The sequence below is a fragment of the Gouania willdenowi genome, chromosome 4 (assembly GCF_900634775.1).
Source record: "Gouania willdenowi chromosome 4, fGouWil2.1, whole genome shotgun sequence".
Taxonomy (NCBI): domain Eukaryota; kingdom Metazoa; phylum Chordata; class Actinopteri; order Blenniiformes; family Gobiesocidae; genus Gouania; species Gouania willdenowi.
In genome coordinates this window covers 1,300,062-1,372,150 of record NC_041047.1, presented here as the reverse complement: position 1 = coordinate 1,372,150, position 72,089 = coordinate 1,300,062, and the positions used below count along the sequence as shown (strand labels likewise).

General features: G+C 42.0%; 2 protein-coding genes across 2 annotated transcripts; both read right to left on the bottom strand.

Moving 5' to 3' along the window:
• Positions 1-4,971: 4,971 nt before the first annotated feature.
• On the bottom strand, positions 4,972-6,642 carry LOC114462267 (cell wall protein IFF6-like). The gene is made up of 5 exons (XM_028444972.1): positions 6,484-6,642; positions 6,274-6,375; positions 6,020-6,187; positions 5,822-5,938; positions 4,972-5,513 (listed from the first exon to the last, which is right to left on the bottom strand). The coding sequence occupies exons 1-5, from the start codon at positions 6,533-6,535 to the stop codon at positions 4,987-4,989; spliced, it is 966 nt and encodes a 321-aa protein (XP_028300773.1). The 5' UTR covers positions 6,536-6,642; the 3' UTR covers positions 4,972-4,986.
• A 31,967-nt stretch (positions 6,643-38,609) lies between these two features.
• LOC114462348 (urokinase plasminogen activator surface receptor-like) lies at positions 38,610-48,522 on the bottom strand. The gene is made up of 12 exons (XM_028445115.1): positions 48,380-48,522; positions 45,898-45,996; positions 45,639-45,809; positions 45,213-45,326; positions 44,299-44,469; positions 44,118-44,216; positions 43,861-44,028; positions 41,422-43,647; positions 40,930-41,031; positions 40,670-40,831; positions 39,856-39,981; positions 38,610-38,802 (listed from the first exon to the last, which is right to left on the bottom strand). Exons 1-8 carry the CDS (start codon positions 48,429-48,431, stop codon positions 43,526-43,528), a joined length of 996 nt encoding a protein of 331 aa, XP_028300916.1. The 5' UTR covers positions 48,432-48,522; the 3' UTR covers positions 38,610-38,802; positions 39,856-39,981; positions 40,670-40,831; positions 40,930-41,031; positions 41,422-43,525.
• Between the last annotated feature and the right edge of the window lie 23,567 nt (positions 48,523-72,089).

Genomic DNA, 72,089 nt, shown 5'->3' with positions numbered 1-72,089 from the left:
ATCCAATAAACTAATAAAACATGCCCCTTCACTTTGAAAACAATAATAAACAAAACTTTATTGTTATTGTTATTATTATTATTAGCAAAAATTCATTTTCCTGTCGTACGCATGCGCATATATGCTCATAATTGATCTCAGTACAAGGTAAACTATAATCTCTAATCATAAAACTCGTTGATTAAAGGCACTTTTTTTTCTCTCCTGCATAATATTTGAGGGAGATTTTTGGTCATGTTATTGATGTAATGTGTTGATTATTTTATCTTATTGATTTTAAGTTGTTGATTGTTTTAATAATAATAAATAATAATACATTTTATTCGTAATGCACTTTACATTTGATGCCAAACCTCAAAGTGCTACAGGATAAAAACAATACAACAACATATATTAAGAGACAGGACTAAAAGAGGCATATACTGTTAAAATATGTTTCTTTAAAAAGGTGATATTTATTTGTGTCTATGTGGGTGTAGAATGAGGAGATCTGTGATTTGAGAATGTGATTAATTGTGGAAAACAGTTTTTTGGAATTGCCTGAGCTGTTGTTTGAGTGTTCAGTAGAGTTCTGACCTGGCCCTGGAGAGTGCTTGTGTATGAAATGCGCTATACAAATAAATTTGCCTTGATCACAAAAGGCAAGGCAAGGCAAATTTATTTATATAGCGCATTTCATACTCAAGGCAACTCAATGTGCTTTACATGATAAAACATTCAATTGTTTAAAATCAATAAGAACATTTAAAATCATCAGTAAAATCATCAGTAAAATCATCATTACATCAACAACATGACAAAAAGTCTCTCTCTCAATCATATGCAGTAGAGAAAAAAAGTTCCTTTAACTTTGATTTAAAAATGTTCACATTGGATGCTGACTTCAGCTCCGCTGGCAGTTTGTTCCACTTCTTTGCAGCATAACAACTAAAAGCAGCATCACCATGTTTACTGTGAACTCTGGGCTCCACTATCTGATCTGTGTCCATAGATCTGAGAGACCTGCTGGGTTCATATCTGACTAACATGTCACTGATGTATTCTGGACCAAACCCATTCACAGATTTATACACCAGCAGCAGAACTTTAAAGTCTATTCTGAGGCTGACTGGGAGCCAGTGTAAAGACTTTAAAACTGGAGTAATGTGCTCTGACCTCTTTGTTCTGGTTAAGACCCGAGCTGCAGCGTTCTGAACCAGCTGTAGCTGTATGATGCTCTTTTGGGGGATTCCTGTAAGAAGACCATTACAATAGTCCAGTCTGCTGGAGATAAAAGCATGGACCAGTTTCTCCTGGTCTTTCTGAGCCATTAAACCTTTCACTCTGGAGATGTTCTTTAGGTGGTAGAAGATGTTTTTGTGATAGATTTGATCTGACTGCTGAATGTAACATCTGAGTCAATCAGAACACCAAGGTTTTTGACTTGGTCTTTAGTTTTTAAAGATCGAGACTCAAGATAATTGCTGACAGCAGTCCTCTTTTCCTTGTTACCAAAAACAATCACCTCCGTCTTGTCATGGTTTAGTTGAAGGAAGTTTTCACTCATCCAGCAGTTTACTTTTTCTAAACAGTCACACAACACCTCAATGGGACCATGGTCATCTGGGTTCAGTGATAGATATAGTTGTGTGTCATCTGCATAGCTCTGATAATCAACCTTACAGTTCTGTAAAATTTGTCCTAAAGGAAGCATGTAAAGGCTAAACAGAAGAGGTCCAAGAACAGATCCCTGAGGAACCCCACAGGACATTGGTAATCTGTCAGATTCAAAGTTTCCAATGCTTACAAAATAGCTTCGCTCCTCCAAGTATGACTTAAACCATTGCATTACTTTTCCATTTAGTCCAACCCATGTTTGCAATCTGTGCAACAAAATTGTATGATCTACAGTGTCAAATGCAGCACTTAGATCCAACAGAATGAGAACAGATACTTTTCCTGAATCAGTGTTCAACCTTATGTCATTGATCACTTTGATCAGATCAGTTTCTGTGCTGTGATGAGAACCAAAACCTGACTGAAATTTATCAAATATTTTGTTGAATGTTAAGAATTGACTCAGTTGGTTGAAGACCACCTTCTCAATGATCTTGGCCATGAATGGAAGGTTGCTGATTGGTCTATAGTTAGCCAGTATAGAGGCATCCAGTGTTCTCTTTTTTAACAGCGGTTTCACAGCAGCTACTTTCAGGGATTTTGGTACGGTGCCTGATTGGAATGAGCAGTTAATTATCTGACACAAATCAGTGACAATTGACTTTACAACAGTTTTAAAGAAGTTTGAGGGTATTGTGTCAAGGCAACACGTTGATGGATTCAGCTGCTGAACAGTCTCCTCTATTGTTTTTGGGTTCACTGTAATAAACTCTAACATTGTAGTTGACTCATCCCTCAGTGGTTGAAGCTGTTCAAGCTTTTTGTGATTTTGCTGGTTTGTTCTGATGTTTGACCTTATTGATTGTATTTTTTCATTGAAATATACAGCAAATTCATTGCATTTTCCAGCTGACAGTAATTCGGGGGCTATCTGATCTGGGGGGGTTGTGAGCTTTTCAATTACAGAAAACAACGTGCGAGAGTTGTTGACATTTTTGGCAATAATTTCAGAAAAGTATTGCTGCCTTGCTTTGAACAAGCCATCATTGAATTTTCGCAGACTTATTTTGTACAGTTCTAGATGTATTTGGAGTTTTGTTGATCTCCATTTACGCTCAGCTCTTCTACAGTAAGATTTCAAATTCTGCATTATCTCAGTCCTCCTCCAAGGTGTTTTCTGTGTTTGGTTTTCTCTTAGTTTTGATTGGAGCCACCACATCTATGACATCACAGACTTTTCTATTATACTCATCCAGAAGATCATCAACTGTCTCAGCACTCAATGTTGGTGTCATTGCTATGGCTTCCATAAACTGTGCACTTGTGTTGTCATTTATGTACCTTTTCTTTAAACACACATAACTAGGGGGAACAGATGTTACAGTCTCTAGGTCAAAAAAGACACAGAAATGATCAGATAGAGCTAAGTCTCTTACATCAACAGCAGAGATATCAACACCTTTAGAGATAACCAGATCCAAAGTGTGACCTTGAGTGTGTGTCGGACCAGTCACATGTTGTGTAAGACAAAAAGTATCCATTAAAACATACAGTTCTTTGGCAGTATTGTCCATGTTATTGTCTACATGAATATTTAAGTCACCTGTTATTATTAAAAAGTTGGATTCAGTGCATACAACTGACAGCAGTTCAGCGAACTCATCCATGAATTCTCCAGAATATTTTGGGGGTCTATAAACGACTAAAAACAGAACTCTTGAATCACCCTTCAGTAAGAATGACATATATTCAAAGTCTGCTCCTCCACTGGCAGCTCTTTCCTTGTTTTGCAGACGCATTACATCCGTGCACTTTGTCAATTTTGAGAAGCCCCTGACTGCAGGTACTTGGAAGTTTCAGGGGTGGCCAAACTTGGTCCTGGAGGGTCGGGGGTCCAACAGGTTTTCAAAGTGTCCCTGCTCCAACACAGCTGGGAGACTCGTTAGCAAAGCTGCTTCAGGATATCAGAAGTGTTGGATCAGGGACACTTTGACATCCTGGTGGACTGTGTTTGGACACCCCTGGTATAGACATAGGAACTACAGATACATGAGGCACGGCCACATCCCCTCCCATTTGCACCAACACAACCCATCTGCCTCATAAAAATCTGAAATAAAACTATTTTTTTCTGAATAATTAATATTGAATAATAAATGCATTTGATATCATTTGTCTTGTTTTTAATAAATGAAGCAGGTGATTAATTATAGATGTAGTTAGTGTAGTGGTCATGTTCTAAAAATCTCATGTTCATCTATTCTAGTTCTCTTATAAGTGATGCTGATATAAAATACATCTAATGAATTATGAAAATGTTTTTTCTTTGCAATATATTAATAAAGAACTGTATTACTGTTCTAAAATATGTGATTGAAAATTGTTCATTATTTTCTATGAGAATTGAAAATTAGTCCAATTTTGAAAGAAAAGGTTTGTAACCACTGTCGTCATTGATAAGTGTAGATTCTGCTATTTTTGAAAAGTATGTGTTGTAAAGACTAATGTTGGAGATGTATGCGCTCATCTTGAAATAAGTCTACATTATGAAGCAACCCTTACCTGCACTGAATTGAATTATTTTAGAACAATACACTGAAATACAAGGCTTTACAGAACAGCATGCTTTTGTAGACTCAACATGTAAGGTTAGAACATGATTTTTATAATAATATGTTTTGATCTAAAGTGGGCCGGTCTGAGCTATGAAGCTCCAGGGCTGAAAATAAGTCCCACTCTAGCCCTGCTGCTGAACAAAAGATCATCACAGGTGTTTGAAAAAACATTTACAAAGTGTGACTGAATATTGGACTGATGGAAGCTGGAGAAGAAAAAGTCGATTTAACCATTTAGTTTTTTCTCACCACAACAGTAAAAAAAAAAAGCATAGAAAACAATAAAACAGAAGCTTCTTGTTTGCTCTAAAGTTCTTTTTAAGCTTTGTGTGGGTCAAAGAATCATAAACATGTGATATGTTAAACACAACCTCAATCAACTCACATAAACTAGAATAAATGTACAGTCGAGTTTAAAGTTGATACATTTCACTGAGTTCCTCAAAGTTCTGGGAGGAGCAACTATAACTGTAAAGTACAATAAATAAATAATAATAATATATGTTAATAATTGTGAAATAATAGGCTCACAGTTCAGTTAAACAGTGAATAAATCCCACAATGCTTTGCTACATTGGTAATTAGACACAGTTTGTAACAGTGTCTTCATGAGTTGGTAGAGCTGAGATTCTGTATTGTCCTTTTCATTGACCATGGGATTAAACCAGTACTTAACCTCCAACATGTCAACCATTTATGATTGTTGACAACTAGCTTTTACAAGGTTTACAAATAAATAATATTTTATAATGTACAAAAGGCAGAAAGTAGTGTTTTAACAAAGAATCACAGTAAAGAGTCCAAACAGTAGATTGATCATCCCCAGTCTGATAAAACCTGCATCAATGGATTGTGATGACGACCCACTGGATACAGTCGTTGTTGCACCAGAACCTGAACCGGAACCAGATCCACCAGAAGCTGTGGTTGATGCACCGGAACCTCCAGAACCTGAACCAGAACCTCCAGAACCTGAACCAGAACCACCAGAAGCTGTGGTTGATGCACCGGAACTTCCAGAACCTGAACCAGAACCTCCAGAACCTGAACCAGAACCACCTGAGGTTCCAGAAGCTGTAGTCTTAGAAGTGGACCCACTTGATGCCTGACTTATTGTGTTTGAGCTGGCAGTGGTCACAGGAGGTGTGTTGAGATTAAGGCAAAGATTGCCACTGCAGGAACTGATGGAACTGAAGTTACCAACATTAAGCAGCTGAGAGAACCTCTGCAGACTTGAATTGGTTTCCACCAAATTTGTAGATACACATCCACCAACAGTAGGAGTTCTGCCACCGTTGACTCCTGTGGAGAAACGTCAGCTTTAATTCTCACTTCATTCACAGCAATAATTGTAAAGTCCTGTCAGAGACTTTAACTAGACAAAGATCTAACACTCAACACTTGATAAAAACTAAAGTGCTCAACAAGATAACAGTCCAACCTTTACTACAACACTTTTACAGATTTAACATTTCTGCAATTATTTATCAAAGTTGATCAGTATTTTATAAAAGTTTGCCTTCGTATCTTCATAATCAACATTTAGGAAAAGGAAATAATATTTTTGTTCTAATGTAATGCATTAATAATCAAATTCATTAAAGTCTTACCATTTGCCCGAAAGCATCTGTCTTCAGATCCTTCACATTGAAGTTCTACGTCACATACGGAGGGGTTTGCACAGAAATGACAGGAAAGACCACTTTTAGTCTCATTACGAGAAGGCGCTGTAATGAAAAAAGGTAAATATGATACATTTACAGGATGATGGAGGACAAACATGAAGAGATTCTCTGGTCCTTTCGTACCAGGTAAAGTCCTTGTGTTGCAGTTGTCTGTGTTGCAGCACTCAGCTAATGTGACAGTATTGGAGAGACCTGAGTTGGACTGAAATGTTCTGTTTCCTGTGGATGGACACAGAGAGGAAGGTGCGCAGGCCTTGAGGAATTCATTTCTTGTATTGCCGACTGTTCTGGCTGCAGAACAAAATAAAAGAGTGTTATTGAAGAACAATGAGACGTTAAAGTGGACAAAGGAATGTTAAAGAGGTGAAAAACTCTACCTTTAGTGGTGGCGCTAACACACATGGTTTCTGATGAACATGTGACTGTTGTCATATTCATACACTGTCTGTCTGAGCAGCTTTGACACTGAAGAGCTCCAACTGTGGCAAAGACACAACAATTATACATCAATTATTCAAAGTGCACAACTAAAAAAAATAGATAAGAATAGGTTTTATAGTGAGTGAAATGAAAGCAGGTGAGATTACCTGAGCTGCTAATTGTCCATAGAAGAGTCAGGGAAATGATGAGCTTCATCATGATGAGCAGGTGAGTGTCCTGGAGTTCTGATGAGCCTGAGGTTCACCTCATCTACTTATACACCAACCCCTGAATCATTGGACCACATTCACATTTTTAGGTGATTAATTCACCAACTGTCATCTAACATTTACATCACAGCCTGTCAGACACTCCCATCCTCTCTGCGTCCACATGCCTCACCACACCTTCAGGGGAGTGGTGGCCTAGTGGTTAAGGACGCTGGGCTTGTAATCGGAGGGTTGCCGGTTCAAGCCTCACCGGGGCCGTCACTGTGGGATGTTGAGCAAGTCCCTAAACCCCGAACTGCTCCCCAGGCGCCGCAAAATGGCTGCCGACTGGGTTAAGTGCAGAAGACAAATTCCAATAATGTACTAACATTACATGGCCAATTAAAGGCGAAAGCCCCGATTTAATCTTTAGTCTCGTCACCTGACGACAATGGATACTTGAGTGTTGTTCATTGAGTCCCTTTCTGGTAGCAGTGTTGACATAAACGTAATTTAAATGACGTACGTTGTGTTTTTCAGAGTTTCTGCATGTCTTAGTTTCATAACGTTCTACTTTTAAAAGATGTTGGAGACTTAATTTAATTTGGGACGAGATATTCCGAATTAAATTATTTGGAATTAAAGTGTTCTGTTTTGTGTGTACATGGAAATAGTAATTACAAATATAGGTTTACATAGAAAACCGGTTTATTCGGCTATATTCAATTCCACTTTAGGTCTGGAGGGAGAACGTGACGTATCACATCTCTCAGGATAAAACACACAACAAACCTCTTATTGTTGGCTACAACATAGAAGACCACACGAGTACTGTTTTCACTTTTATTATGATTGTAGTTTCAAATACAGCATTTTACAGTTATTTTACGGTTTCACTTTCATCCGCGGAGCAGAAGGAGGAGATAGAAGACGTACTTTGATCCATCAAAGCCAGCAGTTAATACAACAGCTGTTCTCTATCGTCTTGAGACTATCTCTCCAGCCAGATACATATTTCATATGTATGGGGAATGACCCCCCTGCTCGTCAGGGTACATGGATAATTCTTTAAGACACTCCGGCTTGCCCGGCCACGCCCCACAGGTTACCTATAAAACACCTGTGCAGGCGTGGATTCAGTGATTGTTTGATCTCCACTCAGTCAGGGTGCAGTGTGTCAATCCGTTGTAGAAACTTCTGTGTGTAGGTTACAGCATATATCCGCTTACCTGTTGTGGTTTGGGCGTCTGTCTGCGGGAAGCCTCCCTGGATTGCTGTTTCCTTATCCATTAGTGGTGTTTATTTTCACAAAAAAAAAAAAAAAAAAACCTTTGATTTCTGTGGCTGTGATCCCCGATACCGGCGCATTGCTGTGGTGCAGCTGACGCGCTTGGTGGGGCCCCGTGTTTAGCGCAGACTGTCGAGTTGGCTAACAGTGGGTCGAAGCTCCAGCCTGGTTAAATCGGCATCTCCCAAGGTTCTTACCGGCGTATTGCTGTGGTGCAGTTGACGCACCCGGTTGAACTGCCGCTGAGCTCCGCTGCTCCGGCCGTATCGGCGCTGCCGGCGACTCTGAAGCGTATTGCTGCAGTGCAGCTGACGCGCTCAGAAGTCGATTGCAAACCATTCTCCTCTCTCTCACAATCCAAATCCCAATCGCTCTGTGTTTGGGCAACGTGCTGCTACTAGCATAAGCTAACCTGGTCCACTGCCGTTTGTAAACAAGGAAGTGTGTCGCTGCGTGTCAGGCTTGGGCCCCACCCCCTGAAAGAAAGCAGCACTGTAATGGCGGCTATGGCCGGCCACCAGGGACATCTTTGTGTGGGTTGTGGCATTTCTATGCCTTTGGAGGATGGCCATGATATGTGTGTGTTGTGTTTAGGTCACCAACATGCAATATTATCAAAGGAGAGTCCACAGTCCTGTATGGACTGCTTTATCATGCCTGCACGCACAAGAGAGGCTCGTTGTCGGTTTTTTGCACTGAAACGGGCAGGCTCCCCTCTTCATGCAGCTTCCAGTGGGAAAATTAGAAGGAGGGCGGAGCCTGTGCAAGGTAGGGAGGAGTGTTCAGAGTCATGGCAGGCTATCCTTCCTTCCCCTGTTATCGAGCCTCTGTCAGTCCATCCTCAGACCAGCCCGCTCTCTCCCCCGACTCCGGAGTTGGTGGAGGAGGAGGAAGAAGGGGAGGACGTGGATGTGGAGACTGTCTTCTCTTCTGAGGAATGTGACCCTGTTGATGGGCAGGACATGGCAGGCACCACCTCTAAAGGCGGGGGAGACCCTCCTAGGGAAAAAGGCCATAAGGGAGGTGAGGCACGAGGACCACCAGGCTGGGTTCTTCTCCCACTACTTCCTGGTCCCAAAGCGGGATGGGGGCCTTCGCCCTGTTCTGGACCTCAGAGGGCTCAACAAATATCTCCGTCCCCTGAGGTGCAGGATGCTGACAATTCCCAGGGTCAGGCAAGCCATCTCTACGGGAGATTGGTTTGCGACTATCGACCTCAAGGATGCTTACTTCCAGATACCAATCTGGCAGGGCCACTGGCGGTTCCTGCGGTTCGGCTTCGAGAGCAGGATATTCGAATTTCAGGTGCTGCCTTTTGGTATATCCCTGGCTCCCCGTACATTTACCCGGTGTATGGATGCAGTCCTTGCACCCATGAGACACCAAGGGCTCAGGATCCTGAACTATCTGGACGACTGGCTGATATGCGCGAGCTCAGAGGTACAATTCTGCCATCATGTGGCTCTCCTCTTGGAGCACATTCACAAGCTGGGCCTGCAGCTGAACGGCAAAAAGAGCAGGCTTCGACCTTCACAGGTGACAGTATTTCTGGGCATGGTCCTGGATTCCAGGAGGGGGACCATTGTGCTGAGTCCAGAAAGGCGGCAGACCTTCATGGCTTGCCTAAGCCACTTCCGGCTACACTCTCTAGTCAATTGGGGTCTTTGCCTTCGCCTCATGGGTCTGATGGCTGCCATGGTGCAAGTAGTCCCTCTCGCTCTCCTGCATATGCGGCCTGTTCAACGGTGCCTGTCGACAACAGGCCTTTGTCCACAGACGTACCACCGGACCCCAGTGATGGTCTCTCAGGGACTCCACAAGGCCCTTCGCTGGTGGAGGGACTCGGCCAACATAGCAAGGGGGAGCACTCAGGGAGCTGTGATCTATCGCCAGCTCGTATTCACCGACGCGTCCCTAGTAGGCTGGGGCGCTGTCCACGAAGGCTGTGGGATCAAAGGGCGCTGGACTGGCCGCTGGGTAACCCAACACATAAATGTGCTGGAAATGAGGGCTGTCCTCCTCGCACTTCGGCAGTTCCTGCCAAGGTTGAGAGGCTACCACGTCATCGTCAGGACAGACAGCACTGTGACCGCAGCATACATCAACAGGCAGGGGGGCCTAGGTTCCCCTGCCCTTTGCAAACTGGCAACCCAACTGTGGCGGTGGGCTCACCCCCTCTTTTGCTCACTCAGGGCTGTACATGTAACAGGTCTGTTAAACACAGCGGCGGACATCATGTCGAGAGGGGGTCCCCATCCGGGGGAGTGGCGACTTCATCCTCAGGTAGTCAAGGAGATTTGGCGTCGCTTTGGCAGGGCAGTGGTCGACCTGTTTGCTTCGAGGGAGTCGACACATTGCCGACTCTTCTTCTCTCTCAGGAACGACGATCCACCTCTGGGATGGGATGCTCTGGCACACCAGTGGCCCAAGGATCTGCTCTATGCCTTCCCCCCCTTTGGTCTTCTCCCACCCCTTCTCCAAAGGATCCAGGTGGAGGGGGTAAAGTTGCTTCTAGTGGCCCCCCTTTGTCCCCACATGCCATGGTTCTCAGTGATTCCACCTCTTTTGGATGGAACACCATGGGAGCTCCCGCTTCGGAGGGACTTGCTGTCTCAGGCCAGCGGGACCCTGGTCCACCCCTTCCCTGCGGGACTCAGGTTGGTGGTCTGGCCCTTGAGAGGGACAGGCTCCTTGCCTTAGGCTTATCTGAGCCAGTAGTCCGGACAATGCAGGAAGCACGGGCACCATCCACCAGGGCTGCTTATTCGTACCGATGGGAGGCTTTCACTGCTTGGTGCGGAGCACACAAGGTGGACCCCTACCTAGCAACAGCCAAGGAAATCTTGCCATTTTTGCAGTCCCGGCTTGAGGAAGGAAGGTCTCCCGGTACCTTGCGAGGTATGGTGGCAGCAATCAAGGCCGTTCGCATCGGGGAGTGCATACTCACCGAGGACAGTTGCTCATTGATTTCGCGTTTCCTCAGAGGTGCCCAGAGACTTACAGCCCAGAGAAAAAGGCCCTTGGTTCCTCCATGGGACTTAAGTATGGTGCTTAATGCACTTCAGCATCCCCCCTTTGAACCTCTTGGGGTGGCAGGGTTGAAGTGGCTTTCCCTCAAGATGGCATTTTTGTTGGCGATAACATCCGCTAAGAGAGTAAGTGAGCTCCACGCACTGTCAGTTCACAGCGACTGTTGCAGGTTCTTGCCGGGGGGGGTCGGGTGTAATTCTCCGTCCCAACCCAGCTTTTCTGCCTAAGGTTTTATCCGAGTTCCACCTGTCCCAGTCAATTGAGCTGCGCTCTCTTACCGCCTCTGAGGGAGGCCAGGAGGACCTGCGCCTGGCAATGCTATGCCCGGTTAGGGTTTTGGCGGAGTACGTCCAGCAAACACGGCCCTATAGGAAGACAGATCAACTTTTTGTCTCCTTTGACAAGAGCAAAATGGGCATGCCCCTGTCAAAATCTAGGCTATCCCACTGGGGTGTGGAACGATTCAGCAGGCGTATGTACGCTCGGGGGTGCCTGTCCCGTCCGGGGTTCGGGCACACTCGACTCGTGGCATGGCTACCTCCTGGGCCTTATGGCGAGGGGCCTCCCTGGCTGCCATTTGTACAGCTGCCACATGGTCTTCTGAATCCACCTTTGCTAAATTCTACCGCCTAAATGTAGCCGCCAGTCCCTCCTTTGCGGAGCAGGTGCTGGGTGTCGCTCGTCGGTAGATGACTGGACAAGGAGCAGGCCTCTGCCTATGTGGGAGGTCTCCTTTGTGACCAACTTGTCGACCTAAGTCTCCCTGACGGTGTTAGCCTCGCGTCTTGCGGAGCTTAATCGGAGCCCCTTGGGTCTTTCTGGCGTCTTGCGGACCGACCTAAGCAGTTCCGCTGCCTTTCAGGCTTGGCCCTTGCGTCTTGCAGGGCCTCACCTGATTGACATGTATATTTGTAAATAGTTCGTCTATCGTATTGGTGTATTGACTTATGGGCTGCACCGTCTCCTCACGGGGTGTCTTAAAGAGTGTTGGGGAGAAATTATTAGCTTAATAATATAAATACTTATATTATTTTAATCCTTAAGCCTTGGGTGTAACTTTTCATTGTGTGATTTCTCATGTCTTCAACTTTAACTTGTCTTCACTCCAGGTCAGAACGCCTTGTTCCCAAACAACCACAAGGCTACACACACTCACATAGTCACATTCACTCCCCATACACATTCATTCACACACACGAACACATAAAGCGCACACGCCTCCGTTTCCATGACAATCAGATAACGGGGAACAAAACTGTTTTGACTCAAAGGAGTAAACTGTCTCTCTTTCCATCCACTGCCCTCCTTCCTCCCCCTGTCTCTATCCCTATCTCTCGGGGGGGGGGGAGGAGGGAGGGGGGGGACTAAGGGGAGATATACGTGGCTTTAATATTGTGTCTCGCACTCTGTTTTTGGATCGCCTGGCCAGGTGGTCACCATTTTTGTTTCCACTTTGTATTCTTTTATTTAGTTTAGAATAAAATCATTTTTTATTAATTCACCAACTCTTCAGTCTGGTCGTCATCACTTGCCAACGCAGAGGGTGTCATAACAGTCAAAACGAGGTAACCTTCCTTTTTTCCACCGTAACAATTGGCGTCAACGAAGCAGGATCCCTGCCCGGCCGTGTGTGCGGTGACGGACGCGTCAATAATCCTAAGGCAGTATTTAATGTGCAGGATACCTCCGTGGAGGCTCGCATCGGACCGTCGCACGGTTGGCACGGGACAAAAACGGACCACGGTGGACCTCAAACAATTCGGCTAAAAAAGAAAAGAAACAAAGGTGAGAAGCTGGTTTTTTTTTATTTACAAAGCCTTCATGCTTCTTTTTGTTTCTGTTTCATTTTGACACATCTGCTGTGGTGCGTGATAAGGTGGCTCCGGTCCAGTTAAAGTTGAATAATGTTAGGGGTGCCCGAGTCCTGACAGTCTGCGTTGGTGTTGTTTATAATTCTCCTGCTAATTCGGAGGGTTTTTTTTTTTTTTTTTTTTAAATCTCCGGAGTAACGAGTGGTCGAGTTTAAAATTCTCCCTATATTTTTCATAAAGTCAGAAGTTGGAAGGTTCCCCTGGAAATTCTCCCTACTTTATATTTTCATAAAGTCACAGGTGGAGAGGTTTTCCGGCTGAATTTGCAGCTGTTGAGAGTTATTGAGTTTGTTGTTAGACACGGCCGTGCAAATTCTGCTTGATCAGCAGATAGTAGCAGACTGTCGGTATTTCAATGGGCAATAATCTAAGTGTGAACCCCGCTAAGCCGGAGGTGGACTGGAGCGCACCCCTGGTAGACCAGATGAAGAAAAAGTATGGTGAAGGTTGTTGTGACAAGATACAGGTTTGGGTGGAATGCTTTGGTTTTCCATGCCGAGGCAGCTTGAGCGAACGCCAGCTCACACAGCTGAAAGACATAAAACATAAACAGCAACTTTTAAGCAAAACAAAGGTTAAAAGCAATTACGTGAAAGAAATGATGGCACATGAACGCTGTTTACACATTTGGCAGAAAGAAAGTGCACACAGGGCAGCAAGGGATAAAAAAGAAGCTGTTATAATGTCAAAACAGGTGAAAATTAACACTGACACATTTACACACACGAGCAAGAATCCCTTTCTAACTGCTCAAATCACACACACTCAAACCACACCCCCTGCTTCATTGTATCCGGACGTCACGGCTCCACCCTCCACCACGTCATCGCCTGCCTCTACCGTTTCTACCACGGCTCTCTGCCGCCCTCTGGTGGCAGAATTGGGTAACACAAGTAAAAATTTGAAAATTCCAAATTCACAGTGTAATGCTATTGGTCATCCGGCAGAGGGAGCCAAAGCTCCACCATACATTTACCCACAGGCCACAGCTGAAATCTCCAGCCAAACCATGACACACAATGGAGCCATAGAGACTCCATCTACTGCTTTTCCTCCAATTTCATACACTTTGCCAGCAATTCAAGTTCAACCACCATCATACAAACCCACGTTACATGACGATGACGCTGGTGTAGCACATTTGGCCAGTTGGGCCCCACAGGCATGCCCACATGCTGTTCAACCTGTGCAAGAGCCGCAATCTACAACCAATTCTTCAACGCAAAGTACACCCACCATCAACCACGGTTGCCACTGTGGACCGCTGACACGATCATGGGCGCTGGTGGACTCCACCTCTGATTTGGACTCTCCAATCCAGAACTTCCGCCTTCCAATGATCGAGTACCCAGGGGCCACAGACAACGTTTTGGTCTACAGACACATGCTGCCTGAAATGCTTACAGCAGCAAAGGATGAGTTTCCACCCATCTCAAATGGAGGAGGGCCATTTGGGGATGCTCTCATCGCATTCTGTAAAGTTTGGCGACCAACTGGGTCAGAAATAAACAGACTTCTCAAGACTCTGCTGACTTCAACTGAATATGCCCGCATTCAAATCTTCATCGAAGCACCCCAAAATGCTGGGCTACGTCAGACGGTTTTGGGCTGGAACCCCAATGGAGAGTGGGAAAAACACATCCAAGCCACCGCCGCACTCCTCGCTCAGACTTTCAGCGTCCGCGTGGACATGAGCCAAATTCAGGCCTGCACGCAGTTACCTATTGAGCGGGTTGACGACTACAGCCGCAGGCTGACAGCCTGTGTCGACACCTTCAGCGGCCACGTCAAGCCGCCACAAGGCTACAACACGCAAGATGAATCATCCTACGAGGCCCTAGCTAAAAGCTTCCTCGTATCGGGGCTCCGCCCCTCTCTCCGCTCCACAGTCGAAACAACATTGATTGGTGGATGGCAAAAGAATCGTTGGACTGACATTTTCAAATACGCCTTACATGCTGAGGACCTTGAAAACAAAGCAAAACAAGGCAAATGCCTTCCCTGCCCTCACGTTGTTCCGACAACACCAAGACCACACACAATGATATGCTGACCGTGGCGGGATCCAAAGAAGGACAGATGAGTGCTTCAACTGCGGCGCACTGGACCACTGGTCAAACACATGTCCCCACAGAGGGCTCCGAAGAAAGCCCAAACACAACAACAAAAAACGCTACCCTGCCAAACGGAGAAGTGGAGGTCGCCCTCCAAGGGAGAGCGACCAACAGGCAGATTGACTGGCGGACGCGGGTTTGGGAGAAGCCGTGAGCGTCCAACCGAAGGATACAACGCTTACTCCTCCGACTAACAATGCACCGGACACATCATCCATTTTAGCCCCAGACACACATTCTATAGAACTGATTAACACAAAGAGACACGCGTTGCAACACCCGGATTTTCACACTGATGATGAGTTATTTAGGCTTTTTCCAGACCTAGCTGAAGAGGTGCAAGCTCAAAAAGCCCTCCAAAGAGATTTGTTGCATGAAAGGTTGTTTTTTGACTCGGAGGCCTCCCTTGATGGGCCGACATCGTGTCTGTTCATGAAGGCCGACGCCTACGAAAGGTTACCGGTAACCAAAATCATTGTTAACGGTACTCCGCTTCAGTTTTTGATCGACACTGGCGCTACAAACTCGGTGATTAAACTTTCCGAACGCTGCCGTCTACAGCTAATCCCATCTTTCGTTTATTCGATTTGTGCTAATGGTGCTACTTCTCGCGAACCCGTGTCCACACCTGCTTATTGTATTTGGCCAGCAGGGAACACACACTTCTCCCATCAGTTTGTGGTTTCAAACGACTGCCCAGTGAACCTACTGGGCAGAGACCTGCTTCTTAAACTTAAAGCAGTTCTCACCTGCACCGATGCCGGCATCGAGATCTCACGACCTTTAACCTCAGCACAAATGTTCCTCAGACTGTCAGACTCTGTAGAAGAGTCTGCTGGCACACTTTTTGTTTACAACTGGTGGGTTAGTTTTGATGATGCGTGCACGCTTAAATTTTGGGCCGCACAACATGTGCCTAAGCACCTCACATTTAAGAAACCTGAGTACAGCCACTGCACAGTACACGTCTCACAACACCCAGACCATCCCTTTGCTGAGACCTTTTACGGGAACACCTGTATAAATGACACCTTAACCGCCGACTTTCTCTACTTTGACTCTCGACACGCTGCTGTTGCTGTACAGCTAACGGAAGACCAACTACCTCTGTTTAATGTACCCAACTCTTTTCCTCACATCACGGTGGCAAAAATTCCTAACCTTCAGTGGAAGGACTTGGGCCCTTTTGTTCTGCGCTGTCATCTAACCAATGACTGGCAACAAACTGAAGCCCTTTTGACGTGGTATTCACCGGCCGCGAATGCCTATCGGGTTAAGGTTCCCCCACTGATCATTGACTGCCTCCGTTCGGTTTTTGCCATCAGCCTGTCCACGGGCTATCGACTGACCTCGCTGACAGCACCGCAAACAGGGGACATCTCACCCCTGCTGTCTTCAGTGCCATCTGGCCTATGGGCCAAACACAAGTATGACGTTGGCCTCATCAGAGACTGTGCTCCTGTGGTGATCACACCTAAGTCCTCCTACAGGCCCCACAGGAAACAGTACCCCCTTCGACATGATGCCTTAGATGGTATCCAACCGGTCTTTGACTCTCTCTTAAAAGAAAAGGTGATTGTGCCATGTGCCGACTCCCCAGTTCTGACCCCCATTTTTCCGGTGATGAAGATTCGCCCAGAAGGCCAACCGACCGAGTGGAGGTTTGTGCAGGACCTACAGGCTGTTAACTCAGCCATCATCCCTCCTGCTCCCCTTGTTCCAAACCCCCACACCATTCTTTCGCTGATTCCACCATCAGCGAAGTACTTTTCGGTTGTGGACCTGGCCAACGCATTCTTCAGTATCCCAGTATCTTCCCTGCTTCAGTATGTTGATGACATACTCCTTGCAGCTCCCTCCAAGGAACAGTGTGAACATGACACTATATCTCTGCTGCTTCACCTTCATGAACATGGCCACAAGGCTACACTTTCCAAACTTCAGTTTGTCCAGGAGGCCGTCCAATTCATTGGTCACTCCATTTCACGTGACGGGAAAACCTTGTCCAGCAAAAGAGTGGCTTCCATTGTCGCTCTCCCAAAACCTGCGACCAAGAAGCAAATGTTGTCCTTTTTGGGCATGTGCTCATTCTGCAGAAACTTCATTCCTGACTTTTCGAGCTACGAATGTCATTTGAGGGCAGTGGTGAAAAACTCACCCCCTAAGGCCCTTGTCTGGACCCCTGAAGCCCTCCGTGCTTTTGAGGGCTTAAAAACGGTTCTCCAGACATCCCCTACGCTGGGCATCTCTGATCTCCAACGCCCTTTCACACTGTTTGTGGATGAAAAGGGTGGTTGCATGACCTCCGTCCTGTGCCAGCTGCACGGGGACAAGCTGAAACCTTGTGGCTACTTCTCAAAGAAACTTGACCCAGTTGCAAGAGCCTTTCCGCCCTGTCTGCGCTCAGTCGCGGCTTGTGAGGCTGCTGTGTCCTCAGTTCGTGAAATCACTGGCTATGCTCCCCTGCATCTCCATGTGCCTCACTGTGTCACCTCCATTCTGAGAGACATGCAGACCTCACACGTCTCAGCGGCCCGCTGGCTCAAGTACCACACTACCCTGTTGGGTCTTCCTGATGTGCATGTCCGCCGTTGTTCTACTTTGAACCCTGCTACTCTCCTACCTCTCCCGGAGGATGGAGAGCCTCACTCTTGCATTGCTGCTCTCTCTCAGGTCCTGGTTCCTCGCCCTGACCTCTCCTCTGTCCCTCTCACTAACTCTGACTACATTTTCTACGTGGATGGCTCTGCATCCCGGGACCCTGACACCGGGACTAACAAAGTGGGCTTTGCTGTTGTTGCTGACTCAGCCACTGTTTCCTCTTCCTCGCTCCCTTCTCACTACTCCGCCCAGGCCGCCGAACTCTGTGCCCTCACCGAGGCGTGCCGCCTGGCCTCCGGTAAGTCCGCTACAATCTACACTGACTCTCGCTATGCTTTTGGGGTAGTGCATGACTTTGGGGCGCTCTGGAAACAGCGTGGGTTTCTCAAATCTGATGGCTCTCCTATCCTTCACTCTACCCTTGTGTCTGCTCTTCTCGATGCTATTCAGCTACCTTCCTCTGTTGCTGTTTGCAAATGTGCAGCTCACTCCTCTGCTACTGACAACGTCTCTCGTGGTAATGCACGCGCTGATACGGCAGCCAAGTCCGCGGCCCGCACATGTGTTTCTTCTTCTTCTTCTTTTCTCTCCACTCCTCAACCGGTCGCCTCTCTGTCTGAGCTCTCCGCCTTTGTCACACCAGCCGACCGCCACAAATGGCAGGCCTCAGACTGTCACCAGGTGAGTGGGGTTTGGTACGGCCCCGATTCAAAACCTTGCCTACCAACTGCTCTTTTCCCTGCTTATGCTAAATTGACACACGGTCAAGCCCATGTGTCAAAGGGTGGTATGATATTAGCTGTTCAGACAGTGTGGTACACAAAGGGATTTTCTTCCTTTGCAGCTGAGTTTTGTCAGAAATGTATGATCTGTGCTAAAAACAACCCAGGCAGAAAGAAACCTTTGACTAGCCAGACAGCCCATCCTCAGCCATCCATGCCCTTTCATCACTTGCAGATGGATTTTGTTGAGCTAACACCATGTGAGGGAAAGAAGCACTGTCTGGTCATCATAGACATGTTCTCTAAATGGGTAGAGGCCTTTCCAACCAAACACCAGACAGCCACAGCAGTAGCCAAAGCACTGCTAACTGACATCATTCCTAGGTGGGGCATTCCATACAAAATCTCTTCTGATAACGGCACACATTTTGCCAGCCAAGTGATAACAGAGTTGGGACTAAGATTAGACATGGATCTTAGAAAACACTGCAGCTATCACCCTGAGTCCGCTGGGGCCGTAGAAAGAGCTAACGGTACTCTGAAAAACAGGTTGAACAAGTGCATGGACCAGACAGGGCTGAACTGGATCAAAGCTTTACCGCTTGTCCTCCTTCAAATGAGACAACAGGTTCATCCAAAGTCTAAACTTTCACCCTTTGAAATCCTTTTTGGACGCCCACCCAATGTGGGTCTATCCCCCTCAGTTTCGTCCTGGGCTGAGACAGCGCTCCAGGACGACAGTTTGATAAAATACTGTGCACAACTTTCTACGATTCTTACTCTCAACAGGTCCAGAGTACGAGCGGCCCTCCCACTGACTACCACCGAGAACCTCCATGATATCCTTCCAGGTGACTTTGTGATCGTGCACAACGCGAGACGAAAAAGGTGGACCGACCGAAGGTGGATCGGCCCTTTTCAGGTTCAACTGACGACACACACGGCTGTGAAGGTCGCAGAGCGAGCCACGTGGATTCACGCATCACACTGCAGGAAGGTGCCAACACCAGTCGACCCTGATCTTGAGGCGACTGGTCCAACGGAGGAAGTACCAACATCACCACTGATCGTGGAACCGCAGTAAGGAGCGTTTCCTCTTTTCTGGATTAGGAGCAGTGCTTTGAGGAGCCTTTGTTTGCCTTGAAAGTTGCAACGAAAGGCAGAAAGAAAGACCCCGGGGTTACAAGCTAATCTTTTTAACGGGGCATATGGTCTGTTGAAACCTTTGAAATCCAACCTTGAGGACATCGTGGGAGATCACAAGCATTTTCTCGCTGTGATTGAAGAGGTCACGAGCCCCTCTGTCTATGCCCCAGGAGCAGGCTGGAATTATGCCACTATTCTGTCATTTCATGTCACTCGTGTTCTGGTCATCGATTGGCGCGATGGTCCTGTCCGCGATTCCAGTACTCCTCTGGCTCCTGGCCTCGAGGGGGACAATCGAGGACACTGGACTTGAACCAATGAATGCAAGTGTTGTTCCTAATGTGAATGATTCTTTTTACAGGGTGACTAATGCAAGCAGAAATAGACGCTGGATAAACGATATCGTCCTGCACGACACTTTAGCTGCGACCAATGTTACTCATCCGTTTTTCACAAACACCTGGTACCGATACGCGCACTATCAAGCTAAAAGTAGGGGCCTATCGAACTGTTATGTTTGCTCTTACATGCCTGTGTCATCAACACATCCCCGCTTAACCGCGATACCAATGGATGCTTCCGACTCCATTTGTTATTTGTCTTACTCTAACTTCGGCATGGGGGACCCCAACCGTTGTTCTAGACAGCCAGTAAAAAAACTGACTATACTGCGCGATGATACATCTTCCGCTATGTATGTAGATTACACGCGAACCACACTTTTTCCCTTCTGTTTCGCCAGAAACTGAACTCGCAAACTAGGCCAGATTCCCGGTCACAATTGCAATTACACCATGGGTCCTGAATGCGACACCGCACATAATTCGCACACCTGTGCCCACGTTCATACACCCGGGACTAATGGCACGTTCAATTTAGCAAAAGGGTTTTGGCTATGCGGTTACAGACTGTATACACACCTTTCCCCCAACTGGGATGGGGTGTGTGCACCCGTGCATGTGACTGATCACACATACGTAGTCTCAACTATTCCCCTTTCGTCACGACGTAAACGTGAATCACACACTCCTTTGGGTTTTGATCCACACGACGCAATCTGGGGCACGGACGTTCCCCCCGAACATAAACTGTGGACGACAGGCCAGAAGGTTACTCTTTCACTGTTTCCCTGGGCGGGTGTGGGCAAAACAGTGCTGCGCGTCGAAACCTTAGACTACAGGTTTAAGTCCTTCGTTAACGCATCATTTTTGGCCCCTACTGGCCTCTCGGGGGAGGTCACGAATATACGTTTAATGGTCCTGCAAAATAGAATGGTTCTGGACCTACAGACCGCGGCCAAAGGAGGCGTTTGCGCAATGGTAGGTGCATCTTGTTGCAGCTTTATCCCAGATAATACGGCAGACCGTCAGATCATAGCAGAGGCAGTCAAAAACATTTCCAGGCTACGCGATGCCATGAATAAAGATAGCTTGGCCGGACCGGATTGGTTTTCCACTCTACTTGCAGGCTGGCGCCCTCTCTTGGTTAAGATCGCTATTACACTGGTGTCAGTTCTTCTTCTTCTCTGTTGCGGTATACCGATCTTGCGTCGTATGGTAGAGGGTTTAGTGCAGAGCGCTTTCCCAAGCCGGCACGTCCGCATAACCGTTCCAGAGATGGAGATCCAGCCTGAGGTGTTTATGATGCATGTTTTTGCTGATTCTGATGATGACTCTGCTCAGTGATGCCACCTACACATGTTGTTTTATTTGTTGTGCTATGCTATGCTATGCTGACTGACATTGTTTTTGCCATGTGTGTTTTTGCTATTAGTGATATATATATATAGTCCATAATCATTGCCGTGATCGCCAATGATTTTAGTTGCTAAGATTTAATTGTGATGGCCTTTTTCTCACGTAATATTCATTATGTGTTTATGGGGTTCTTTGACTTTTCCTCCTTTTTCTTGCTCCAACTTTGGAGATGCCTGTGTCCCCTGAAAAAAATAATGCTTATATTCATAGTGTTATAACGGTGTCAATATCATTTGTCCTACGGACCATGAGGTTGTGCTAAAATTACACTAATTTTGATTAATGTTTTATGTGTTTTGGGCTGTGCTTTGCTAAAGATAAACAACTTACTAATTAATTTCGCTTTTTTGTGTTGGACTTTGTCCAAAAAGAGTGGATTGTTGGGGAGAAATTATTAGCTTAATAATATAATTACTTATATTATTTTAATCCTTAAGCCTTGGGTGTAACTTTTCATTGTGTGATTTCTCATGTCTTCAACTTTAACTTGTCTTCACTCCAGGTCAGAACGCCTTGTTCCCAAACAACCACAAGGCTACACACACTCACATAGTCACATTCACTCCCCATACACATTCATTCACACACACGAACACATAAAGCGCACACGCCTCCGTTTCCATGACAATCAGATAACGGGGAACAAAACTGTTTTGACTCAAAGGAGTAAACTGTCTCTCTTTCCATCCACTGCCCTCCTTCCTCCCCCTGTCTCTATCCCTATCTCTCGGGGGGGGGAGGAGGGAGGGGGGGGGACTAAGGGGAGATATACGTGGCTTTAATATTGTGTCTCGCACTCTGTCTTTGGATCGCCTGGCCAGGTGGTCACCATTTTTGTTTCCACTTTGTATTCTTTTATTTAGTTTAGAATAAAATAATTTTTTATTAATTCACCAACTCTTCAGTCTGGTCATCATCACTTGCCAACGCAGAGGGTGTCATAACAGTCAAAACGAGGTAACCTTCCTTTTTTCCACCGTAACAAGAGTTACCCCATACATATGAAATATGTATCTGGCTGGAGAGATAGTCTCAAGACGATAGAGAACGTGTGGTTACGATGTAACCGTGGTTCTCTGAGTGAAGAGACTCTCCAGCTCTTTTGGCCGCTCGGAGACTCGTGTCGATCAAAACTATCACTGAATCCACGCCTGCACAGGTGTTTTATAGGTAACCTGTGGGGCGTGGCCGGGCAAGCCGGAGTGTCTTAAAGAATTATCCATGTACCCTGACGAGCAGGGGGGTCATTCCCCATACATATGAAATATGTATCTGGCTGGAGAGATAGTCTCTTCACTCAGAGAACCACGGTTACATCGTAACCACACGTTCTACCTCCATCTACAGGACGTTGTGTGAAAATGTACTTTCTAGTGATCCGTGCATCATTAGTGAAGCTCTGGTGCTTCTTGTCTTAATGAAACCTGTTGTGAATGTCTGCATGTTTATTCTTCCATCCATCCACTCTTTTCATCATAACCATGTCTTTTAAGGCTCTTATTAAATAAAAAGTTTTGGCTCCAGTCTGGGCGGCCATCTTGGATTATGTCATCACCAGCGCGTCATTACGGCAAGTCACAGATGCGCAGAACAACCAGAATGAACTTAAAGTGGAATTAATTTTTTACAAGATAGAGGATTTTTTAAATTTGGAATTAAAATGGGAATAAACCAGCCACCTAAGTAGGATTTAAGTTCAATTTGGAACTAAATTTGCATCAGGAAGTAGGTGTTTACATGGTCAGTTTAAAGAGAATTGAACCTTTTTCTGAATTATTGAAGCTCCCATGTTAAAGTGGTCATTGAGTCAAACAGTCCAAGACCAGCTGTTAGTGAACATTTAGCACTGACAATGTTGAATGACACTGTTGATATTGATGTTGAATTGTTACTTGTGTTTACATTGTGTTGTGAAAAAGTACAGATGGCCTTTGTTGCACTTCCTACGTGTTTTTCTCTCCAGTCTAAATTTGTGCTTGGGTTGTACAATAACTAGACCTGTTGTTGATGAACTATTGTAGTCTACGTACACTCCCAAACAAAGTGGTAGAACAAACACTGACCAAGCTTTGCTGATATTAAAGATGTCTACTCAGCAGAGAGTCGAGCATTAACCAGTCTTTAGAATGAACTTGAGAATATTTTCTCATTGAACTATACTGTACCTCATTGCTGTTGTAAATACAATTAGAAAGAAGGAATTCAACAACTTAATCTGATAGAAGCCAAAATAACCTCCAACAGAATAAATGAAGTCATTTAGTGCCCCACCCTTTTCTAACGTCATGTAAACAATGCTACGATCATTAGAGTGGCTGAGAATGGATTAACATTGTACATTTTGTCTTTTCAGGTTCAAGATGTCCTCATTCAGACTATAAATAGATCCACAGATGTGTTCTTTAGCATTGTGTTCATTCTTTCAAGGTCAACGAACGCCACTTTTATTCAACCAACAATAAAGATCTGAATGAATCACTATTCTCTCTTTTCTTTGTTGAGCTGTGATGACGTTTGATAACCAATGACATACCAGCCAATGATGAACTAAAGCCGGTTACATATTGATCATAGCTTGTTATTTTGTCATGTTGTCAATAAACAAAAGCAAGAGTTGTAAAAAAACAGTGAATTTTATTGATTGATGTGTTTTAGACAGAACAGCTGCTTAAATCATTTTATTTTTGTGTTCATAAATCAAATGCGTTGTAAGGATTAGTTCTTAAAATAATATGTTTCTGAATAATCAATATCATTGATTTCAACAGGAAAAACTGATTAAACAATTCATAAAAATAATTTAATTCTTAGTTTAAAGGAATTGTAGATGATGTTTAGCTTCTGGGTGGATCATCAAGACTATTGGTCCTCCTAATTGTCAATCATGTTTGCGTAAGGCCGTCGTACGTAATCGTGCTCGTGCCGGGTGTGCACCGGGTCCTTTGAAAATGGATTTTCACGGGGTGGTGTGTAGCACAGTGGGTTGAGCGCCCGTCCCATGTACGGAGGCTGTAGTTCCTCACCTGCAGCCGGTCCCAGGTTCGATTCCCGGCTTGGGACCCTTTGCTGCGTGTCATTCCCTGCTCTCTCTGATCTCTTTCCTGTCAAGCAACTGTCATATAAAGGCCACTAGAGCCCAAAAAATCCTTAAACAAAAAAAAAAAAAAAAGAAAATGGATTTTCACTTACCGGTGGCGAGTCTGACATAGTGGGAAAAGTACAAATCTTCTTTTGGTAGGTAAGCTTGTATGACCGATGTCCACTCCAACTTGTAAACAGAGCTGTGCACAAGGAAAACGGGGCTCGTGTACGCTCTCTCGCACACGTAGGCGTTAGTTCTTGAGCAGGTAGAGTGTTGCGCATGTGCAGAGGGCGTTTCTTTTCTAAACTTCAGGAAAATCATCTTCTATACCTTTAAGTCAGAGTTTTTACAACCATGGGGTTGTGGCCCCCTGTGGCTCACTTGTAATTTAAATGGGATCCCCTGAAATGTCTAGTAAAAAAAAAGATAAAGGACCCTTTATGTCAAAATGTCAGTCAACTTGATTTATTACCCTAAGCCCCGCCTACTTTCCCACGCACCACTGCTAAGCCCCGCCCATCTTTAATTTTTTTTTTTTTTTTTTAATTAAAACTATATTATTAATAATGTTATTATTGAAAATAAACATGCATTATTTATGTTCATCTAGCGGGTATTTATAATTATAAAAAATATTTTTTAAAAAAAAAATTAAAAAGATTGTGGCGCCCTCTGTTGGACAAATGTGGCTATAACATTTGTGAGACTTGGCCCCCACCTCTCTTCCACCGGTACGCTGAGCATCGGCTCCCCACAGGGCTGTGTGCTGAGCCCCCTCCTGTACTGACTCTCCACCTACGACTGCAGCTCGGCCCACAATGACAATCTCATCGTCAAGTTTGCCGACGGCACTACAGTGGTCGGACTCATTTCTAAGGAGGATGAGACGTCCTACAGAGAGGAGGTCCTGAAGTTGGCAGCCTGGTGTTCAGAGAATAACCTCGCTCTGAACGCCAAGAAAACCAGCGAGATCATCATGGACTTCAGGAAGCACAGCACAAACCCAGCCCCCCTGTACATCAACGGTGAGTGCGTGGAGAGGGTCCACACCTTCATGATATGTCTTGGTCAGAGAACATCACGGCAGTCTGCAAAAAGGCTCAGCAGCGGCTACACTTCTTGAGAGTTCTCAGGAGGTACTGTATAAACTAAATTCCAACCTGCTGCTGATCTTCTACCGCTCAGCCATCGAGAGCCTGCTGTCGTACTGTATCACAATATGGTACGGCAGCTGCACCGCTGCAGACAGGGAGAGGCTCCAGAGAGTTGTAAAGGCAGCACAAAAAATCATTGGCTGCCCTCTCCCCTCCCTGATGGACGTTTACACCTCCCGCTGTCTCAACAGAGCTAAAACCATCACCAAAGACTGCTGCCACCCTGGCTTTGACTTGTTTGACCTGTTGCCCTCAGGGAGGCGCTACAGGTACATTAAGGCCAGAACAAACAGACTCAAAAACAGTTTTTTTCCAAAAGCAATAACCACTTTGAATTCTCATATGCGCTGATCTCATATTCATACCCACGGACTCTGCTCAGCCACTTTTTAAATACAAAATGTACATATTGTTCACTTTACCTCCTTTCCTGTACTATCTATTTATTTATTTATTTATGTCCTATGTTTTATTGTTTATTTGATTTTTTGCACTGCTACTGGAGTTGGCTGTTTTTAATCTCACGGTACATGTGCAATGACAAATAAAGGCATTCATTCATTCATTTAACAGAGTGCTTTTTTTTCTGGGCATAAAAAAAAAAAGTTTTCTATGTCCTAGAACATGACCAGACTTGTCCGGACAATCTGCCTGTTTGGTGTTACGGTCGTTTACATGTATAATTATTGAGTGTGGTTTCTTTTAGGACTTGTATGTAATAAAAATTACACTTTGTTTAAAAGTGTGCTTATGGAACGTATATATTTAAAAAATTATCTTTATTGTATACGAGTGCTTGATGTTTCACTTGTATATTTCCGTAAAAGTTCAGCATATTCCAAAGAAAAGAAAAGTTCATCAGACTGCTTAGCATCCTAAAGTTCCCATTCCAAAAAGAAAAAAAGCATAAAGGTCCAACGTAGCAAGTTTGTTGAATCCAAAAGTGAAAAGAGAAAAATCCTTCAGAGTCCGACTACATCCTACGGCTTCCTTCTCTAAATGACAGACTGACTATTTTTTCCAAGTCTCACCCGACTCGGTCCTCCGATGCTGTGATGCGAGAGGAGGGCTCTCTCTCTCTCTCTCTCTCTCCCCCCTCCTCCGTGCTGCCTCTGTGTGTGTGTGTGTGTGTGTGTGTGCGCGATAAGAAACACATTTTATTATACCACAATAAAAAGGATAAAAAGTTTCACCGAAGCCTGATATCCAACTCATTCCGTTTCCATTTGCAGACGTAACTTATTCGGAATATGCCAGTGGGTTTTAGGAGACAATTTTTGGTAAGCTAAAAAACGTTTTGTTATTATCATTTTTAATATTACGCGTGCTAAAAAGAAATTATTACTTACTTTTTTTATTTTTCAGAAAATGAATCGGCGCCAGCAGCTCCGCCCACATTTTATGACGAATGGAATATTGAAGACGACGCCATCAGCGAAATTCCACTAGAGTATTCAGCTCCCTGTCCTGGAGCAAGTTGTCCCGATATCTGCAGAGATCAAACCTACTATCTGTCAAATTTGAAGATCCTTCTGACAATGATGCAGTACTGATTGAGTCACCCAGCAGCACTCCTCCTCAACCTCCGGCACCTCCACCATCTCCTGCCGGTTTTAGTCCAATATCGCTGTCGAGCCACGTGAGTATGATGTAATACACGACCGCAGTGGCTACATTAGTAGCTTACCGACACGTGTGTAATGTAATTGTTTTTGTATTTTTTTCTACCCAGCTGTGTTGAGAAGACAATTGAATGAGCGTCCGCCCAGGTACGTCTTTTTTAAAGAAAAAAAAGAAGGTTTTAATATATTATATATAATATAAGAAAAAGGTTTTAATACATTACATCAAACTTTTTTTCACGTCAGATTCACCTCATCTTGCGCCACGTAATCTCTTCGGCACCACATACCGTAGACGTCGCTATCCAAGTAAGTAAATCATTTATTTTATTTATAAAAATATTAATGATGATAATAATAATCCATCTTTTTCTATAGACAGCCCACCCGTTGAAAACGAACCAAGGGAAAGGGCACCCGTGAACAATGAGTCTATTCGTCTCGGAGACTGTACTGGAAGTAAGTTTTTTAAAATATTAATTTTACAAATTATAGTATAAATATATATTTATAGTATTTTCTTTGTTCTGATTGTGACTTAACACTAGAAGTCCCATTGAGGGGTCATTTGATCTTAATTGAGAGTGAGGAGTCACATGGTGAGTTGGGTTGTTTTGGGGGGTCTGAGCCCGTCAGCCATGATGGTGGTAGACGCCCCCAGAATTTCACGCATTCGCCAGAGCTTTACTTTTTGCGCATTTATGTAGAGGAATACGACAAGGAAAAAGAAGAAAAGCAATGCAAAAAGAGAAGGCGAAAGAAAAGGGACCTTACAGGGACAAACTGATACCAAGCGCAAAAAAGAGGTATTTGGAGAAGCTAGTGGACATTCGCAACATCGACCCGTACGAGCTATCTGCAGCGGAATGGCACAGAGACCTGGACCTTTTACCTCCGTGCACATACATGGACATCGTAAATTACCTAGTTTTTGGTGTACGTTACTACACAATGCAGGAGTTCAAAAGCCACAAGTCTCTGGAAAGTTACGAGACTTTCTGCTACGGCTGGGTCCAGGACTTGGTCATCTACAAGCCTCCAGCTGGTGAAAACAGCGTTGTACTGGCAAAAGTAAGTTTCTTCGTGTTTTAGTGTGTCAGAGACAAAGGCACTACAGCGTCCACAATCACATAAGGTAACCTACACTTCCTAGCTTTAAGAGACAACTACATAAAGACATTTTAAGAGAACGATCCAGAGTGAAAATGCAGAGAACACACTCTCATCCACAGAGGTGTGTGATCGAAAGTAAGGTCCTTTCTTCTAATTGCAGCCAACCAAGCAATCCGACGTCTCCTTGTCAGGTCAGACACTTGCTCTCCTAGATGCTGTGTCCATTTCGGTAACCTAAAAAACTGTATCCTGTTGTTCCTCCGTCTTCCATGGCTATCGTGGGAGGTATTGGAGCAGTTCTTAACGCAGCAGTGACTTCCAGGCATGGTCAAACAGTGCAGAATAGCAAGTACCTCCGCTACTACCGCGTTAAAAACACATCTAAACAGTCTGTTTTGCCGCGGGACTTATGCCAACATGGCGGCGGGGAGGATCGGGGGGAGGGGCTCTAGGCCGTGACGACAACTCCTCATTCTCAATACCTATAAAGCCCACAGAAGGGTCATTTGACCTGAAGGTTTTTACCTAACACCTTCTCCTAAACTGCAAACAGACGCTTTTGTTACGTAAACAAGGCACCACAGGAGGGGGAGCCACTTTTTTTCAGTTCTTGCTGAGATTTAATGATGAGGAGTGTGTGACATGAGAAATATACAAAAAAAACAACTGGGATTTGTTTGTGGTTTGCTTTTATCATAGTTTAGGAAAACATGAAAATAGTACAAAACACAAGTAATAAAACAAATATTTACACTTTAAAAAAAGTATGCATTATTAGGTGTGTGTGTGTGTGTGTGCGTGTGTGTGTGTGTGTGTGTGTGTGTGTGTGTGTGCGCGTGTGTGTGTGTGTGTGTGTGTGTGTGTGTGTGTGTGTCATTTCAGCACTCACTCCCTCACTCAGCATTGGTCAGAACATACCTGGCACTGCCATGGTATGTTCTTTCTACATTTGCCACATGTGTATTTGTAGCAGTGAACACATCGTACAGAGGCACAATTTTTCTTGCATCGATGGTTGACCATTTTCCCAGGATCAGGTGTGGGAGGTTGTTGAAGATGAAGTTGCTCCTTGCATGCCTTCTTCGCATCCACATGAGAGTTAGACAACTCTCTTGCAAGCTCGAACAGGAAGTCTATCCTTCTCTCCTGCTTCCCGGTGCATGTTTGATAAAGCACATATGCATTCAGTGCTGCCATGTCAATCATGTTGTAGAACACTGCGACTGGCCATCGCCGTGTTCCTGTGCGCACACTGTACTCCCTCACCATCTGGTCCATCACATCTACGCCGCACTTTGTGGTGTTGTATTGGATGATGGTGTTTGGCTTCCTTTTGGTGGTATCCTCAGTCTCAACCATGCTGTGCATGCTGCTGAGAACGTAGACGGTCTTCTTCTGTTTGGGCGCATACACTGTCAGCGTGGCATCAGTGGTTGAAAACACCTAATAAATAAGATAAATTGTTATTTTCACAGCACACACAATGACACACAGGTGTTGATGAAAAAAAGACCTGCAACATACCTGAGTGGTGAACTGAATGCGGTCTGTTTGTCTAGTTGACAGAGGAATTTCCCTGCTAATTTTGTTAACTGTGCCAAGGATGGTGGTTTTCAGGCTAAGCAGTCGTTGTGCAAGTGACAGCAATGTGAAGAAATTGTTGGTGATGACAGTTCGGCCCTTGTTCATGAATGGTTCCATCAGCCTCATCACCACACTCTCTGACAGTCTCTCCCCACTAGGACGACTGGGGTCCTTGCCAAGACATGGGAGGATTTTGCAGATGTACTTGGATTTCAAATTGCAAGCCACCCAAAATTTGATCCCGAGCTTGTCAGGTTTTGTTGCAATGTACTGGAGGAAACAGCAGTGAGTCTTTGATGGGAAAAGCTGTTCATCAATAGTGATGTGTCGACCACGGTTGTAGGATGTGATGCATTTGGTGACAAACGATCCCCACACATCGGATATTGCAGCAAACTTATCGGTCTCCGCTCGCTCACTGCGCATGAACATTTCATCAAAGCGTAGGTGTTGCATGATGTTTTGGAAGCGGTTTTGGGACATAGTTGCAATGATCCGTGGGTTTCCCAGGTTTGCTGACCAGATGTCACGCAGTGATGGAACCTTGGTCACCCCCCGCAAGATGATGACAGCAATAAATGTCATTAGTTCAGGCAGGGCCATAAACCAATCCACTTGCTCTGTTGGCAGTGCATGCTGAATAGTCCATTCTTGAATGCTACGAAGCATGTCAAGACTGATGAAACAGAGGAAGCTCTGGAGGCGATTCCCGAGACTTCTTGCCTTATTCATTGGCTCTCCATGTGCGTCGTAAGGTTCTATTGGGGTGAAATGGAGACGTGTCCCCACCTGTTCTTCACGCCTCACTGTGCCATCTTTCGCCGTCTCTGTCGACTGACTCCCCAACCGAGCTCTCTTTTGTGGTAGAGGAGCAGTCTCTTCATCTGCAGTGTGAACAAATTTAAATTATGAGCAATGGGAAAGTCAAATGAAATCAGACGGCAGTGAATGTAGAAAAACGTAGAAAATACAAAGACAGCAGAGTGGGTGTTTCAGTCACGCCACTTCGCCTTTTTTGTATTTTCCACTTTTTTGTTTGAAATGAAATAGGAAATAATATGAAACAATTTATGTCTTCTCCATCCGAGTCACAAGGGTTTGCTTCATTCAGGATCATTTCCAATGCCTGTTGAGTGGTCAGTCTTCTCTGCATCTTTGTTCCTTCTTCAGTGCACTGAATTGGTAGACTATGTGCAGTGAGGTATTTATCCACCTCAGCACATGTTGCTCAATTGACTGACTGTGGGACAAACAGGGGAGTTTTAAGAGGATTGTTCATGTAAAATAAGCAGAGGACTCGATTGATCATTTCTCACATTGTCATGTAGGGTCACCGCCCAGGTGTGAAATGGTCCGAATTTGCATATTAATAGGAATAGCCTATAGCTTGCTCTCAAATGAGAATTCATTTGAGAGCAAGCTATAGGCTTGCTATACGCTTGCAATGTCCAGAACGTTTCAGGCTGAGAACTGGGTTACTTCAAAGTGAAAGAGCTGCTGTATATATTCCAAAGAACCAAAGGAAATAATGTCTGCACGATTGAGACGAAATGCGTCGCTGATTAAAGAACTTTATAAAAGAAACGCGAAAAAGAGGAATCACATCATTTCTCACGGATCTTCAGACCTTTTATACAAACCATCTGTGAAAATGCCCTGAATGTATTAAAGCGAAATATTTCTTTGAACGCTGCACAATTCAAGAAATTAAAAACCAACCTCAGGAAACTGGCTGACAAGAAGCTGGATGTTAAAAAAAACGGCGTCTCCTCACTAAACAGACGGGTAGATTTATTCTTCCCTTATTATCGGTCGCCGTGCCTTTTGTGTCCGAATTAATAGGTGGATTAATAAACAGAAGATGAATAATTCTCAGAAACTATACATTATTCCATCCTATTTGCATAAACAGCACGAAGCTGTCGATTTAGACGCTCAGATGAAAATCGTTCTTGAACAGAAAAGCGATGAGTATGAGAAAATTAAAAAACACGAGGCCTTGCTACAAAGATTTCTCCTCTTCACCCTCTCCCTGAACTTACAAACAGTTCTGAAAAAACAGACCCGGAAACAGGAGATATGCTCTCTGCTCTAAAAAAAGCTAAATACACTGATTCAAGGATCACACGTTTTGGATCTGGTACGTTGTTTGATCTCGCCTTTCAACTCCAAAATGAGGAAAGACAGGCCTGCTGGTTGGAGCCAATTTCTTACAGCTTTAGCGCATCAAAATATACCATTATCATGCATTAAAAACGAAGCTTCACGAGTTAAATATTGCAGAATGATTGAAACCGGTACATTGCCACATTTGCAGCACCACTCCTCCCCCCTTCGTCTCCACACACACACTCAGCTACAGCAGGAGGAGGAAGGAAAGAAAAGGGGAGAAAGGTGAATCTTTACCACGCTGGATTAATTTTTGAAAAACGTTAAAAAATGAAGAGTGTATAAAGTTTCAATAAAAACATTTTTATTCAAACTGTACAGTTTTTTCTTACATTTGATTCTTACAACAGCTTGATTGTATGGGTTTTTGTACATTTCTTCCACGTTGATGCGTTTTTTTCACAAGATGATATACCACTAGTACAGTGCCCGTCAGAAGTATGCATTCATGTGGGAGAATAAGAGATATATTTGCGGGTGCAAAATGTGGGTGCAATTTTCCTGGTTTAATTCTATGGGACATGTGTATGCTAAATGTGTTTGTTGTTTTTTTTTTGTTTTTTTTACTCACTTTTATATTGTTTTGTTTGGTGTATTTTTCTGTAATGTATGTTTTTGGAGTCATTATGTGTATTTTTGTATCTTTCTGTTGTCTTTTTGTGCATTTTTTGTATAATTATTGTTTTTTGCTGCCATTGCAGTGTGATTCTGGAGTCATTTTGTGTGTTTTTGTATCTTGTTTAGTGTACTTTTGTGCATTTCTGTTGTTATTTTGTGTATTTTTGTATAAATATTTAGTTTTGTGTATTTTGAGTCATTTTCATATGTGTTTTGTTGTTTGGTGTATTTTTCTGTAATGTATGTTTTTTGGAGTAATTATGTGTGTTTTTGGAGCCTTTTTGTATATTTTAATGCATTTCTGTTGTCATTTTGTGCACTTTTTGTATAAATAATTTTCATGTTTTTGTTGGGTGGGTGGGTGGGTGGGTGGGTGGGTGGGTGTGTGTGTGTGTGTGTGTGTGTGTGTGTGTGTGTGTGTGTGTGTGTGTGTGTGTGGTGTGTGTGTGTGTGTGTGTGTGTGTGTGTGTGTGTGTGTGTGTGTGTGTGTGTGTGTGTGTGTGTGTGTGTGTGTGTGTGTGTGTGTGTGTGTGTGTGTGTGTGTGTGTGTGTGTGTGTGTGTGTGTGTGTGTGTGTGTGTGTGTGTGTGTGTAAAAAAGAGAGAGAGTGAGACCAGAAAGTACCACGATAAATAAACATTTTGCAACACCAAAGTGGCAACTCTCTCTCAACGGCTCTGTGTGCGTTCACCGTGTACATGCCGATGTAACGCACGCACGCATCTGAGGTCAAAAGATGAATAGGTTTCATTTCGGGGCCGCCCAGAAGTGAAATAAAATGAAAATAAACATTAATTAAATAAATTAAAATAACAGATACACACACTTGGGATATTTGGAACCCGTTGACCTAGTTTCAGGTCGTACTCGCCGCGTCGGGGAGATATTTGCTCCACACACACACACACACACACACACACACACACACACACACACACACACACACACACACACACACACAGACGTTCCTTGCTTTATAGATAGACCAGTACAGTGCCCGTCGGAAGTATGTATTCATGTGGGAGCATAAGGGGTATATTTGCGGGTGCAAAATGTGGGTTTAATTGGTTTTTATTCTATGGGACATGTGTATGACTTCATCACTTTTATATTTTTTTGTACGGTGTGTTTTTCTGTAACGAATGTTTTTTGGAGTCATGTGTATTTGTGTATCTTTCTGTTGTCTTTTTGTGTAATTTTTGTATAAATATTTAGTTTTGTGTATTTTCAGCCATTTTCATATTTTTTGTTGTTGTTTAGTGTGTGTGTGCCTGTCTAACTTTCACTAAACTTATCTATTTTCAGTAGTTAGGTGTAGTGGCAGGTGTGTCGTGAGTGAAGCTGCAGTAATCATCAGGCAGGCTTCACTATGTAGCACCGTTTATCTTAGGATGTACTGCAGCATTTCTTTGACTATATATGCCTTCAGCGTTGCACACACACACACACACAGTATTATATTATCTCTATCTAATATACTACTACTGTATTATTTTTATTGCTATTCTTATATTATTCTTTTTCTTTGTATTATTCTATTATCTTGTATTATTCTATTATCTTACTGGTATTCTCATTGTATTATTATTATTGCTATTACCTTATTATTTTATGTTGCTATTGTTTTTATTGTATTATAGTTACTGGATTTTCATTATATTATTTTGTTATTGTTATTGTATAATTTTACTACTATTGTATTAAAGTTATTGCTATTCTTATAATTACCATTATATTATTTTTCATTATTAATATTTTTTAATACAGTTACTGGTGTTCTCATTGTATTATTAGCATATGAGTGCATTATTATATTATTTTGATATTGCAATTATTAACATTAATATCATTACAACATTACTTTTATTACTATTACTACTTTCACTATTAATATTATATCCCTATCAACATATTTATTATTATCAGGGCTCTACACAAACTTATCCAGTGGTGGCACTGGTGTGACAAACTTTCTCTGTTAGTCGAGGGGTTGTACAGCATAGACATACATGCTGATGAATAGTTGACTTAAATGGCTACCGTAGTTACCGTGTCTCTCTTAACAACCTGCGACAGATTATGTGCAAATAGCGCGCACGCATGTGTGATAGATAACCCACGGAGGAGATGGCTGGCACACACACACACGCACACGCACACACACATTATTATAAAAATATACTAAATCACATACATTACAGAAAAATGCACCAAACAACAACAAAAACATGAAAATTATTTACAGAAATGCATTAAAATATACAAAAAGGCTCCAAAAACACACATAATTACTCCAAAAAACATACATTACAGAAAAATACACCAAACAACAAAACACATATGAAAATGACTCAAAATACACAAAACTAAATATTTATACAAAAATACACAAAATAACAACAGAAACGCACAAAACTACACTAAACAAGATACAAAAACACACAAAATGACTCCAGAATCACACTGCAATGGCAACAAAAAACAATAATTATACAAAAAATGCACAAAAAGACAACAGAAAGATACAAAAATACACATAATGACTCCAAAAACATACATTACAGAAAAATACACCAAACAAAACAATATAAAATTGAGTAAAAAAAACAAAAAAAAACAACAACAAACACATTTAGCACACACACACACACACACACACACACACACACACACACACACACACAGAGGCAGCACGGAGGAGGGGAGAAAGAGAGAGAGAAAGAGAGAGAGAGCCCTTCTCTCGCTTCACAGCATCAGGGGGCGGAGTCAAGAGAGACTTGGAAAAAATAGTCAGTCTGTCATTTAGAGAAGGAAGCCGTAGGATGTAGTCGGAATCTGAAGGATTTTTCTCTTTTCACTTTTGGATTCAACAAACTTGCTACGTTGGACCTTTATGCTTTTTTTCTTTTTGGAATGGGAACTTTAGGATGCTAAGCAGTCTGATGAACTTTTCTTTTCTTTGGAATATGCTGAACTTTTACGGAAATATACAAGTCAAACATCAAGCACTCGTATACAATAAAGATAATTTTTTAAATATATACATTCCATAAGCACACTTTTAAACAAAGTGTAATTTTTATTACATACAAGTCCTAAAAGAAACCACACTCAATAATTATACATGTAAACGACCGTAACACCAAACAGGCAGATTGTCCGGACAAGTCTGGTCATGTTCTAGGACATAGAAAACTTTTTTTTTTTTATGCCCAGAAAAAAAAGCACTCTGTTAAATGTCATAGCCACATTTGTTCAGCAGAGGGCGACAATCTTTTTAAATATTTTAAATTTTTTAATATTTTTATATCTATAAATACCCGCTAGATGAACGTAAATAATAAATGTTTATTTTCAATAAATAAAATTATTAATAATACAGTTTTAATAAACTGTGTGGGCAGGAGAAGTGGGCAGGGCTTAGTGGTGGAGTGTGGGAGTAAGTGGGCCGGGCTTAGGGTAATAAGTTGATTGACATTTTGACATTAAGTGTCCTTAATCTTTTTTTTTTTAACTTGTCTGCACATGCTGTCAAAGGTCAACACTACAATAAGTGCAATCTTTTTTAGACAGCAATGCTTTTTTTGTTATTGGAATTAAATAAATTGCATTATTTTAGGTGGAGGGGGAAGAGAGCAGGGAGGAGCGATTCAAGGTAGAGAAATGGAATTGTGGGGAAGAGTTGATTACTGTAAAGTGAGAGTGAGATGTGCAGTTGTAGGCGTGAGGCTTAACTATAATAGTGGTGGCTGTGGGCAGAGGGAAGGAGTGAGTGGTAATACCTGAAACAGGTATTTGGGATCAACGTGTCTAAAGTTAAGCCTACTACAAGTTTTATCCCACAGTCCAAGGTATGCTAGTGCATCGTAGACCAATGTATGTGCAATAAACCGCCACTGCAAACTCAAGCGCTGCCCCGGACTCGAGGACGCAGCCAGAATAGCAGAAAGAGCGGGGGCCAAGGAGCCCAGGCAACCCCCCCCCCCAGCCCCCCAGGCAGCCACTGTCCCCCACATGCACACCCGAGAAAGCACCTAGAAGCCGAGGAACCGGCGCACCTCGCCACCGCCCCTAACCCTAACCCTAAAGTCCCCCCGTTGCCCCACCCACCCCCAAGGGGCCAGCCGGACCGCCACACTGGCATGCGGCGCGCTCAAACCAGAGGCGGTAATTCGGGTACCGCCCAAGCAGGGGCCACCCCACGCCGCACCCACTGGTATGCAAGAGCGCGGCCCGCACCACCCACCCCGGAAGACCCCCGCCAGGACCGGCCAAGCCCGCCGGTCCCCAAGAGCATCCCCGGGGAGCGCCCCACCCCAACCCACGAACCGGCCACCGTCAAGCAGGATCGCACAGCCCCAGACGGCGCAAGGACAGTAGCTGGACAGCGCCATCGCAGAAAGGACGCACTCCAATGGCACCCACCCAGTGTGGAACAGCAGTCCCCAACTAAGGGCACCCCGGACCCACCCACCAATCCACAGATAGCAGGACAGACCTACCAGGCATCCGACGGCAACCGCAACCACCATCCTTTATTTTTTTTTAATACTTTACATGCTCTAAACCTGCAATGCCAACAAGATGAAGTTGTCATACTTTTCATCAAGAAAAACATACATTTCAATCTGTGAGGAGAGTAAACATTAAGAGTACAGTTACTAAAAGCACATTACTGGCCTTACTTTACAACATTGTGACACTTTTATTTTCTTATTTGTTAACATGTCTGTTGGGTATTTTAAGATGAGGCACTATTCATTTTTATATTAGACATTTGTATTTAATATTATTTAATCTTGCACTAAAGTGTAAAGTGATTTTTTTTTTAAATTATTTATTGCTTATTGATCAAGCTACGTAACAGAAGTGTTCTGTTTAGGGTTGAATGTTAAAATAAGGTGAATAAAATAAATAAGGAACATCCTGGATCTGTTTTTTTGATCTTCTTTATCTTTTTAATATATTATAGAAGTATCAGATCGGGACTCGGTATCGGCCAATTCTCAAAATTAAAAGGACTAAAAAACCTGATCAGGACATCCCTACATTTTTGTATATTTTACTGATGTTGTTAATAATAGATTTATGATATATATAACAATAACTATATTCCTTGAGGTCTACTTTTACTAGATCTGTGCTATAAGCTGTGCTTTTACTTAAAAACAATATACAGTGATTATCAAACCATGTGATTCTGCATATTGTTAATTATTTCTAGTGTCGTTTTAATGCAGATGTACATAGATTATGAACACATGAGACACCATCCTAGTAAAACTTTAAAATTGCTATTTTAAAAAATGAGAGATTACGTGAAACATTAACACAAATTGTTTGTCTAACGTAAAACCACGTCTTGAACATTTTAATATTGTTTCATAAAACAATTAGCTCTAACTGTAAGAATCACTTAAATCTGAATAATAATATATAAAGATACTATACATAACTGTGACACAGTTATCATAAATCTGACATAATGAATTATTTTACCTTCATGTGTCGTACTTAAAGTTTTAAGCTTAAAACAAAGAGGTTGTGATAGGACTGCAGTACAAAATAAAACAATTGTGTCTCTAGAGGAAATCCAATCGATAGAAATCATTCACGGAAATGCTGATCAATTTATATGTTGTTGATGAGGTGCATTATACTTTGTTTTTTCAATGTATTACTGCTAATGAATCTTGTTAACAAAGGTGTTAAAATGCAGAGAAACCTTCCAGAAGTGCCTAGCCAATGTGGCTATACTATCGGTTTTACATTCTTCCTACGGCCACTGCACTTGTATTCCAGATGAGCAACAGGCAAGAAAAACAAAAGGGAATGTTACATTACAGTTAGAGTAAATCTTTATTTCATTTCATTTTTCCCAGATAACAAGTGACATAGTTAGTTTGACACATTAATCGTTTAATTTACCCTTGGTACCACTGCTGTTCAGAGTAAAGCAGCATTATTATTATCATTGTTGTTTTTTGCAAAATGCAGAAAGTCAAGAGTATTACAAATACATAACCTGGAAAATAATGTCTATCTGTAAAAATAAATGTTCACCCTCTATAACATATTAATAGTTGATTCATTAAATCATTGATTATTATTTTTGATTTAAAGACTTGGATTACAGTTCCAAGTAGAAAAGCAGTAAATATTTTTTTAACCAGTTCACATTAAACAGTAGCAGAATAAGTAGCAGAACAGTTGCTGGTGTTAGGGAGTTGTAGTTGGTCCAGTTGTTGCTGCCTAGACGTTACAGCGGTTTGTTCCACAACAGGTTGGTCCACTGGTTAGATTTCCCACTTCTTCCATAAATGGCAGTACACCGTGATCAGGAGCAATATCACATACATCTGTTGATGTGCAGCCAGCAACAAGTAGAACTCCATTATCAGTTGAGGCTGTGAATGAGAACATGAGAGAAATTATTGAAAACATATTTCTTCTCTTTTCCACAGGAACTGGATAATCTCTATACATGAGATATATTTTACAAACTTTTAGACTTCAAAGTAAACCTTCTTCTCTAATACATTAAGGGGCGGATTCACTAAAAGTCTAGGGGTAATAAAATGTGTGCCAACGTCACTCCACGCGCTAATAAGGGTACAAACCCCAGGGAATCAGGACTGCACGTCACAATGTGCCCACAATTTATTCAGCACGTTTCCCTCAGATGAACATGTAAAGTAGGCTGATTTTATAAGGGAAGCAAAAAAAATGGGAGGGGGAAATGCAAATAAATTCATCCAATGGGCACAATGCAATTCATCAAACCAGGAACTGTTTGCATTGATTGTTTTATGCACCGAAAATAGTGCAAATAGATGCAAACTCACACAAGAAGATCATCTGAATGTTGACACAAAACACAGCGGAGATGGAAAAAATGCTCTAGTATAAGAAAATAATTTAAATAAAACAATAATAAACATTAACAGCCACTGAATGAAAAAATGCTGAGTAAAGTGTTTGTGAGGGAGAAAAACAGCTGGATTATTTGTTTATTTTGTTTTCTACATTATTAAATGTTTGTGCAGCAGACGGAGAAGTCCTTCTGCCTCTAATTAAACTTCCTTTAATGTCATTTTGTGCTTCTGTGCACTTACCACATTTAATGCACAAAATATTAATTTAAATTGGGCGGTCTCAATCACATCTACACGTGCATCAATTTGCTGCACAATCTTGGTGAAAATCCCAAAGCAGGTGAGCAAACAGCGTCACCAAAGAAATTAGGGACTCACCTGGTTTACCACACTTTATTTCAGATCTGAATGAAACCGCCACTAAGTGAACAAAGTTTCATTTCATTTTTTTATTAATTTTTTTTATTCTAAGCAAAAAGTGTGCCAAGAACAAAACAAAAGTATAGGCTACACAATAATAGTCACTTATACATTGATGCTTGAAATTGAGTGGTGAGAAGTAAAACTTATTGAACCACAACATACCAGATCCAATAAAGCAGCGATCCTGTGCTCCTTTACAATTGACAGTAAGTGCTGTACAAACGTTGGTTCCAGAGAAGAAGAGACAGACGTAACACTCAAGTCCATTTGTTTCCTGTTGAACAGGAACTAAAACAGAAAGGAGAACACTGTCATGTAAAAGCAACATGCAGGTAGATTTCTCATTCAATGGTACCTGAACTAGTCATATATAGAACATAAAGTGTGTTTATTATGTTTCTTCATAAAAGTCTTCTGAGATTCATACAATGTATGGGGAGCCGTCATTTACAGGAGAAAGTGACATCAAGTCGTTGATTCCGGTACAGCCTTTAGATTAGCACCGCCTGATTTCTCACAATAAACTTTCTATTTAGGATTGTGTAGCTTTGTTCCACATGTTCTTTAATCTGCTTTTATTTATTACTGAGGACAACATAAAGGATGTGTGTTGGAGCTCCTTATGACGTGTATGAAGCTGTTTTTGATAATCTTGTTGTCTGCTGTACTGTTTATATATGAGACGTTGAAGACGGACAGTGGACCTACAGTGGGACAAACTGGGAGGACTTTGGAGACGTTTAGAGGTGGACATTCCACTAGAGACGTACCTGTGACGTAGCCCTCGACAGAACTAAATCAACACCGTCACATCACTACAAGCTTCTGAAGTAAGGAAAATGCAGTGACTGTGCCTCCTGATTGCTCTCCAGCTTAGAAATAAAATTCACTACAAATACCCTTTTGATATTAATTTTACAGAATTGTTTTACATTCTCATCTAATTCTACAAATCATCTCCTCCATCATCACTTACCAGGCAGAGTTTCTGAGTTACAGTTGTTTGTGTCGCAGCATTCAGCATCTATGATTTTATGTGAATCAAACACATCAGTAGAAAAGTTAAAGGTGCCGTTGTTTGGACACAGTGTGGGAGGAGCACATCCTCTGAAAAAACTCTCATCTTCAGATGAAACATCTACAAAGATAAAAATCAGTTTGTTTAGTTTGTCTAAAAACATATTACAGTAAATGTACTTTATGTAAATCATGTTCATAACAATAGACAAAGATTACCTTTAATGGAAGCTGTTATACACATAGTCTCTGAAGAACAAGTCACTGACTCTGGACTGGAACAAGATGAATCATTGCAGGATAGACACTGAAGTCTTGGATCTAGAAAAATGGAGCAGGACTTTGTGAGAAACTCACAAACAAACAAAATCAGAATCATGAGAACATTTCAGTATCTAAAATCTCAAGGACAATGTTTTTTTCATTCTGGATAGACACTGAAGACCTGGAATAAAAACCAAAATAGAGCCGGACTTTGTGAAAATGAAAAGGATCATATTACAACATTAGGAATATATGTGTTAACAGTGAAACTTTTATATATTTATGTATTTATTTAATTTAAAAAAAAGTAATTTTTTTATTTTTAAAAAAACACACCTTTGCATTAAAAATCTGACCACCTAGAGGCAGATTCCCCCCAAAAACCATCACTTTTATGTTAAAATAACAAAACCCAAATCAAATAAACACTGCTGTTTAACTGAATACCTGTAGTTGGAGGTGTGGTAGTTGTAGTTGGAGGTGTGGTAGTTGTAGTTGGAGGTGTGGTAGTTGTAGTTGGAGGTGTGGTAGTTGTTCCATCACTACATACATCTGTATGAGAACAGTTTGGTCCAGAGCTGAAGGTTCCTAACTCTGGTAATAATGGTATTTCTCCCAGCCTTCTACTTGCAGTACACACACTTGGTGATGCACAGCCATAAACTTCATCGTTCACTGTGGATTAAAATGTGGATTATTTATACATATTTTCGTCAGACGACATTTGTAAGTAAAAGAATGACAACATATTTTAGCAGAATTTTCTGATAAAAAATGTAATTGTTCAGACATCCATCCATCCTTTTTCTACTGCTTATATGTGGTTGGGTCTCCGGGGCAGCATCCTTATCAGTGAGGCCCAGACTTCCTTCTTTCCTTCTTCCCGGCCACTTTGCGAAGCGCTTCCCGAGGGATCCTGAGGTGTTTCCAGGCCAGCCAAGAGACATACTGTAGACTCTCCATCATGTCCTGGATCTTCCTCTGGTTTGCTGACTGGTGGGATGTGCCCTGAACACGAGTCACCTTATCTGACTCTTCATAAGAGGAGCAGCGGCTCTGCTATGAGCCTCTCCCATGTGACAGAGCTTCTCATCCTCTCACTAAGTGAGAGCCCAGGCACCGTACGGAAGACACTCATTCGGCCATGACCCAAAACTCGTAACCATAGGTCAGGGTAAGAATGAAGATTGACCAATAAATCGAGAGCTTTACCCCATACTCTCGGAGAGCCCCCACTGAAATCCCAGAGGGACACGGTTGAATGCCTTCTCCGAATCTCTCTCTCCCTTTTTAACCATCTCGGCAACCTCAGCCCCAGAGTAAGGAGAGTTCACTCCCTGCTCATAAGGCTCTGTTTCCTCTCAGAAGGTGTGTTGGTGGTATTGAGGAGCACTTCAAAGTATTCCTTCCACCGATCCACAACATTTCAGGTCAAGGTCAGCAGCGCACCATCCCCACCATACACAGTGTTGACAGTGGACTTCTTCTTCATCCAGAGACAAAAGATGGTGGTCCAGAATCTATGAAAGCTGTCTGGAAGTCACTGTCCATGGCCTCACCAAACTCTTCCCATGTCTGTTTTTTTTCCTTGGCCACTACCGTGGCTGCGCTTTGCTTGGCCTGCATCCTCCAGAGTCCCAGTGCACAGAGACAGCCAACAGTGTCCAAATTCAATGACACACACGTACGGATGTCAGTACAGACACACAGAATGGATTACACATAGACAACTTAATTTATAAATACAGTTAGGGTTAGGGCTAAAACTAACCCTAACCCTCTGGGGACCCGTACTTACATACTTGTCCCAATCGTAGTTATGAGTGTGAAAATAATGTGTTGTTTCCAGCATGAACCAGTGTTAAGTTTGCAAGTTGAGGTTGTTATGGACTTGTGGGAAATTTGGGTCTGAGACACTTTTTGTTATTTTAATCTTAACAATATTGTGGTCTGTAACTTTTGTTATGGTTGGTGGTGTTATTGATTAATGGCAGCACTCTGTTTATGGTCTGTTTGTGTTTTTATTCCATTTTTGCTTGTTTTATTTCTTTTTTTTTATTAACATAGTGGGGCAGTGGTTGCTGTGCACATCTGAGTTTATGTATGTAGGAATGAGTACGGGTGAGAAGGTGAAAGGAGCATGTGTGGGTGTATATGTGTAGGTATGTGTGTCGGTGCAAACGAGGGGATTCTTTTTATTATGTATTAATTATCTTTGTCAATCGACACAACTAATCATCACTTAATGAAAAATACACACACAGATCAAGGTACAGACATACAGACACACACAAATGAACGCTAAGCCTACCTGCTGCCTCCATCTCTTTCTGGGCTTGGATCCTCCACCACCACACCCACCCAGCATGACACTAACTATATTGTTCGGGTCTTTTCGCTTTTATACATTTTACATAAATTAATTTGTTAACTAAATAAGCATATCTTAATTATTAGTGTTGTTTTTCTTACGTTTCTCAAAATTGTGTAAAAATAAAATATCCTTTCGCTGCAGTAATAGAAATAAGAAAACTGTTTCACAGTGATCATATTACTCACATGTTCCTTGAATACACAGCGTCTCGTCTCCCATACAGGCAAGTGAAAGATCACATCGGCCGAAAGCACAGAATAAACACCGGAGACCATTTAGAGTCTGTGACTGTGTATGTGCTGAAAATATGAAAGAAAAAGATTCCTTTAAGTATAAAAAACATTTTACTGTGGTTTAGCCTTGCCTTGCAATATTTGGGTGAACCTACATGAAAATATAAAGCTAAAAAATTGTCAATATTGGGTATATTTAACATTTTAGTATTTTGAAGGTAACACAACATACCAATACATTTTTGATCAATACATTACAATAAATGGAAACACACTAACCAGGTAAGGTATTATTGTTACACCCATTAGTGTCACAGCACTCAGCAGATATCAGTGCACCTGAAACAACCAAGTCAAGTTCATATGTTTGAGAGCCTGTGATTGGACACAGAGCTGATGATGCACACGCTTTGTAGTATCGTGTGTCAGATGAACCAGATGCTGTGTCTGCAATTACAAAATAAAGATGGTTCATGTTAATTAAGCAGTTAATCTTGTATTTCCAACATAATGCATGGAATTAAGAAATATCCAACCTGTGATGGTGGCAGTTACACACATAGTTTCTGTAGAACATGTAACTGTAGTTTCAGTTGAACATGAACCATTGCAACTTTGACATCTGAGTCTTTCAGCTGTAGTGAAGATAAAATCATACAATAATATTAAAATATACTTTAAACATCAAAATTTGAATAAAAAAAATAACAAACTCACGTGTTGTAGTTGGAGGTGGGGTAGTTGTAGTTCCATCATTACATTCATCTGTATCACAACAGTTTGGTCCAGAGCTGAAGGTTCCTAAATCTGGTAATAATGGTAGTTCTCCCAGCCTTCTACTTGCAGTACACACACTTTGTGATACACAACCACGAATTTCTTCGTTCACTGTGGATTAAAATATGGATTAATAACACTGATTATTTTTTGAGGGCATTCCTCAGGCATCATGTGGCTATAATATAGCTCTCAAATGTCACTGTTAGGCAACAAAGAAAATCACACTGTACAGGTTAGATCTGTAATGCAATAAACAACTTTTTTTGTGGGGGGGGTTAATTTCATGACACAATTATGTTCATGTATAGATGTTATTATGAGATAAAATTAGGGATTTATTAGCTTTTAGTTTTATTAATAATGTTGAGCTTTAGCAGTGAAGCTAACATCATATACAAACAACATACATATTTTTGTGTTTTTATTTAATTTATGGATAGATTAAGAACGTTAAAAGAAATTCATAATAATAGTTTCATGCAACATCTTGTGGCCCAATGTGTCAGTTAAATAAATATTACTATAGCTTTGTAAAGGCTATGTAAAATATTTTATCAACTAGTTTGATTTAACATTAATACATTATATAAGTTTCAACTCCTGGAACAATATTGAACTTAAATTTGATGTTATCACTGTGTTGTCCAATTAGCCATTTATAAAGGACTGTTTTTTCAATCTTACAAGAGCTTACATTAAATTATTTGTCAACTAATTGAACATATGTTAATTTACATTTATTTTTTATTTTTAAAAAATCTTATTTAACATTAAAAAAGTCAGCACAAATCTGCTTGGAAGCAAAACTGCAGCAATGGTTATAAGAAAGCTGTTTCACAATAATCACTTACATGTTCCTTGAATACACAGGGTCTCGTCTCCCTTACAGTCAAATGAAACATCACATCGACCGAATCCACAGAAGAAACAACTGAGACCACTTAGAGTCTGTGACTGAGTATGTGCTGAAACATTCAGGAATATATTTTGTTTTAGTAAAATAATTGCTTGATTGTCTTTAATCTTAAGCTGCTGGAGTGAAAGGCAATGTACAAATGCTTTTAACAGAGTAAACACAAAGAGAAACCTGAAAGTACAAATAGTGTTATTCTTAAAGTCATTATTGTTTATTCAACATTAGTTTTTTGAAGTTGTTCTTTATAAAGTGGATTCAGTAAAAACATGCTTAAATACCGAATTAAATAAAGATGAAACCAAGGCAATGATTAGAATCCACAAGCTCAATGTCACAAAGGTTCCCTAAAAAACACACTTACCAGGTAAGGTATCATTGTTACACCCATCAAAGTTACAGCACTCAGCAGATATCAGTGCACCTGAAAGACCCAAGTTAAGTTCATATGTTTGAGAGCCTGTGATTGGACACAGATCTGATGATGCACATCCTTTGTGGATTTTTGTTGTGTCAGCTGAAAAAATTGATGTCTCTGCAATTACAAAATAAAGGTGGTTCATATTAATTAAACAGTTTATCTTGTATTTACAACATAATGCATGGAAATAAAAATATCCAACCTGTGATGGTGGCAGTTACACACATAGTTTCTGTAGAACATGTAACTGTAGTTTCAGTTGAACATGTACCAGTGCAACTTAGACAATCAAGTGCTGCAGCTGTAATGAGAAAAACAAATGTTTAAAGATTTGTCATGTTGATTTATTTTCTACAATCACACATTCAGGTACATTCACTCTTTTTTAGGGTCCGAGCACCGAAGGCGTGTGAAGGCCCAATGATTGATTGATTATACCTCACTAGTCCCTGAGGGGAAATTCAGTTTCAGTTACATCCTGACCAAGAAACATTAAAAGACAATCACATATAACATGGGAGGACAACAACGGGAGAACTGTGGAGCAGCCAGCAGCAGGGCGGCGCCTCGTTTCTTAGATGAGAAATATGGAAGAATGGGTAAGAAGAAGAAGAGGTAAAAAAAGGCAAAACCAAACTAGGCCCTTGTAAAAACTTAGTTTTCTGCAATTTAAACCAATCTGACTAAAGATTCTGATCAATTTGGCGTCACAACAAGTCCGTCCGCCTTGTGTAAGCCACAATAACTTCTGAAGCCAGCAGCCACCATCAGTCGAGGTAGTCCTCTGGTGTGAGCGAAATCACCATTTAGTCTGGTTACAGACTGTGTTACAACAGCCAAACTGACTCTTTCAAGCAAAAAAGCATCAAACGTGTCTCACAAACAACTGTTTAATTTCTCCTTCTGCTCTAAAAGGACTTTTAAAGAAAATAACCTGATTAAACCTCTACTATTATATATGATCTATGATAGAGCTTCATTGCAAATACCATCTAAAACAGTGGCAGTGGACAATAAAATTGGTGCTAGCGCCCCCTAATGGTATCTCTACTCATTTACACATTTACAAATTGCTGAACACATGAGACTCTTCTGCAGAAAAAGTGTTTTTAGCAAAAGTCACGAGTGGAAATACGTAAACAAACTTATTCTCTCTAATATTTTCTGCACTGGAAACCTTTAAAATGTGATGGAAATCATCAATATCTTGTTAAATTATTATGAATCAATTTGGCAAATTGACCACTTTAGGCAAAGTTAGCGAAAATAATAAAGCCTGAAAATGCAGCAACTTTTGCTGCATTTTAAAAAAAAAGCTGCAGCAAAATCACTTATTTTGGGCCGTGAAATCCTGAAGGAACTGAAAGTTTTACTTCATTCCGTATGGCACTAGGTCTGGTTGCGGAGTGAAGCATCTGTCTCCTGTGAACATCTGTGTGGTGCCGGTGAAAGTTATTGTTTCATAAAATGTACATGTGTTCCACAACAGAGGTTTTCAAAGTGTGGGTCGTGCCTACGCTGGGGGTTGCCAGAGTTCTTCAGGGGAGGGGTGACGCACGAGAAAAACATTTACCAGAAGACATTGTGGTAAACATCACAAATAGCAGATGAAGAAAGTGTGAGAGTGTCTGTAACAGCCTGTATCCAGGTATTTCTGAGGCTCCTCAGCTCAGCTGGTTAAGGTGTTGTGTCTATGGTGGGTTTCTCAAGCGTCTGACCACAGGTGTAAGTGTGTATAGGTGTGTGGGTGTGTGATCAATATGGTGATCTGCTCTGTCTCATTTACAATTATAATCTAATAAAAAAAAGCTTCATTTGCATGACAAACATATTTAAATTGCCAAAGCAAGTGTGACATTGAACAATGTAAGACTTTAAAGAAGAATAATTTACACAGCACAAAAATAACACATGTTGAAAAATATAAAATAGCAACATTCGTGTGGTAACTTTTATGTCTCCTTGTGTGTGTGTGTGTGTGTGTGTGTGTGTGTGTGTGTGTGTGTGTGTGTGTGTGTGTGTGTGTGTGTGTATTTTAAACTAATTAGGAGATAAAATGCTTTTTAATCATTCTTAAAAAGACGGGAGCTGATGAGAAACTAATTTATTTGGTAAAATATTTCAAAGAAATTCACCCATTGGTTTGATCTGGACCGTTCAAACGTTGTTGGTAAGGAAATAATCAGGGCATGTAAAAATAATGATTTACGTCAGCATGTGAAGTGGAGCTGGAACAATAAATACACTTTCATTAGCTGAGAAATATGGATATATTTGTGACAAGGACCACAAAAGTTAGCGTGCCAGCGCCCTCACACATAATAATAATAATAATAATAATAATAATAATAATAATAATAATAATCATGATTATTATTATTATTATTATTATTATTATTATTATTATTATTATTATTATTATCATTATCATTATCATTATCACTATTATTATTATTATTATTATTATTATTATTATTATTATTATTATTATTATCATTATTATACTTAATACCCACAAAACTGAAAAAGTAATGAGGGTTAGTAAATTGATGGATGCAAGGTCACCAGTTCATTCCATTACCAGCACAACATCAGACAATTTTAGGGCCAAAATAAACAGAAATATTTTCTCTAAATCTAGTTTAGCAGTAAATAATGATGACTGTATAAATGGATTAAATTACCTTGACTGAAGAATGTCCAGAGGACGGTCACAGAGAGGATCAGCTTCAACATGATGAGTAGGTGAGAACTGAACTATCCTGAACTGTAGAACTAACACCTTATATGTATATGCAGCACTATTTAAAGCATCTGATATGAATATTTACTGTCAGAGTCAGACACTCCTTGTTATTTTGTGCTGGAACATTTTCATAACCTCTCACTTTACCACACCCACCTTAGCTTTATATAAGATGCAATTAATTTTGTCACATTGAATGTCTGCTGTTGATTGAAGACAAGCTTTGTATAGAGGTGACATTCCATTAACAATAGATATAGTTTATGAGTGATTCTTCACCTTTCCCACCTAGTAATTAGTGAGAATGCAGGAGTCGTCCTCACTATTATTATCACTTTTTTTCTTCCGTCGTCGTTAATTCCTCCGACACTGTTTGTCCAATTTTGACAAATAAGCTATCGAAAAATTCAGGAAGTTCCCGAGATTTATGCTTGTAGTTTTATTAGTGTTGTCAAGAGATTAAAAAAATAGTGAGATGAATTAATTATGCTCTGTGATTAATTAATCTATTTTAATCTATTTGAAAAATGCCCTCAACTTGAAGTATTTTCATATTAATCACATTATTGTGGCAGATCAAAAGATTGTTAAATAACAAATTGTCTTTATAAAGTTATTTGTTGTTTGACTTATTCATTTTGGATCTGAACCCTGTCATCTTGTCCAGTTTTGGCCACACGGCGTGCTCGGGGTATGTAGCAGTTATCACTGTCCGAGTGTCTGTGTTAGCTGTCCATGCTAACTGCTACATGTTTAGCATTGAGGTTGTAGCAAAACTCTTTCTTGCTTGATTTGCACCCAACTAGGCTTGTGTTTTCCATCCAGCGTTTTATAAGCCAAAATTAACACTAACGAAGTTGAGAAGCTCTGTAGTCTCAGGGTAGTCTCTCGTCTTGTGTTGTAGCCTGTGCATCAGTATTATGGGTATGCCGGGAACTCTTGAAAAAAAGGTTCCGCGCTGTTTGGAGTGCTAAAAAAAGGTGATTAACAGCGTTATTTTTTCCTGTGATTAATTAATCGCAATTAACTCGTTAAAGCGACAGCTCTAACTTTTATAATTTGTGACTTTTAAACTTTTTACGTATTCATTTTTTTCTTTCCTTTTCATTTCTATTCTATTCATCCACAGCCATTCTTCAACCAGTTTGAACCTTTAACATGTTCAGCTATATTACGTTCAACACATTTCAACCTTTTTCAACCTTATTGCTAATGTTCAGGAAATATCAGGTTAGTGCTAATGCTACGCTAATGCTATTAATAGACTATTGCTAATGCTAGGCTAATGTTAATGCTACATTAGTACTAATGCAAGATTAGTGTTAATGTTAGGTTAATGCTAATGGTAATGCTAAGCTAATAGTAATGCTAATGCTAAACTAATACCATGTAATGTGGGCCAGCACCTGCATCCTCACTTGTATTTTCTTCAGGAAATGCAAATATTCTAGTTAGATTGTTATGGTTTCAGCTTGATTTCAATAAAGTATTTGTGTGGCTTGAACCAGGTGACCCAATATTTTAGAAGATTGAGAAGCGTCAGGTTTTAGCCACGTATTTAATACGTTTGTTTACCCTGTGAATGAGGTGGATGGAGGCTCACACAGGCAGCAGAAATCTGATGGAGAGTTTTTAGAGACTTTAGCAAGTTAAGTTTTTTCCCCTGACATATTTATGTGCTGAGTTTATTTTATTAGTTTATCTGCAGTTTCTTTCAACTTAACTTTGTATTTAGTTGTAGACATGGTTGGCTTTGTGTCCTTCTCTCCTTATTTTTAGTTTGTTGAGGGTTTTCTCTCTTTGTGTCCTTTTTCATTCAGAAGCAGTATAGAATACTTGGACACCTAAGTTAAAGTAGACAAACAAGCAGAACAAATCTCTTGGTAAATACGTGGCTAAAACCTGACACAGAATATAAACACCTGAAGGTTTTACAGTAATTGAGTGATTCACTTATTTAATTACAGCACATTATGATTGTTGTCATAATGAGTTACGTTAAAACGCTCCCAATGATTTGTATTAGAAGCACATCGCTCTTCTGTCAGACTCAGACATTGTTCAGCAGTGTGAATCCACGACATTTAGAAAAATAATTATTCACAAACCTGACTGTAGTAAATAATTGTGATTAATTTCTCCCTTTGAATTTGTAAAAATCACACTTAAAAATTATGTTTTTATTTTCTTTATTTTTGGTTAAATGTATCATAATTAGGTTCCGATGTCCCAGAATGGGACAGAGGAACCTATTGTTTTCGCTTTTATTTCCTATTATTATACCCCGCCCGCCTTTGATCGCTAATTCGACCCCCTAAAAATGTCCGAAAACTCACCGAAATTTGCACGCACCTCAGGCCTGGCGAAAAATTTGATAATTTGGTGGCGTGAAAAAAAACGGACAGAAAACGCACGCATAGCGTGCGTTTTAGCCGCCAAAACAAACGATGGAACCACACGACCGCCAGGTCTGACCGATTTGCACGAAAATCGCCACATGTAGTCTTCGCCCCAGAATGAGCAAAAAGTTACATTGTGACCCCGCCCAAAACCAAACAGGAAGTCAGCCATCTTGGGTCAAAGGTCAAAAATGGCGTTTCGCCCTCGAAACGCATCTGCGCTATCTAGTCTGAGGGGATTCATCCGATTCGCTTAAAATTTGGCAACACCACATAGGACCCATTGAAGATGAAAAGTTATCGAAAGAATTTTCGTATCTGTCACGGTTTGGTCGTGGCGCCGCCACAAAAATGCAATGCTAATTATCGTTAGCACGCAAAAAATTCCAAATCTCCATAACTCTGACACACAAACTTCGATCAGCTTCAAATTTCACACAAAGGACATGTGCCCAAGCTTGGTCATGACTGCTTTGAAACATTTCCCATCATGCCTTGTGTTTTCGACCGGTGTCATTTAAGGTCATGTACACGGTTAGCATTTAAAGGACGCCGTTCTAGGAAAAAGCTTATAACTCTAGAATGCAAAGTTCAAACTGCTTCATATTTGATACACATGATGACCGTACAGCCGTAAACAAAACTCGAAAACCAATTTACCCATAATGCCTTGCGTTCTCAGAGGGCGCCGCTTCTGTGGTCGTCCTACACAAGCAGCTGTAGTGGACAGACGATATGTCGTGTTGACTTCAAAACACTGTAGGATGAACCTACACAGAGGGGAGCAAATTGCTATGGAAGAAAAAAAAGGCTGTGATCAGTGGGAGGGGCCTATAATGACACGGGAGAATCCTTCGCCATCAGCACGCTATAATAGGAAAATGCTTATAACGCTTCAATGCAAAGTTCAAACTGCTTCATATTTGATACACACGATGATTGTCCATCCATAAACAACGCTCGTTGACCAGATTACCCATCATGGCCAGTGGGAGGGGCCTATAATCACACAGGAATTGGGCCGTCCTACGAAAGCAGCTCTAGCGGCAAGACGACATGTCGTGTTGACTTCAAAACACTGTAGGATGAATCTTATTAGATGGAAGCACATTGCTATGGCAAATAAACCAGGCTGTGAAAAGTGGGAGGGGCCTATCATGACAGGAAAATCTTTCGCCATTTCTTGGTAAATGCAATATCTCAGTTGTTTTTACACCAATTTACACCAAATTTGCTCAGGCCAATTCCCAAAACAGTGGTATACGTGACCGTGGGTTACCGCCCCCGGCCACTTCATCGGAACCTATGACGCCGCTCGCGGCTTTAATTACATTTGGTTTCACAAAGAAAAACTGTGAGAAATGTAGTGTGAACCAGTCAGACTTCAAATGTTTTGACTTTGTTGAAGGCCAGTCTGTTTGTGGTGTTGGGGCAGTAGCAAATATTCAATAATAACTTAAACCACAGGAAGATAAACTTTTGACTATGGAACAGAAATTAAAGGCCCAATGTTTCTGTTTTTCAGTCTTCAACTGTTTATTAGAAATAAAAACTACACCAGGAAGCTGTGATTAGAGTTGGAAGGTATGAAGATCAACAGGAATGTCCTTTTACTGCTTGATGACAATGACTTTTATACTTTTAATTATAGACCAGCATGAATCAAGCATGCCTCGGGACAATATTGTACGTTTGCACTACACAAGTGTTTCTTGGGCTTTTTACGCTGATCTTATGGTAAATCTAATCATGACAATATGTTTTATTGTCAATCACACAGTTAAATCACTTCAAACTGGTAAAAATAAATTGGCATGATGAGGTCATGATTCTTACTCCTCCCTCAGACAGAGATGCTGTTCATCAAACTAATTATTCTGTAGATCAATAATAATGATGGGAAAAAATGACATAAGGACACAACACTGAGGTTTAGCTGACATTATCAATCAGATTTTCATCATCTTTTGCTTTGACAGAGAAGTAAAAATACATGTTGGTATTTTATATCCGTGCTCCCTGGTTCTCTCTCACAGTCTATTGGCAAATCATCAGCTGAGTTGATCAGTCAGGCAGGTTTGGTGACATAAGTAAAAGATTTTAATTAAAGTCATTCTTGGGACTGTTGTGACAACACTGCTACTTAAACAGATTTGTTAATACCTAGAACCAGAGTTGGGGCTTACAGTCACAAGATCATTTTTTTTTTTGGTAACAAAGTAAAGTAACGCACTACACTTAAAATATTGGTAACAAAAGTACTTGACTATACTGTAGGTATAATTTGAACACAATATAATATAAAATAGTGAGTTAGCTGTTGAAATTGAATTCCTAGATTATTGAGAAGCTGAAATATTGGCGTAAACATTTTTCAAGGCAGCCATTTTGTAAAATCCAAGATAGCTGCCATATAGGTATCAGGGTAAATGGAAGCACTGTGTTTTTCTGATAGCTTATACAGTACATTTTCCAAAAATGTACAGTTTTTAAAATAACCACAAAAAACTGTCAAAATGACATAATAAACCTGCCTACATTGAGGATGCAGCTACTGCTCATCTCCATTATCTTTACCCTCCTCTAAATAAGGTAAAACCATGAAAAATGTGTATTTAACAAGTGCTTTTCAAACTGAGAGCACTTCAGACTATTTAGTACCTTTGAAGTAGTTCACAGCTTTGAGAAAGATTGGTGGCCTCCTGTTACGCCCAGCCTGGGAGCTATTGAACCGCATCATGAAAATGCCACCCTAAACCAGCATCAAGACACGTCTTACAAAAACAAAGGCTATTTATTTACAAAAAGGATTAAAGGATATGTACAGACAGGGTTACGCAGAACCCTAAAGAAAAGAAGATAAGTTTCAGCTAAGTGAGCTCAATAAAATGGCTTAGAACTAAACCAATACCACTCGAGCATCTGACACGCTGTTAAACTCTGACTGACTGAAGAATGGAAGCACGCACAGTTTGCTTATTGGAGCGGTGTTTGGATGACCCGCCCATCTGTCCCTCTCAGGCTTCAGGCAACATTATCTTTCATCTTGTATGGCCGGCCTCCACTGAAGCTTAGCCAATCCACGGCTAAAGAGCTCCACCAGAGTTCAACAGTCTGACATCTTCAGGAAAGAAGCTGTTCCTTAATAATAATAATAATAATAATAATAATAATAATAATAATAATACATTTTATTTGTAGTACACTTTACATTTGATGCCAAACCTCAAAGTGCTGCTACTATGGTGGTTCTGCTTTTTTGCTCTGTCGTCGTCTTCCAGAGTGGAGGGGATTAAAGTGTTTGTGTGTGGGATCCTTAATGCAGGAGGCCATCTTTCTGCTTCTCTTGGACTAGATGTCCATGGTGGTGGGTAGGCTGTCCCCCACAGTCTTCTGTGTGGCCTTCACTACTCTCTGCAGAGACCTCTTCCCTGCCACAGAACAGCTTCCACTGGATACAGTGATGCAGGAGCACAGGACCTTCTCAACCACACATCTGTAGAAGGACATCAGGACTGAGTCTCCCAAACCAGCACTCTTCAGCCTCCTCAGGAGGTAAAGACGTTGTGAGCCCTGTTTACCATGCTGGAAGTGTTGGTGCTCCAAATGAGGTCCTCACTTAGGTGTACACACCCAAGTATTTGAAGCTGGAGACCATCCGATGTGTAGTGGGGGAGAGGGTGCCTTCCCATCCTGAAGTCCACAACCATCTCAATGGTCTTCCTCTTGTCGGTGCTCTTCTGGGCACAAAGCCAGTAGCAGCAGCTGGACAGAGATTCATGACTTCATCATCACTCAGAGCTCTAAGGACACTCCAAAAGACAAAACAATCTGCCGGTTTGTGCCTCGGCTGTGAGTCCGTCCTGGAGCTCAGCTGTGCTTTTTCCTTTTTTTAACAGCAGCTGGAAAGACATCCCGTGACTTCATCATCTTGGCTCTCGGCTCCGTTTGTTCCAGGGTAAAAAAACCTTAATCCATCCCTAAATATGGCACCATCTCCAGAATTCCCACACTGATAGACTTTATTATTGTTCCTCAGGGCAAATCCTTTTTAGATCCATCTCTTGGCTGAATCCAAATCAGAGTTTTTGGATGCAGAGTCCCAAAACTCAGAAAGGCAGCTGGTATAAGTCCAAGTCATCTTCCATCTCTGGCGATCCATGGAAAAAGCAATGCTCTGTGACCAAACGGTTGTTTATAACCTGGCACAACGGCGTCAATCTTCTCCTTTTCTCCTCTTCTGTCATCAGTGTGTATGGCTGCACCATCTCTCCAAAGCTGTGGCTCATCAATTTTCTTACCCTGACTTTAATCTAAAGTAACCTTTAGTAAAGCACATTTTTATGATATATAGAAACATCACAGTTACATAAAAGATATATTTCTTAAAAGGAAAGGTTATGAAAAATACAAGGATATCAAATACATGCATTTCAAAGGTTTCTAATGCAGACCTTTTCACTTTAAAATCAAGTCAAGTCAGTGATTATATTCAAAGTTACATCACTCAAAAAGATCATGATTAATACTTCCATTTTTTCTTCACAGCAAAGCTTTAACAGCAAAGGATAATGTATTAACTGACCATTTAAACCAGGGGTGCCCACATTTTTTTCATTGAAGTGCCAAAAATAAATCACTGTGGAGGGCCGTGGGCCAAAATTAAATATTCATGTTCCAGTGCATGAAATTAAATATGCCAATAACATAACTGTGCAAAATAAACATTTAAAAGTAGTTTTCAAATTGAAGAACACTTTTCTTTGTGTTTCATGAAATAAAATTATAAAACATCTAAATGTCACAACATACCCTACATACAATCAAAACACAATATTTTCCCTGCCTTGAAAGATCCTTAACAGGGTGGTGGGTGGGTTCACACATTTAGGCCTGTTGGGTGGGGGCCCAGCCCCTCTGTTGACGGCTAGGCTACTATGTAGAGCACAAATACATCAGGATGGTGCAGTCGGGCGGGGCGGGGCGGTGGGCCTCTGGGGAGCGTGGGGGGGTGTTGCAGGGTGCAGTGTTGGCCTTGCGGGGTGTCAGGGTACCTGTTTCCTTCAGGTATGGCTTGGTGCTTGTCTCGTCTCCTGGTTGCCTTGGGGTCGGTCCTGGTGGTGTGCGGGCCCCGGGCGGCCTGACGCGCTAGTGTGTGGGGTGGGCGCTCTGTAGAGGTGCTGGCGTCTGTGCCAGGATTGGGGCGGGGTTACATGGCCCTTCAAGCTTCAGGATGGGGGGTGGAGCTCGCTGTTCAGGTGGTGGGTAGGTAGGAGCGAGGCTACTTACACAGTTGCTTCACCGTGCCAATGTGATTGTGCCCATTTGTAGTTTGCAACCTGACAACTCGACCTTCTGTGAGTGGCATCAGAGGACGACTGGTTGCATCATAGTGTTGTTTTTGGATGAGTCTCTTCCTTTGGAGTTGTGTTGTGATCTGCACTGAGCTCTTTGATGTAGGGGCCAGCAGGTTGGTGTTGACTGGGAAGGTCAAACGTGTTTGGCGTGACATAAGACGTTCTGCAGTTGAGCCCAGTGTACTGTCACAAGGAATGTTCCTGATGTTTAGCAAGTTGAGAATCACGTCAGTACCATCTTGATGAGATTTCTCCATCAGCTGTTTTGTGCTGCATGTTCAGCTAGACCGTTTGATTGTGGGTATTCATGACTGCTGGTGACGTGAACAAAGTCCCATTGTTCTACAAACTCTTTGAAACGTTTATTGTCTCACGTTGTCGGAGATCAGGGTGTGAGGGGCTCCGTGTACAGAAAAATATCTTTTTAGCTCTTTGATCACAAAGGCTGACGTCGTATCACGGAGAAGGTCAATTTCAAAACAATTTGAATATGAGTCTACCAGTACAGAGTACTGCTGACCATGCTATTCAAACAGATCGATTCCAACTGTGGACCATGGCAGGGTAGGAATTGAATGAGGTTGTAAAGGTTCCTTTTGTTGGTGAGGGCGAGTAGCGTTGCACGTCGCACAAGACCGAAGTTTGTTTGTAATATATTTTTTGATCTGTGCATAGTGTGTCTCCGTATCTGAGAGTGTACGGGACACATATGCAACAGGCTTCTCATTTTGTAAACAAGCTGCACCCAGTCCATAACGTGATGCATCACAGGTTAATGTCACTGGTTTCTTAACGTCATAATATGACAGGACTGGTGAGCTGGATAAGCATGACTTCAGATTTTCAAACACTTGTTGGTGTTGTTGAAGCCAACACCAGGCGGTGTCCTTCTGAGTGAGCTGTCTGAGCGGTGCAGTGATACTGCTGAAGTTTGGCATGAACTTCCCCAGATAGTTTACCATACTGAGAAAACGTTGCACGGCAACAGCATCTTCAGGGACAGGCATTTTTGTGATTGCCCCTGTTTTTGCTGGATCAGCCTTCAATCCCTCTTTTGTGAACATGTGCCCCACATAGTACACTTGGTCGAGGCAAAATTAGCACTTTTGGGGGTTTAGTTTTTGTTTAATCTCTCGTGCGCGGTCAAGAATGTTTTTTAAGTTGGCGTCGTGTTCTGTAGCATCACGACCTCCCACGATTATATCATCGACTATGGTAGCACATGGGTAACCAGCACATAGCTGTTCCATTGAACTTCAGTTGCTGAGCTTATTCCAAATGGCATGCGGAGGAACCTGTAGCGCCTGAAAGGTGTGCTGAACGTAGTTAGCATAGATGTCTTTTTATCCAGTTATATTTGACAAAATTAGCTTTTAGCATCAAGCACAGAAAACAGAGTCGCACCTGACATCTGAGTGGCAACGTCCTCCACACTGCGCATTGGGTAGTGTGGCCTTTTTAGAGCAGTGTTCAAGTCTTTAGTATTGATGCACAGCCTTTTTTCTTTATCTTGTTTGTGGGCTGCAACCATTGATGAGACCCAGTCTGTGGGCTCAGAAACAGGAGTGATGACGCCTATTTCTGTCATATTTTCAAGTTCCGCTATTACCAGTCCCTGCATTGCGAGTGGAATGCGATGTGCAGGACGAACGACTGGTTGTACAGCTGGATCCAATGTCATTGAATATATTATTGGCAGTCCCCCTCGTTCACTATTGAATACATTAGGGATGTAACGATTCACTCAACTCCCGATACGATTTGATTCACGATACTGGGTTCACGATACGATTCTCTCACGATTTATTTTACAAAATGGGACTGTAGACAAATTTTTTTTTTGGGAAAAAAACTCAAAAATACTGTATTATTTTCCTTTTATTTTTCATTGTCAAAAGAATTCTTTGATAAACTCTTCAAAACAATGCAATTTAACTAAAAATAAATCTTGAATGAAATAAATAAAGGAATAATACAAATGAAAATGAAGCCTATTAATTTAAATTCTGGTTCTATAATAAACAATGCAAAACTGCATAATAGTTCTTTTTCTTTTAAAAGTGTAACTGAAAATGTATTTTGTGCCTTAAAAATTGGAATTTGAAAAAAAAAAATTAGTGATTACACTGATTTACGTCATATTTGTTTGGACCAGCAGAGGGCGCTGGTGACAGTGGTCGGTTGGCATGCAGATATCTTGCAGTGAAGAAGAGAAGCTATGCTAGCAGACAGAACTAATAGAAAAACGTGACTTTTACAGATATTCAAGTAATATTACAGATATTCTTTTGGTGCTAAAGGGGCAATGAATCATTTATTAACATGTTTAAGAGTAGAAGACAGCCAGAAAGAAAGTATTAGCAGACTCCGCCCGCCGCCTACACTTGTGGATAGCGCCCTCTTCTGGTTAAAAAAAAATACTGCGATTCAATTTTCAGAAAATTGATATCAACCGTGATACCTATGAATCGATTTTTAACTGCCTTACGATTAATCGTTACATCCCTAGAATACATCCTTGTATTGTTCTTTTATATTTTTGACAAAGTCTGTTTTTGTCTCCGTGCAAATCTGGTGCACGTGAGGACTTAGTGTAATGAGTCCGAGACGCCCACATGAGCGAAATCCCAACAGCGGGAGTACAACACGCTGAACCATGAAGAAGGGTAGTGTGTGTTGTTCATCTAGATGGCAGGGCAGTGTGACAAAACCAGCAGTCTCTGTTTTACTGCCTCCGTAAGTCACAAGATTTGTGTTTGTGTCACATTTTATCATTTGCCCATTGGAAATCTGCAGAAATGTACTTTTAGCCATTACATTACATTTTGCATGAGTGTCGGTCTTTATTTCAATCGGTTTGTTGTTTACGTGTAGAGTAACAAATCCTTCATCACGGTTTTTCCTTTTGTTCTTCTACAGTGTCAACAGATACACCATCCACATAAAAAGTGTCATCATCAACAGTGTAGTCTGTCTGCTCTACGTCTATTTGGTGCACTGGGTTTCTGCTGAAGCCTTGTTTATTGAAACTTTTCTTTTCAAAGCGTTGAAAAGTGGATTTACAGCATTTTTTGTATTGATTCATTTTGTTGCATTTGTGACATTGTTGGCCAAACGCTGACATTTGTGCTGATTGGCTACTTTCACAGTTGTTGCAATTTGTGATTGGTTTTACATCCTGCAGCTGTGCTCATTTAAACCTTGTCCTGTTGTGCCCCCTGGTGGAGCTTTTCTGCATTGCAGCCATGCACGTTCTGGCTTTTGTGTTTTCCTCAGTCACTTCATATGTATTGTAGATTAGTGTGAAATCATTATCACGCAGCAATGCTTTTCTGATGCTGTCATTGTTATCATTATTTATGCCACACATGATTCTGTTGCAGATCAGTTCATCATTTAACTCTTCAAAGTGGCAACTTTTGGCTTTCATTTTTAAATCATTGATGAATGATTCGATAGTCTCACCTTGTTTTTGATTTCGAGTGTGGAATTTGTGCCTTTCCATTGTCTTATTGTGTTGAGGATTACACACTTCCCGGAATTTTGGGAAGAGGACGGCTCCATCGACACCTGGCGCCCTAAGTTCTGTGGCGTTGATGAACAAACTCTTCCGTTCAATGGCTTCTGCTCCAGCGTGATTGAGGAGAATATGAGCCTTTGCAGGTTTGTCTGAGTGTGCCACCTCAATAAAGATGTCATATTCTCTTTCAAACACACGCCAGTTCTCAGCAATGTCTCCCTTAAACACGAGCGGGTTGGGTCTCCGAAATCCCTCCGCCATCACGTTAGCCAGCTGTAATGCTGTGAGCATTTAGTTGGTTTATTCACAACTCGTAATCACAACTTCACAACGTGACTGTATCTGTGGAACTACTTGCAAGGGATCCTTTTTTCAGAGAGAAGTGGAGCATGTGCACTGATGACTCGTACGGCAAACGATAAGGAACAATCATTATAACAGAATGATCTACACATACTAAACTTGGTAGTATTATTAATAACTATCAAGTCAAGTTTTAATGAAAATGAAAAAATTGATTTACTCCCGCCCCCCAAATCAATTGACAGTTCAGTTCTGAGGCGTGACGTCAGCTCGAACCAGTTGTTTACTGTTTACTGCTGCAGCACGTGACGTCATGTCTAAACAACCAAACTAATGATCTGATGCACAGGGAAGAAAAAAACAGAAAGAAGAGGAAAATGTGGATAAAGTCAGTGTTTGAAGATCCATGACAATTTATTAATCCATAACAGTCAAACAAGCTAGCAGAGTGACCATGCTAATGTTAGCAGCTAGTGCTAAACAGCAACAGATGAAATACTAGCTTAAAAAAAAACATTGATTGCATGGGAACAGCGGATTATCAATTTACTTAAAACATGCCCCTAGAAGGCTGTGTGTGTGTGTGTGTGTGTGTGTGTGTGTGTGTGTGCGTGTGTGTGTGTGTGTGTGTGTGTGTGTGTGTGTGTGTGTGTGTGTGTGTGTGTGTGTGTGTGTGTGTGTGTGTTGTTTCAGAGGAGCATTTAAAAGCCCTTGTTTATCTTCCGGTCACAGAAAACATTGTTTTATGTTTTCAAAGCAACTTAAAATGTAATTGAATTCATTATTCATTATTATTTATCTACCTAACCATGTGTGTATTGTTGGACACAAACAAACTTTATTTTTACAAATAAACTTATACAACATCCTGTTCCACACGTCTGCCATCGTGGGCTGAGGTTGTTGTCCCAGAATAACACAAAAATGGCGTCCCTCCTCCTCTGCTTACTCTCCACAATCGTTTTGAAGCTCTCTCATATGAAAACGGGGACAAACTCAGTCCAATTAAGCCGACCGAAACAACCGCCAGGAAAACGCCTCCACCACCGCCTGGATTAAATTCCCACAGGCCAAAAACCTCCTCTGTAGCCCGTCAAAACCTCCTCAAAGCTGCAGTCCAGAGGCATGCTACTGCAGCTTCAATGCCATCTGATGACGGAGGATCACCCACAGACATCAGTGACCCTTAGAAGCAGAGCCGCTTCAACGCCAACCAGAGCCGATAACAGAGACTTTCCCGCAGCTTTCTACAACCCGAGCACCACCAGACGTTCCCACACAGACGTCCCAACGCCAGTCAACTCCGAGGACAGAAACTCCACCACAGCCAGCTGTGATCCACCCGCCGGACGTTCCCATTAAGTATAACAGGTGCACACTCACCACTAACACTCTCTTCCTACAAACTACACTTATTATCGGTGATTCAATAACAAGAAATATTAGATTATTTAATGCCATCACACACTGTATTCCAGGTGCTACAGTTCACACTATCTTAAACAAACTTAATCTAATGTTACCCACGCTGCCAGCAACTGTCACTAAAATAGTGTTACATGTAGGGACGAACGATACCACCCGACTTGAATCAATACAGACCGTGAATGAGTTTAGCCTTCTCTTTAACGTTCTAAAGGCATGTGGGAAATCAATATTCATTTCTGGCCCTCTTCCTACATTAAATAGTGGTATAGAATGATTTAGTCGCCTTTTACAGCAGCACAACTTCTTACAATCCTGCTGCAAACTCCATAATTTCACATTTTATGCTTAACTTTGACCTCTTTTGGAAACTGACGTCACTCTGCTGCACCGACTGAGATTGCGAAGTCAAATTGAATTATGGTACAAAACAAAAATGCAACGACGTCTTTGCTTTCTTTAGTTTTGTCACAAAATGAGCAGTGTTGAAGAATTGAGAATCGATTATTTATTATTATTTTTATTTAAGAGTTAAAAGATGCAGCTATATTCTGAGAATGAAAAAGTACTTCTGTTAATCCATTTTAAATTGAATTGTGGTACAGATATGTTTCCATAAGATTCAAGAAAAAGTCGAGGTCGGCCCATGTGTCCTCTTTTTCAGAAGTCATAATATGGTCACCAGACTCTACACTTCCCTTGTTTGAAGATCTTTTTCACTCAAACACTGGGAGGAGACACAACAATGTCTGAAGCTCTGTAATGTCAGCATCATTTTATGTCCTGCTAATGAAGAAATGAACAGGAAACATGATCCTTACACACAAACTGACACAAGTACAGAATAACTGTGGATATTTTAAAACACAGCTGTGGGAGACTTTTTAACCTGTAGAACTTCTCAAGCGAGTCTGACGTTATTAAAAGTGTGACGCCATTTAAGACCAAGTCAGAGGCAGTTCTCTACCTCCCTCTGCAGGTTCTTCCAGGCACTGTTTTCAATTCTTGAGATTCTCACAAATTCAGGAAAAAGCAGCTTAAAAAAATGAGTAAAATCCCATATTCTGATTTGATGTTGCAATGATACTTTCATGTCTTTATTATTAACACTTGGACGACAACACCTAATACTCAAAGATCTTATTCATGGACTTAGCTTTGCCTTTAATAGTTATACTTAGAAGGTAAACGTATAGGACAAGCAGAAGAAAACCAAACACACACAGTAACATCTGTATAGTTCTCACCCTCACACACAAGTGGATTCACGTGTTGGATATAATGTCAATTCATACCGTTAATGTTTCTTTTTCACTCTCTTCTTTCCTGTTTCACTGATTACTCTTTCTCTTATCAACTTATTCTTGTTGTTCTTTTCTTCCTCTTCTTATGTGTCTCCTAAATAATAATAATAATAATAATAATAATAATAATAATAATAATAATACATCTCTTTCCTTTTTAATATGAGTTTGTAAGTGATAAGAAAAATGTTTTGCAGTAAAAGGAACTTGAAAAACATCATAGTTTTCCCATTTGTGGGGGGGCAAAAAAAAAAAAAAACGTCTCGAGTTTCGCGCCAACCACAATGTGAGTGCAACCTAATGTTGTAAAGTCATGATAAAATCGTGCTTCATTTTTGTTGCATTACCATAACATGAACCACTGTAACTTAAAGAATGAGACAGTAAAGTAGGTGAAATTAAGCAGTGTTCTACATGATGTATCATGTGCTTTAAATATGTGAGATACACTTTAACATGTAGGGATAGACTTTCTGTCAGTTGTAAATCACTAAGATAGACACAGGTAGGATAGAATAAAAGGAATAAAAGCACTTAAATGTCCAACGACATATATTATGGCAGTAAAAGTCTCTAACAACATAAATCCACCTTTGATGCATGCACACTCCCATGGCGGCCAGGGGACACCGATTTAGTCAGGGAGGGGGGAGTAGATTGAAACCGTTAAATCCACCGCTTTATATCCAGACAAGTGTGCACTGATCGCAGTGTTTGCTCGTTCTCTGTTCCAGATGCTTGTTTTCTCGCTGTATCTCTACAAAAACCAGATTAGTGAGTCTACGGAGCACCCGCGGTGTTCGCCATGTAGTAAACAAAGCTATGAGCTGCTACGGGAAGCAGGAGGGCCAAATATAATCAGCTGCTGGTCCTTTAAACCTTTTTTACTTGGTTTTATTTCGTGAACCTTTGAATTTTATATCGCTGTTTTGCCTTCCAGGCTGTTTTTTTTTTTTTCTCCCTCTGCTGTTTAGTGTTGGTGTTTTTTGCATCACTTCCTTTAAGAACAGGAAGAAGGAAGTATTAGTGAGCACATGGCCCAGTAGAAGGCTAGATTTGTGGTAGGAGCTGAAGTCTCTCTCTGCTACCATCGGTTGTTTCTCCGGAAGATGCATTGTCTTTTCATTCCTGATTCTTAACTTCATGCACATAGAGTCTGCAATAAACTAAGGAGCTTGAACGCTACATCCTGACTCCCGTGTTGTTTTGTACGGAGTTTGGCTGGCTGTCTAGTTGAAGTTTCAACACATCAGCGAGGACAGTACAGTGAAAAGGCAGAGACTATCTGGAGTTTCAACAGCGGCTGCAACAGATACATATCTCACATCCAAAACATGGATCTAAAACAAAATGACAGTGTTTCAGTATCCAGCACTAGGAGTAGCCTCATCACAGCTTCATCTGCCAGTGCTGCAACAAGAGCACGTGCAAAGGCTGAAGCAGCAAAGGCACGTGTCTCATTTGCCGAAAAGGAAGCACAACTGAAAAAGGAAAAGGCTCAAATGGAAGCAGAACTGCAACTTGGAAAAGCTAAGTTGGAGGCAGAACTAGGAACACTTGCTCTACAGCGAGAGGCAGCTGCAGCTATAGCACAAGCTGAGACTTTAGAGGCAGCTGAAATGGAGAAAGTGATTGTAATCGACAATGCCAAAGAACCGCTGTCGGAAAGGGGGCGTGCAGACCGCACAAGTGAATACGTGGAAGCACAGATTAAATTCCGCTCGTCACGCAGCTGCTCACCCATTACTCCAACCTCTACTGTTCAACATGTTAAAGAAGAAAGCCTCATTACATGGGAAACTCCTGTAGGAAAATACGCACGCTTCCAAAATAGTGGAAACGGTAAGCTGCCTGCTGCACACAATACATCTGCATCACTCCCCAGGACTGAGGCCCCTCCGAGGGATACAGCGCAGTGGATGGATTCCAAGACGCCACACCATTCTATGAACCCTGCAGCCAAGCCATACGTTCCTCAGCCAGTTCCAACTTTCATTGGACCTGCACCTGTAACAGACGACTTGGCACGTTACCTCGCTCGTCGTGACTTGGTAAGCACAAGTCTCTTCCACTTTGATGATAGACCTGAAAGCTACAGAGCATGGCAGTCTTCATTTAATAATGCAGTCAGAGGTCTGGGCCTCACGGCAAGTGAGGAATTAGATCTGCTAACAAAGTGGCTTGGCAGAGAATCCACAGAGCACGTCAAAAGGATACGCTCTGTACACATCAGTGACCCGAGGCAGCTTTAAGGAAAGCTTGGAGACGGCTACAGGACTGTTATGCTTCACCAGAAATTATAGAGAGTGCCCTGTTTAAAAAGTTGGACAATTTCCCTCAAATATCTGCTAAAGACTACACCAAGTTAAGGGAGCTGGGAGACCTCCTTACAGAGCTTCAGTGTGCTAAGGAGGAGGGCTACTTACCGGGTCTGACGTACCTGGATACAGCTCGCGGCATTAGCCCCATCATTAACAAACTCCCTTATGCCCTCCAAGAGAAGTGGATCTCCAAGGGTTCAAGGTTCAAAGATGAAAACGATGGCTATTTCCCCCCATTTGCATTCTTCACTAAGTTCATTTGCTATGAGGCACGGACAAGAAATGACCCCAGTTTCATTCTTCCAAGCAGCGGCAGTGGCGCTTTTGGGAAACCAGAAAGACTACCTTTCAAGAGCTTGGGTACAAGGAACCCCATATCTGTCCACAAGACGGACATCTCATCAGTCGGAGAGACCGACAACGACCCTACCATGAGGAATGACGGACCCGGAAGAAACTGTCCCATTCACAACAAGCCACACCCACTAAGAAAATGTCGAGGTTTTAGAGCAAAAACTCTTGAAGAAAGAAGGACATTTTTGAAAGAAAATGGAATATGTTTCAAGTGCTGTGCGTCAACAACTCACCTGGCAAAGGATTGCAGAGTCAAGGTGACATGTAGTGAGTGTGATAGCAGTCGTCATAACACTGTTATGCACCCGGGCCCAGCACCTCAATATCCCAAAGTCTTTTCATCCTCAGCAGACAACGTCAAAGAGGAGGAAGAACAAGCCTTTAACGCACCGGCAGTCAATTCCCAATGCACAAAGGTTTGCAGTGTCGGTAAAGCAGCAAAGTCCTGTTCAAAGATTTGTCTGGTCAGAGTATACCCCGAAGGTCAACGTGACAAAGCCATCAATATGTACGTCATACTGGACGACCAAAGCAATCGGTCATTGGCAAGGTCAGACTTCTTTGAGTTGTTCAACATTGAGAGCAACCTAACATCATACTCCTTAAGAACCTGTGCTGGTACTGTTGACATGTCTGGAAGAAGGGCAGAAGGCTTTAAGATGGAGTCGCTTGACAAAAAGGTCAGTCTTGGTCTCCCGGCACTAATTGAGTGTAATGAAATACTCAACAATCGCTCTGAAATACCAACGCCAGATACAGCTCTCCAACATCCACATTTGAGGAGTGTGGCGGTCAACATTCCAAAACTTGACCCCAATGCTGAGATTCTCTTGCTGCTCGGAAGAGACATCATCAGGGTGCATAAAGTCAGGCAGCGAGTCAATAGGCCACACAATGCACCTTTTGCACAAAGACTGGATCTGGGCTGGGTGTTAGTGGGCGAAGTGTGTTTGGGGAACGCACATAAGCCAGACGTGAATGCATTCAAGACTAACGTGTGTGAGAATGGGCGCCCTACTATTCTTACTCCTTGCAAAAGTTTCCTGCGGCTTAAAGAAAAAGTCTGCGACGGCGGGGAGCTGCAGGACAATCTCTTCAAGCCAAGAAGAGTCACAAAAAGTGTTCAACAAGACAAGGTCAGATAGCAAACTTGCCCCATCAATTGAAGACACAATCTTCCTGAACACTATGGAAAAGGAGGTCTATAGAGACGAGACACACAGTTGGGTTGCCCCTCTCCCATTTAGAGTGCCTAGGCAGCGCTTACCCAACAATCGCCTGCCAGCGCTCAATCGCCTCGCCTCGCTACAACGCTCACTGGACAGGAAGCCTGAAATGAGAGAGCAGTTCATCACCTTCATGGCAAAGATTTTCAAAAATGACCATGCTGAACTTGCCCCACCACTGAAAGAGGATGAAGAATGCTGGTACCTGCCGACTTTTGGAGTCTATCATCCACAAAAACCTGGCCAAATCAGAGTTGTGTTTGATTCAAGTGCACAACACTCTGGCGTCTCTCTCAACAATGTGCTTCTCACTGGCCCAGACCTCAATAATTCTCTTCTGGGAGTTTTAATCCGCTTCAGAAAGGAACAAGTTGCTATCCTCGCAGACATACAACAAATGTTCCATTGTTTTCTCGTCCGTGAAGACCATAGGAACTATTTGAGGTTCCTGTGGTACAGGGACAATGACATATCTAAGGATGTAATTGACTACAGGATGAAGGTCCATGTTTTCGGTAACAGCCCTTCTCCAGCTGTTGCCATATACGGGCTAAGAAGAGCTATTTGGGAAGGAGCACGAGAACATGGAGTGGACACTGTGCAGTTTGTGGAGCGCCATTTCTACGTGGACGATGGTCTCCTGTCCCTACCTACCGAAGCTGAGGCCATCGACCTACTGCAGAGGACTCAGGCATCCCTCAGTGAGTCAAATCTGAGGCTCCACAAGTTTGTTTCAAATCGCCAGTCTGTTATGGCTGCGTTCCCGGCTGAAGACTGCGCAGCAGGTTTAAAGGACATGGATCTTGGTGGAGAAACCACTACTATGCAGCGCAGTTTGGGACTCTATTGGGAGATAGCAACTGACACCTTCACCTTTGCAGTATCAACCTGTGAAAAACCATCACAGATAGGACCCGTCGTGGTGTCCTATCTGCAGTGAACAGTCTTTTTGACCCCCTTGGTCTGGTAGCTCCTGTCACTATACAGGGAAGAGCTCTCCTGAGGGAACTTACGGCAGATAATGGTGATTGGGATACTCCCCTCCCAGGAAAGAACCTCCAGGAAATTGTGGAGAGACTCATTGCAACATCTGACAAAGCTTCATGTCCCACGGGCATATACATCAACCTCTCCTTGTAAGGCAATACAGACAGAGCTGTGTGTGTTTTCAGATGCATCTACAAAGGCATTCGGTGATGTGGCATATCTGAGGGCAGTTTACAAAGACGGCCAAATTGAAGTTGGATTTGTTATGGGAAAGGCAAAGCTGGCTCCCCTTTCCGAGCCCACCATACCCAGGCTCGAGTTATGTGCCGCAGTTCTGGCCGTTGAGATGGCAGAACTAATTCAAGACGAATTGGATCTCAAACTGAGTTCTACCAAGTTCTACTGCGACAGTAAAGTTGTGCTTGGGTACATCTACAATGAGACCAAGTGCTTCTATGTGTACGTGCACAATAGGGTCCAACGCATTCGCCAGTCGACAAAACCGGAACAATGGTCCTATGTTCCCACCGAGGATAATCCTGCTGACCACGCTTCCAGGTCAGTCCCTGCATCACATTTGGTGCATACAACGTGGCTAACTGGACCTGCCTTCCTGCACAGACCTCCTCAAGATAAGCCAAAAGTCGAAAACCCCTTTGATCTAGTCAGCCCTGCGACCGATGCAGAAATTTGCCACAAGTATGCAGCTTTATGTCCAAGACTCAAGAAGCAACCCTTACACATCAACGTTTCCTCCATTTCTCCAACTTGAGGTCACTCATCAGAGCTCTAGCGTTTCTCATACACATCGCCAGAGCTCACAAACATTCCGACCAGCCCAACAAATGTAAGGGGTGGCACCATTGCAGCCTACCGCGCACTCCAGATGAGTTGTCTCAAGCCAAAGATATCATCATGAGGGCAGCTCAGAGAGAAGCCTTCCCAGAAGAATTTAAGCTGCTTTCTCTTGGGAAATCTGTAGCCAAAAACAGTCCTCTTCGAAAATTAAGTCCTATCCTTGAGCGCAATCTCATCTGCGTTGGTGGTCGACTGAAATATGCAGACTTAGAAACAGGAGAGAAGAATCCTATCATCCTCCCTAAAAATAGCCACACCTCTGTTCTTGTAACACGTCACTACCATGACCAGGTGAAACATCAAGGTCGTCACCTAACCGAAGGAGCCATCAGAGGAGCTGGCTTTTGGGTGATAGGAGGTAAGAGGATTGTCAGTTCTGTCATACACAAATGTGTAACATGTCGAAGACTCCGTGGCAAAAGTGAGGAGCAACAAATGGCAGATCTACCCACTGAGCGTCTTCGCGCATGCCCACCCTTCACATTTGTAGGATTGGATGTGTTTGGACCCTGGTCAATCGTAGCCAGACGAACAAGAGGAGGCGAAGCGCAAAGCAAGCGCTGGGCAATGATTTTCAGCTGTATGAGTTCAAGAGCAGTCCACATAGAGAAATTTCGTAGGTGCCCGTAAGCAGCTTGGACTACAAAGTGATCAGCAGAGCAACAGTGTGCAAAGCTACTTGAGTCAACAAGGCTGCACATGGGAGCTAAACCCCCCTCATGCTTCACATATGGGTGGAGCATGGGAGAGAATGATCGGCGTGGCTCGAAGGATCCTCAATGCCATGTTGCTTCAAGAGAACATGTCCCTTTCACATGAAGTCTTGTCCACTCTTATGGCAGAAGTTACAGCAATAATGAACGCCAGACCCCTCGTTCCAGTCTCCACAGACCCCGACTCACCATTCATTCTAACACCTGCAATGATACTCACCCAGAAGACCGGAGTACCACCCCCTCCTGGAAACTAAACTGACAAGGATCTTCTCTGCAACCAGTGGAGACAAGTACAGGCCCTCGCCAACAAGTTTTGGGCTCGCTGGAGCCGTGAATACCTCCAAACTTTGCAAAGTCGTCCAAAGTGGACAGAAGCTCACAGAAACCTATGTCCGGGAGATGTTGTGCTGTTGAAAGACAATCAAGCTGCCCGCAATGAGTGGCCTATAGCTATGGTCACTTCTACATTTCCTGGAAGAGATGGCAGAGTCCGCAAAGTGGAGGTCAAAACCACAAACCAGGGCTCTGAGAAGACTTTCCTGAGACCAGTTTCAGAAGTTGTTTTGCTTCTCCCCGCAGAGGACTCTTGTTAATGATGTATTGATGTAATTTTTCTGCAGTGACCTTAAAAAAAAAGGTCAGGCGGGGAGTGTTTTGCCTTCCAGGCTGTTTTTTTTTTTTTCTCCCCCTGCTGTTTAGTGTTGGTGTTTCTTGCATCACTTCCTTTAAGAACAGGAAGAAGGAAGTATTAGTGAGCACATGGCCCAGTAGAAGGCTAGATTTGTGGTAGGAGCTGAAGTCTCTCTCTGCTACCATCGGTTGTTTCTCCGGAAGATGCATTGCCTTTTCATTCCTGATTCTTAACTTCATGCACATAGAGTCTGCAATAAACTAAGGAGCTTGAACGCTACATCCTGACTCCCGTGTTGTTTTGTACGGAGTTTGGCTGGCTGTCTAGTTGAAGTTTCAACACATCAGCGAGGACAGTACAATCGCAATGGGTTTTTTTTCTAGTCACTGTGTTTTTTGACACTTAAAATTTTTGTATATTATGTAAATTATAAGAAGAAGTACCACATATTACCATAGTTTCCTTTTGACAACAAATAATTAACGAATCAGTGATGAGTAAGAACAGCCAATCATCTTCTTGAACCGAGTTGACATGCATTTAAATTTGGTGACCATTGTCAATCTTTGTAAGTAATGTCATGTACAGGGTTTCTCTGAGTGTTGTATCACAGCTGAACAACATCTACAGGTGGTGTTTTCTGTACCTGCTGCTCCAAAATGTAATTGTAATTGGAAAAAATGCTGGTCACTGTAATAATAATTGAATTGTAAATGAACATGGGTAATTCAAAATGTAATTGTAACTGAAAAATCTTCTGATTCTTCTTTGCCTGAGAGTTGACAGTACTTCACTCAGAAGAAGAAGAAGAAGAAGAAGAAGGTGGAAGTATTCCGTCCAATGGGCCGGTTTGCCCGTGTTACATTGTTTAGAAAGTTTGGTGCGCTCTACAAAGAGCGGTGGATACAAACCACACCAAATTAAATGCAATAATGTTGCAGATTCACAGCCTGAGTCCACCAGACTGTATACGTGAAAACATTCTTGCTGTCATCAATCTTTGTGAACTAATACGTGCATTAATGAATGAAGGAAATATGACTCATGCTGACACAATAAAAGGAAAATATTTGTGTTGCAGGTGGAGATGTTTGACACACCTGCTCCTATTCAATGATTCCAACTGTTGGACTATAATTATCTAATAATAGAGCATTGGAACTATGTTGCTTTAATTTGACTAAACGGGTGGAGTTTACATACTTGTCTTTTTCTCCATCCTGTGCCACAATCAACAAAAGTCACAGTGACACATGGAAAGAATGTCTTTTATTACATAGTCTTACAGTGACACTCATCAGTGGTGGATGCACAGTTAAAAAACAAACAAAAACAGCTCTATTCATAAGGTGTATCAGGAATTAAATGTTTTCTATCTTCTCAACAGACATTTACTGTCACACACTGCACCATGTGACTTTCCGTGATGTGTGATGCTGTGTACAGTAATACGTCCTGCCATGCGTTTATTGCTGGAATTCATGAGCTTCAGAATGCTATTTATAATTTATAACCCAGTGATTTAAAACTCCTTTAAAGAGACATTAAAAGTCAAGAGATTAAAAAAATTGTGTGATTAATAAATGATGTTCTGTAATTGTTTAATAATCTCTTTTTTAATCACACCTAAAAATTGCTGAGAAACGCCCTCAGTTTGAGGTCTTTTCATTTAAATGACATTATTGTTGCAGATAAAAATATTGATATATCACAAAGTGTCTTTATAAAGTCATTTATTGTTTGTTTTTAACAGACTAGAATAGATTCAGGCGTAGACATTTACATTCCTTTGTATTTTAGACTATAGTCCTAATGTCTACGTGTCACATTGATGTGTACTCTAGTCAATCTCTAAATAATAGAAAATACAAATGAAATAAAACATCTACAGTATGTACCGCTATAAGTTAGCACATCATAAACAGCAAAAAAAAAATGGTGGTGTCCTCACATTGTGACCTACTGTATGGTTATTAATAGAGATATAAATTTGCTCCAAGATTTGGAGCGTTTGTGTCTCAATGATCTGGTTCCTAATAGTAACACCATCTAATCCAGTGGTTCTCCAACTGGTTTGGCTCTAGTACCTCCTTTCTCTTATTTCTGAGTCCAAGTACCCACCTTTGTACGACTGCATTTTCCTCAGAATACCATTAATAGTGACATCATTTTAAAATTTCATTTTGTAAACGTGGAATGAACCAGTATTTTGGACAGTGGTTCCCAACCTTTATGGAATCGTGACCC

What these genes read in the sequence shown, in the direction of transcription:
- LOC114462348 (XM_028445115.1), bottom strand. Translation starts at nt 48,431, where the DNA reads ATGTTGAAGCTGATCCTCTCTGTGACCGTCCTCTGGACATTCTTCAGT. An exon ending in CTGGACATTCTTCAGTCAAG is followed by an intron (nt 45,997 to 48,379) that starts GTAATTTAATCC and finishes TTCTCATTACAG; the next exon opens with CTGCAGCACTTGATTGTCTA. An exon ending in CCTGTGTATTCAAGGAACAT is followed by an intron (nt 44,470 to 45,212) that starts GTAAGTGATTAT and finishes TTTAATCCACAG; the next exon opens with TGAACGAAGAAATTCGTGGT.
- LOC114462267 (XM_028444972.1), bottom strand. Translation starts at nt 6,535, where the DNA reads ATGATGAAGCTCATCATTTCCCTGACTCTTCTATGGACAATTAGCAGC. An exon ending in ATGGACAATTAGCAGCTCAG is followed by an intron (nt 6,376 to 6,483) that starts GTAATCTCACCT and finishes TCTTTGCCACAG; the next exon opens with TTGGAGCTCTTCAGTGTCAA. An exon ending in TGTTAGCGCCACCACTAAAG is followed by an intron (nt 6,188 to 6,273) that starts GTAGAGTTTTTC and finishes TTTGTTCTGCAG; the next exon opens with CCAGAACAGTCGGCAATACA.